Source organism: Schistocerca piceifrons, chromosome 8 (assembly GCF_021461385.2).
Source record: "Schistocerca piceifrons isolate TAMUIC-IGC-003096 chromosome 8, iqSchPice1.1, whole genome shotgun sequence".
Taxonomy (NCBI): Eukaryota; Metazoa; Arthropoda; class Insecta; order Orthoptera; family Acrididae; genus Schistocerca; species Schistocerca piceifrons.
Window position 1 is genome coordinate 11958053 of NC_060145.1, and position 72089 is coordinate 12030141.

Consider the following 72089-nt stretch of genomic DNA (forward strand, 5'->3'; position numbering starts at 1 on the left):
ACTTTTCGATGGTGATTGTGCACCTACACAGTCGCAACAAGTGGCTGCTGGCCATCTCTACAAGCACTGCAGTGGGTCTGCACGTTTGATGGCCCACCAGTACCATACTCTCTACCAGGACTACAGTGGGACTGCTCTGTGATGACCTGCCTACCAATATTCTTTAACTTCGACTGACTCTGCTGTGGGTTTGCTTTGTTGTGGACCATTACCTGTCTGCATGTCAAGAGTCAGCATTATCTTTCTGTTGGAAGGACAACACTACCTCTTCAAGACTGCATGGAAATCCACTACTTCCGTATGCATTTTCTTTTACTGCTCAGATTTTGTGCATAAAATTGTCATTAATACTGTGATGAATGATCAGCACTGTCTTTATGGACTGTGAGAAAATTATAGCTTTTGACCAACATTGTATCGATAAGTGTGTGCATTTGATACATTTGTTAGCGTTAACATAAAATATTTTTTAACAAATATGTATTGGCCAGCGCCCAAAATAATTTGTAAAATTTTTTGTGGGGAGCATGGGGGCTATATATGTAGGCTGTTTAGGTTTTTATATTGGTAACGCCACATAGCGCTCTGTACGAAAAGCACTGGCTGTGCTGTATGCAGTCTGTGGCTGGTTTGCATCGTTGTTCGCTATTGTAGTGTTGGGCAGTTGGCTGTTAACAGCGAGTAGCGTTGTGCAGTTGGAGGTGAGCTGCCAGCAGTGGTGGATGTGGGGAGAGAGATGGCGGAGTTCTGAGAGTGGATGATCTGGACGTGTGACCATCAGAAAGAGTAAATCTGTAATACTGCATATCATGAACTGATATATATATATATATATGATGACGTTTGAATATTATTAAGGTAAACACATTGTTTGTTCTCCATCAAAATCTTTCATTTGCTAACTATGCCTATCAGTAGTTAGTGACTTCAGTAGTTAGAATCTTTTATTTAGCTGGCAGTATTGGCGCTCACTGTATTGCAGTAGTTCGAGTAACGAAGATTTTTGTGAGGTAAGTGATTCATGAAAGGTATGGGTTATTGTTAGTCAGGGCCAGTCTTTTGTAGGGATTATTGAAAGTCATATTGCGTTGCACTAAAAATATTGTGTGTCAGTTTAGTGCTGAACAGAATAAGTAAAGAGAGAAATGTCTGAGTAGGCTCAGTTCTGTTCAGCTGTTTGAAAATCAAATAACGTAAGGGGTTTACCAGCACAGTCATTCATTAATTTTTCTAACAGGATATTTCAACTTTGTATGGGGACTATTGTGACTTCTAGTCAGCACGCCACATTCGTGGGAATACACAAAGCAGCCAACACGGCTGCCCTATGGTCAGTGTGAAGATGTGGTGGGAAGATTTTTAACAGTGTAATTATGTGCAGGCCTTTGTGCGTGGAACCACACAAGCACATTAACCCGCCCCTTCTCTAAGCGCACTTGGGTAATTCTCAGGACACGCGTCCACGTCGCGGGGGTGGGCCCATCTTCCGAGCTGGTGGCAAAGTCCTGCTGGGGACCCAGTATCACGGGGTATAACGCGTTACCCATTCCCAGGGTTACGGGTGAAGACCACATCGGAAAGGAAGACGGAGAAGATTGACTTCGGTACGGCGGCCTTCGTAATGGCACCTCATTCCCAGAGGAAACCAAGGGAGGGACAGACAGAGTCCCTGAGCCCAGAAACGCAATCGTTTAGTGGAAGAAAACCACGATTAAAAATCACCTGGTCCTCCAAGTCAGGGGTTTAGCCGTTCGATCTGCACTCCACCCTAGCAAAAGAAGTCACATGCAAAACCTCCCAATTTAGCCTCGGAGCAGAATGGATCAAAACGAAGACGACAACAGGCACGAAAAAGGACAATATAATTGAAACATGGAATATACAAGTAATTTCTACAAAGAAACGTGAAGTCTTTAAAGAAATAACGCGGAGTTGCCATTGCCATAAAGAAACAACTCAAGAAAAACCTAACCAGCTGGGAATTTGTCAGTGACAGAATTCTGCAAGTACGGATGAAAATAGAGGGCCGTTCTCTGGTGATTATTGTCGTCTATTCACCAAACGACGACGCTGATGTAGCGAAGAAAGACTTATTCTAAACTCAGTTGACAAGATCTCTTGAAAATATAGGGAATCGCAAAGAAGTCATTTTACTAGGAGATCTAAATGCCAGAATAGGGTGAAATGCTAATGACAACGTAGTGGGACAATATGGTGAAGAAACCATAAATAATAATGGTAAAAGATTGATAGAATTTTACATGCAAAATGATTTAAGAATTCTGAATGGATGGTTCAAGCGTAAGGACGTCCACAAAAACACATGGATGAAACCAAGCGTTTACCTCAAGTCCACTACAGACTATGTCATAATAAAGCAAAAAACAAAGGTAGTAGTACAAGACGTGAGAGCTATGAGAGGTGCGGAGTGCGGATCAGACAATTTTCTGCTAATGTCTAAGATAATATTCAAGTTTAATGAAGACACAGAAATTCAAGTGGAAACCGAGCCAGAGAAAGCCAGTAATATTCAGTATAATTTACAAAACCTTGACCATAGTTCTACCCCTTTCTTGTACCAGCAAAGGCTAGCAGAAAAACTAGATGCCGTTGAAGGAACCTCTGCAGATAAGATGAGTTCGATCGCGTCCGCATTGTTACTTTGAGCCAGGAAGGGATCTCAACAAGGGAAGTGTCCAGGCGTCTCGGAGTGAACTAAAGCGATGTCGTTTGGACATGGAGGAGATACAGAGAGACAGGAATTGTTGGTCACATGCCTCTCTCACGCCGGCCAAAGGTACTACTGCAGTGGATGACCGCTGCCTACGGATTATGGCTCGGAGGAAACCTAACAGCAATGCCACCATATTTAATAATGCTTTTCGTGCAGCCGCAGGACGTCGTGTTGGGACCCAAACTGCGCGCAGTTGGCTGCATGATGCGCAACTTCACTCCCGACGTAGATTGCAAGATGCATCTTTGCAATCACACCATGCAGCGCGGTACAGATGGGCCCAACAACATGCCGAATGGACCGCTCAGGATTGGCATCACGTTCTCTTCACCGATGAGTGTCGCATATGCCTTCATCCAGACAATCGTCGGAGACGTGTTTGGAGGCATCCATAAGGCAGCTTATAATGCACTGGGAAAGAAAGAAATCCAAAAGAGTGATAGAATACGTGATGAGTGGTGGAACCACTTTGTTAGAAGAGAAGGTAGAAAGTAAGGAGAAAGCTTATAATAAATGGTTGAACTGAAGATCAGACAATGATTGGCGGGAATACAGAGAGTGGAGAAAAGATGCACAGAAAACAATATTTAAGGCAAAAAACGAAGCCTGGCAGAAAACCGGTAAAGAGGTAGATACAAGCATGGGGAACACACGAGCAAATAAATCCTGGAAGGTATTAAAAACAATGAGAACAGAGAATAAAGATAAAGCATATATAAACCACATTAGCATGCAGGAATGGATACAACACTACCAAGGATTACTAACTGAGAACAGAGTGGCATTCACTGAGAACCCACCAGACATTGAAATCGGTATTGATAATATACCACCAATAACTCAGAAGTAAGTCAAATGGTTCAAATGGCTCTAAACACTATGGGACTTAACATCTGAAGTCATTAGTTCCCTACACTCAGAACTACTTAAACCTAACTAACCTAAGGCCATCACACACATCCATGCCCGAGGCAGGGTTCGAACCTGCGACCGCAGCAGCCGTGTGGTTCCGGACTCTAGCTCCTAGAACTGCTCGGAAGTAAGCTCAAAATGCAATTAATGCCATGAAAAACAGAAAGTCGCCAGCTCCAGGATTAATTTGTATAGAACTGGTTAAAGCAGCACCGTCAAAACTCTTTGAGATATTGGCAGTGATTTTTGACAAATGCCTTAGAGGTGACGAAACCCCAAAGGAGTGGAAAAAGGAAACAATTACATCAATATTTAAGAATGGTAACAGGAGAAATTGTGCAAACTATCGTGGTATTAGTGTGATGCCATCCATGGCGAGGGTCTTTGGCCGCATCCTAAAAAAGAGGACAGAAGAAGAAATAACTGAATCTGAAGAACAAAATGGATTCTGATCTGGTCCCTCCTGTACTGATGGAGTATTTACCCTCAAGAACCTAGTGGAGAAAAGGACAGCAAGGGGCCTTACAACCCACCTTGTGTTTCTAGACCTCCAGAAAGCTTGTTACACAGTTCCACAGAACAAGCTATGGACAAGTCTAATTGATAATGGTGTGTCACCGAGCTATGTGAAAGCTGTCAGACTCCTCTACCAAGGTTGTACGGCAATGGTTAAAGTGAGAAATCAACTATCTCAAGAGTTTGAGATGACAAAGGGACTACGCCAGGGATGCACACTCGCCCCTACACTCTTTAAGATCTACCTAGAGGAGGCACTAAAATCCTGGAAAAGGAAATGCAGAGGAATGGGCATCCCCATAGACGATGAGATCTTGTTCACTTTATTTTTTGCTGACGACGAAGTGTTAGTAGCTGGAGATGAGGAAGATGCAAACTACATGATCCGCAAATTAAAAGAAGAATATTAAAAATGAGGTCTTGCCATAAACGTATCTCAAACAGAATATCTGAAAATGGGAGAAAATGTTGTTAACGACTTACAACTCATTGCTGATACTGTTAAAGAGTGTCATAATTTTTAAGTACCTGGGAGTGACACTGTCGTTCAATGCTAGAAGTATGGATGATGTAAACAATAAAATTGGCCAGGACAATCGAGCCATAAAACAACCAAATAGTATTCTCTGGGACAAAAACATAATGCACAGAACAGACCATCTACCACAAAATTATTGAAAGTATCACAACATATGGTGCAGAGTTGTGGGAACTAACTCAGAGGCAGAAAGGTCGCCTGCTGGCTGTGGAGATGGATTTCTGGAGACGGAGTTGTGGATATTCCAGGCTTGATCGTATTAGAAATGACAGGATCAGAGAGGTTATGAATGTCGAAAGCACAGTCCTAGACCACATAGAAAGGAAGCGCCTACTCTGGAATGGTCACTTACAGCGTATGCCAGACGCAAGATGGCCAAGACGTGTGTGGCAGTGGAATCCACGTCAAAGAAGAAAGCGCGGTAGACCTGCGAGATGCTGGAAAGATGACGTCAACGAAGCAATGGCGGCGAGAAGTCTCAATGAAGGAGACTGGAACGACTGTGAATGATGGAGATTGGGACTCGAGAGGCGGCGGCAGCCGTAGAAACCTCGCTCATATGTGTTTATTGTTATGTGCAGTAAGTTATGTTAATGTCGATTTTGTGACGGTATTCCTTGCGCGATCAGAAAAAAAGCAATTTATTTAATTACTTCTGTTGATGTATTTTACTAGACCTGCATCTTCCAAAACAGCCGAAAATGTTGAGCTTTTCCCCGCAAAATAAAAGAGATTCAGCCCTTGCCAATTGAATTCCATAAATAAACAGTGTGTAATTGACATTGATTTGAATTTCCCACTGTGAGATCTTTCCCCTCCAGCACTGACTAAGTCTTTTTCCCACCAATTTCCAGGTGAGGAAGGGGAAGGTGTCTGCCGGATTAAAAAGGGAATGGGTTAATTAATTTTTGTAGATGTAATTAATTATCCAATTATTTGATAATGAGGTTGTGCTTGTGTTGGTTAGGGATTTCCCAGAGGGGTGAGGGTGGTGGAGAGGGAGGGGGAGGGGGAGGGATGGGGAGCGTTCTCAAAAGGACAGATTAACCGTAGCGCGTCAGAAATCAATTAGCAGAACAATAGGCTAAGGGGAGGGGGAGGGGGTCGGGTTACATGAAAAAACACTTAACAGAACAATAGGTTAAAGTCATAAATCAACCAACTGTCACAATTTAATTAATTTGCTCGTCAATTTGATATCAAAAGTGACACACTACCCACTTTGCCCTACCACGCACCATTTCTCAGTTTTGTAAGCGGTGATTTTCCAGTACAGTCGTATTCAGTTACACGCGTAATTTTGAAAACACATCCAGAGGGTAGGAGTGTGCAGAAAACCTCCCCCGTTCTTAGTGTGGAAGAAAACTGCGACGTCTCCTCCGGTCTCCACCACAACCGCCCCTCAACAGTCACAAGGGCAGTGGTGTTACTCACTCGTTCGTGTTTCCTGAGTGTATGGTGAATATGGCTGAAACTGCATCGCATTCTTTTGAGTTACGTAGGAGAACACCATTAAAAAGCGGTGAGGAACTGATAGTTCTCGATGTTTTTGCGAAGTTAGTGGAAAAGATTCCGTCGGTATGAAAAAAGGAACATGCAGCAATCTCATCCGCGTTTACCAGTGTTTCTGTGACATGTGTAACGTGTGCACATTAAAAAGATGCAATACGGGTAAGCTGTCAACTCCGAGGAAGAGAAGAAACCGCAAACGTGTGCTCAGGATGATGTTACGATTCGAATAAAAATGCTGTGCCATCAAAGTTGCAAGCAGTTTTTTCACTGCTTCAGCAAACAAGGTACTTCAAGTGGTAAGTAATGATGAACACTTGCCTGATTTTGAAAGAACGCTATTTTATAAACTGATAAAAGACATTGGTTTTCAATTCGAAAGTCGGAAACAAAATAGCGCAATTGAAGACAGGATTTTTCTATATGGAGGAGGCGTTATCACTGGCATATTCAGCAGTTCAGACGCGAGAAACGGAGGTTTTTTTACATTGACGAAACATTGGTTAACGCAGGACATGCAACACTTAAAGTGTGGACTTACAGAAGATAGTTACTGCAGGTCTGTCACAGGGGTTAAAAACACGACTGGAGAAGGAAAAAGGCTACTTACAGGGCATACAGGAAGCAACGGTGGTTTTGTGGAAGGTGCTGAATTGATTTCTGAATCAAAAAAGACTGGAGATTATCATGAAGACATGAATGATTAAGTGTCCCTAAAACAGTTCAAAAATATTCTACGCAAATTAGAGCCCTACAGTGTTGTAGTTGTGGACAGTGCTTCATATCTTAAATTTTGAGCGTAGGCCAAAAAAATCTTGCCATTTTAAACGGCCTGATGGGAAAGGGAGCACATGTCGATCCCGCTGCGATTAATCTCGAGTTACTGGCACAGTTTGGAACTTAGCAGCGTAGTGCAGTACATTACTGACGAAACGGCGCAGGCAGTCTGCGAGCCACTCTGTCGGTAGGTTACCGCCCTACCACTGCAGCCTGAATCCCGTAGAACTCATTTGGGGCCAAGTTAAAGGAAATGTCGCAAGAAATAGTACGACATTTAAGATACAAGAAGTGCTTAAATTAATGCACAAGGCTTTGTCGCTCGTTACTGCTGAACTCTGGTGGGATGCAGAACAAAACACAAGATGGTTAAGTGTGGCACCAGGGTGGTTCCATGGGTTGTGTGTATGGCCGGTCAGTCATCATTGTTGAAGACGGAAAATCCACTGACGAAACGTCTTATTCAGATTCAGAGATGGAAGGAGTTCAGATGTCACCGGTTGACAGAGGTGGACAACAGCTTAAGTGGCTCCAGTATTTGATTATGTAGCAAAACCTCTGAAATACGCTCTTAAAATCGCACATTGCTCTCACAGGTAAATTGTACTGCGTTTACACAAGTATTTTTTGATGCTCTTCCGCCTGGGCCCTTAAGAATTTAACAGTATATACAGGGTTATTACAAATGATTGAAGCGATTTCACAGCTCTACAATAACTTTATTATTTGAGATATTTTCACAATGCTTTGCACACACATACAAAAACTCAACAAGTTTTTTTAGGCATTCACAAATGTTTGATAAGTGCCCCTTTAGTGATTCGGCAGACATCAAGCCGATAATCAAGTTCCTCCCACACTCGGCGCAGCATGTCCCCATCAATGAGTTCGAAAGCATCGTTGATGCGAGCTCGCAGTTCTGCCACGTTTCTTGGTAGAGGAGGTTTAAACACTGAATCTTTCACATAACCCCACAGAAAGAAATCGCATGGGGTTAAGTCGGGAGAGCGTGGAGGCAATGACATGAATTGCTGATCATGGTCTCCACCACGACCGATCCATCGGTTTTCCAATCTCCTGTTTAAGAAAAGCCGAACATCATGATGGAAGTGCGGTGGAGCACCATCCTGTTGAAAGATGAAGTCGGCGCTGTCGGTCTCCAGTTGTGGCATGAGCCAATTTTCCAGCATGTCCCGATACACGTGTCCTGTAACGTTTTTTTCGCAGAAGAAAAAGGGGCCGTAAACTTTAAACCGTGAGATTGCACGAAACACGTTAACTTTTGGTGAATTGCGAATTTGCTGCACGAATGCGTGAGGATTCTCTACCGCCCAGATTCGCACATTGTGTCTGTTCACTTCACCATTAAGAAAAAATGTTGCTTCATCACTGAAAACAAGTTTCGCACTGAACGCATCCTCTTCCATGAGTTGTTGCAACCACGCCGAAAATTCAAAGCGTTTGACTTTGTCATCGGGTGTCAGGGCTTGTAGCAATTGTAAACGGTATGGCTTCTGCTTTTGCCTGTTCCGTAAGATTTTCCAAACCGTCGGCTGTGGTACGTTTAGCTCCCTGCTTGCTTTATTCGTCGACTTCCGCGGGCTACGCGTGAAACTTGCCCGCACGCGTTCAACCGTTTCTTCGCTCACTGCAGGCCGACCCGTTGATTTCCCCTTACAGAGGCATCCAGAAGCTTTAAACTGCGCATACCATCGCCGAATGGAGTTAGCAGTTGGTGGATCTTTGTTGAACTTCGTCCTGAAGTGTCGTTGCACTGTTATGACTGACTGATGTGAGTGCATTTCAAGCACGACATACGCTTTCTCGGCTCCTGTCGCCATTTTGTCTCACTGCGCTCTCGAACTCTCTGGCGGCAAAACCTGAAGTGCGGCTTCAGCCGAACAAAACTTTATGAGTTTTTCTACGTATCTGTAGTGTGTCGTGACCATATGTCAATGAATGGAGCTACAGTGAATTTATGAAATCGCTTCAATCATTTGTAATAGCCCTGTATTTCTCCTGGCCGGTCGGTGTGACCGAGCGGTTCTAGGCGCTTCAGTCTGGAACCGCGCGACCTCTACGGTCGCAGGTTCGAATCCTGCCTCGGGCATGGATATGTGTCTTGTCCTTAGGTTAGTTAGGTTTAAGTAGATCTAATTTCAAGGGGACTGATGACCTCAGATGTTAAGTTCCATAGTGCTCAGAGCCATTTGAACTATTTTTTATTTCTCCCTTTCAAATTTAAATTGCATTCTAAGTTTTATTATTTGCTTGGTGTTTGCCGATTTTTATTAATTTTCTGGAGTTGTAATGTTTGGTCTAATTTGCTGCCAAATGTTTTTTTTTTCATCCTTTTGATGCGAACGATTCGAGTGTTCCAGCATTTTCAAATACGCTATCTGATCAAAAGTATCCGGACACCCCCAAAAACATATTAGGTGCATTGTGCTGCCACCTATTGCCAGGTACTCCATATCAGCGACCTCAGCAGTCATTAGACATCGTGAGAGAGCAGAATGGGGCGCTCCGCGGAACTCACGGAACTTCGAACGTGGTCAGGTGATTGGGTGTCACTTGTGTAATACGTCTGTACGCGATATTTCCACGCTCCTAAACATTCCTAGGTCCACTGTTTCCGATGTGATAGTGAAGTGAAAACGTGAAGGGACACATACAGCACAAAAGCGTACAGGCCGACCTCGTCTGTTGACTGACAGAGACCGCCGACAGTTGAAGAGGGTAATGTGTAATAGGCAGACATCTATGCGCAACACCACACAGGAATTCCATACTGCAGCAGGATCCACTGCAAGTACTATGACAGTTATGCGGGAGGTGAGAAAACTTGGGTTTCATGGTCGAGCGGCTGCTCATAAGCCACACATCACGCCGGTAAATGCTAAACGACGCCTCGCTTGTTGTAAGGAGCGTAAACATTGGACGACTGAACAGTGGAGAAACGTTGTGTGGAGTGACGTATCAGGGTACACAATGTGGCGATCCGATGGCAGGGTGTGGGTATGGCGAATGCCCGGTGAACGTCACCTGCCAGCGTGTGTAGAGCCAACAGTAAAATTCGGAGGCGGTGGTGTTATGGTGTGGTCGTGTTTTTCATGGAGGAGGCTTACACCTCTTGGTTTGCGTGGCACTATCACAGACCAGGCCTACTTTGGTGTTTTAAGCACCTTCTTGCTTCCCACTGTTGAAGAGCAATTCGGGGATGGTAACTGCATCTTTCAGCACGATCAAGCACCTGTTCATAATGCACGGCCTGTGGGGCAGTGGTTACACGACAATAACATCCCTGTAATGGTCTGGCCTGCACAGAGTCCTGACCTGAATACTATGGAATACATTTGTGATATTTTGGAACGCCCACTTAGTGCCAGGCCTCACCGACCGACTTCGATACCTCTCCTCAGTGCAGCACTTCTTGAAGTATGGGCTGCCATTCCCCAAGAATCCTTTCAGCACCTGACTGAACGCATGCCTGCGAGAGTGGAAGCTGTCATCGAGGCTAAGGGTGGGCCAACACCATACTGAATTCCAGCATTATCGATGAAGGGCGCCAGGTACTTGTAAGTCTTCTTCAGCCAGGTGTCCGGATACTTTTGATCACATAGTGTACCTATGCGCGTGAGAAGTGTTAAATAAAGCAACTGGAAACAGGCTAAACGGAACATTATAACATTCGGTTGTGCAGTCTCGAACAGAAACAAACAAGAAACTTCCTGGCAGATTAAAACTGTGTGCCCGACCGAGACTCGAACTCGGGACCTTTGCCTTTCGCGGGCAAGCGCTCTACCATCTGAGCTACCGAAGCACGACTCACGCCCGGTACTCACAGCTTTACTTCTGCCAGTACCTCGTCTCCTACCTTCCAAACTTTACAGAAGCTCTCCTGCGAACCTTGCAGAACAGTTCTGCAAGGTTCGCAGGAGAGCTTCTGTAAAGTTTGGAAGGTAGGAGACGAGGTACTGGCAGAAGTAAAGCTGTGAGTACCGGGCGTGAGTCGTGCTTCGGTAGCTCAGATGGTAGAGCGCTTGCCCGCGAAAGGCAAAGGTCCCGAGTTCGAGTCTCGGTCGGGCACACAGTTTTAATCTGCCAGGAAGTTTCATATCAGCGCACACTCCGCTGCAGAGTGAAAATCTCATTCTAGAAACAAACAAGTTTCCACACGATTGTCTGCAGTTGTCCACACCGCCGCGGGCTTGATGGCCCGGCTTCCCTGTTTAAACGCGCCAGTAGAGAGTTCTGCGCTGGGTTATCTTCGCCGAGGAGTGGGGCGAGCTACGCTACCGCACAAAACCTAAGGTTACCATTGTACCTGACGGTACACAGCTGAAGCTAAATCCAATCCAATAGGGTAATAGCAAACGCGAAAGACTACGCAGCGGGATGTTTACAGCAAGATTGTTCTTACGATGGACAGATTATAACAAAGGATTTGAAAAAGGAAGTTTATTGAGAACTGTTATGGTTAGAGTTACTGTTTCTACCGTTTCGGAATGGGTGAAGTCTAAATATAAATTTCTAGAATGAGCTGTGAAAAATCCTCACAGAAAAACGATGGAAACATCCGACTTTGAAAAAGTAGGCGAACCTCTTTATCTCTGGGTACCCCAGAAACGAGAAAATGACATCCATTTGACTAGCCCGACACTGCAAAAGAACCTAAAATGTCAGCTGAGTTGTTAGACGAGGAAGAAAAAGATTTGTTTTCAAGCTCTAATTTGTTGGACGTCTTTAAAAGCAGATTCGACATTCTGCAACTCGTTGTATATTGAGAGTAGTTACCTGCAGACCCAGACCAAGTTGATGTTTCACAACGGAGTTTTACGATTACATCCAAGGCCACACTAAGGACCAAATATACAAAGCCAATGAAACGGGTACTAATTTAACGTGTTGCCTACAAAATCCTTAGCTTCTTCAAAAGAAACGTCTGCTCCAAAACACAAAATCAAATAAGAACGGATGATCTTTCCATAGCGTCAGACGATTCTGCCACACAAAGACTGCAGGAAACGTGTGTATTGGGAAGTAGAAAAAACCTCGACTCTTGAAGAATATTGCCCGAAATGCGCTATCAGAGTTTTACATCTACATCTACATCCATACTCCGCAAGCCACCTGACAGTGTGTGGCGGAGAGTACCTTGAGTACCTCTATCGATTCTCCCTTCTATTCCAGTCTCGTATTGTTCGTGGAAAGAAAGATTGTCGGTATGCCTCTGTGTGGGCTCTAATCTCTCTGATTTTATCCTCACGGTCTCTTCGCGAGATATACGTAGGAGGGAGCAATATACTGCTTGATTCCTCGGTGAAGGTATGTTCTCGAAGTTTCAACAAAAGCCCGTATCGAGCTATTGAGCGTCTCTCCTGCAAAGTCTTCCACTGGAGTTTATCTATCATCTCCGTAACGCTTTCGCGATTACTAAATGATCCTGTAACGAAGCGCGTTGCTCTCCGTTGGATCTTCTCTATCTCTTCTATCAATCCTATCTGGTACAGATCCCACACTGCTGAGCAGTATTCAAGCAGTGGGCGAACAAGCGTACTGTAACCTACTTCCTTTGTTTTCGGATTGCATTTCCTTAGGATTCTTCCAATGAATCTCAGTCTGGCATCTGCTTTACCGACGATCAACTTTATATCATCATTCCATTTTAAATCACTCCTAATGCGTACTCCCCAATAATTTATGGAATTAACTGCTTCCAGTTGCTGACCTGCTATATTGTAGCTAAATGATAAGGGATCTATCTTTCTATGTATTCGCAGCACATTACACTTGTCTACATTGAGATTCAATTGCCATTCCCTGCACCATGCGTCAATTCGCTGCAGATCCTACTGCATTTCAGTACAATATCCATTGTTACAACCTCTCGATACACCACACCATCATCCGCAAAAAGCCTCAGTGAACTTCCGATGTCATCCACAAGGTCATTTATGTATATTGTGAATAGCAACGGTCCTCCGACACTCCCCTGCGGCACACCTGAAATCACTCTTACTTCGAAAGACTTCTCTCCACTGAGAATGACATGCTGCGTTCTGTTATCTAGGAACTCTTCAATCCAATCAGACGATTGGTCTGATAGTCCATGTGCTCTTACTTTGTTCATTAAACGACTGTGGGGAACTGTATCGAACGCCTTGCGGAAGTCAAGAAACACGGTATCTACCTGGAAACCCGTGTCTATGGCCCTCTGAATCTCGTGGACGAATAGCGCGAGCTGGGTTTCACACGATCGTCTTTTTCGAAAGCCATGCTGATTCCTACAGAGTACATTTCTAGTCTCCAGAAAAGTCATTATACTCGAACATAATACGTGTTCCAAAATTCCATAACTGATAGACGTTAGAGATATAGGTCTTTAGTTCTGCACATCTGTTCGACTTCCCTTCTTGAAAACGGGGATGACCTGTGCCCTTTTCCAATCCTTTGGAACGCTACGCTCTTCTAGAGACCTACGGTACATCGCTGCAAGAAAGGGGGCTAGTTCCTTCGCGTACTCTGTGTAAAATCGAACTTGTATCCCATCAGGTCCAGCGGCCTTTCCTCTTTTGAGCGATTTTAATTGTTTCTCTATCCCTCTGTCGTCTATTTCGATATCTATCATTTTGTCATCTGTGCGACAATCTAGAGACGGAACTACAGTGCAGTCTTCCTCTGTGAAATAGCTTTGGAAAAAGACATTTAGTATTTCGGCCTTTAGTTCAAAATGGCTCTGAGCACTATGGGACTCAACATCTTAGGTCATAAGTCCCCTAGAACTTAGAACTACTTAAACCTAACTAACCTAAGGACATCACACACACCCATGCCCGAGGCAGGATTCGAACCTGCGACCGTAGCAGTCCCGCGGTTCCGGACTGCAGCGCCAGAACCGCTAGACCACCGCGGCCGGCACGGCCTTTAGTCTGTCATCCTCTGTTTACAGTACCATTTTGGTCATAGAGTGTCTGGACATTTTGTTTTGATCCACCTACCGCTTTGACATAAGACCAAAATTTCTTAGGATCTTCTGCCAAATCAGTACACAGAACTTTACTTTCGAATTCATTGAACGCCTCTCGCATAGCCCTCCTCACACTACATTTCGCTTCGCGTAATTTTTGTTTGTCTGCAAGGCTTTGGCTATGTTTATGTTTGCTGTGAAGTTTCCTTTGCTTCCGCAGCAGTTTTCTAACTCGGTTGTTGTACCACGGTGGCTCATTTCCATCTCTTACGATCTTGCTTGGTACATACACAGCACAAAAAAGTTCTTGAACGTCTACTGAACTCTGTGCCAAATGGCTGAGTGATCAGTTTGTACAGAATGTCGAAACCTTTTCAACTGAAAAAGGACTGCCTAAGCAGGCGACCTTAGTAACTGACAATATGCGAGTTTAAAAGCGGTGACACTGTGTTATGTTGTCTTCTCCCAAATGTTACCAGTCTATTCCAGCCAGACAGCGATATTTAAACGGCGCTGTTGATGATTTGTAAACCACCCTGAAAGACACACGAATGAAGCAGTTAACATATGAATCACGTAATCCATTTGTGTGCTGTATTTTGGGCTTGAACGACAGTATAGAAATTTTTAAAACTTTACAATAATGGTAAGAAGAATTCCCGGGTACGAGTACGTGGACACGTGCTACATAGATGAATGCATTGTCGCAGATGATTCGCAAGAAATCGCGGGCCAATGAATCGTAGAAACAGAGTTGCAGTCAAATGCTGCTGCGACCAAAGAGCTCGAAGCAGATGAAGTGGATGACAGTGAGAGCTGGCGACGGTATTCGAGCACTGCAGCAGAGTCTGCATTGAGAATTTGTTATCCTTAAAAAAACCTTACTGCATATAACAATACACAGAAGTCAGCGGGCAAGTGTTGTTATTTTAGTTTGTACCGAGATTTGTCGAACAGCGCAGTGAGCCAATATCAGCTGGCACCGGTCTAAGGTAAAGAGGACGGGACACCGGTGTTCTAAAACGTTTGGAGGGACACAGCAAGCAGACAAAAATTACTGCCTTTTGTAAATGAGTAATTCGTGTGCTACCAACTGTTGAGTACAGTACTCTATATACTGACGTACTGTAGCCATAAAAATTTTATTTTAACTTTAACGGAGAACATAAGGGAAGCATAGAAAAAGAGTTTTGGATTGGTTTGTCTTTCAGAACCTCTCAAAAATACATACTGTAGCACATATTACATGTTCAGGGCATAACAGAATTCTTTTTAATCCAAAACAGCTTCCCATTCGTACTTGTGTTAACCGGGCGTGTACTGTACGTGATCTTCTCGTCAATCAGTCCGTAGACGGTGCCCTGTTTTGGCGACGCCCCTCCAGGACATAACACGTCAGCTAGAGTTTCGTGTACCTGGAAACGAAATGTAAAATATTATGCACAAGCAGAAGGTCCTTTAAAACCTGCGAATGTTTGTAACCTCCCCACAAAAATTTAAAAGATATTATTTTAATAGAAATGGGAGCCAAGCGTAACCTCCCTAGCAATTGAATTTAATGACAATAAAAAATGAGAATCGCAATCTGACTCAAAGTATAAGCTGTCACGAAAATAATGAAAAACAATTCAGTGCTAATGAGACTTCAGTGACAATGTAAATTCAATTAAACCAAAATATCGGTCTTTGGCATTGTGCAAAAAATCACAATTAATTTCTTACCTCATTGAAACTGCATGTCAAACTTCTGCTCTTATTGTTGGCCACGGCTTGGAGGAAATGCATTGCAAGTAAATTTTTTTTTTTTTGAAATTTAACTGAAACTTTACTTTAAAGGAAATGGTTATTTTGTAAAAAAATTGCTTTGAAATCAAAATTATTATTGGGGCGATTATTGCACAAATTAATTACAATTAATTTACATTATTAGCTAACGGCATTGCTGATTCATTACCTTGTTCAAAAAATAATATACCTCGTCCTGAATCTTGACCAGAATGCCATGTCGACGCCCGCCGACTCCTCACACACAACTGCACTCGACTGCTACTACCGACATACTGTCCTGCTCACAGACTGCCCACTGACAGACTGCTCGCAACTGTACTGCACGACTACTACCGACCGACTACTGGACGCAACTGAACTGAGCTACTGCTACCGACAGAGTGCACTGCACGACGACTACTAGAGTACTGCTCGTAACACTCGCGCGGTCAAGCGCAGACTAACCACGATAAAAGGCTCTCTGGTCAAAGATTTTATCATGCCTCACCATCGCTGCTACGTTACATACGTGTTTCATAACCCTCCACTGGGGGGGGGGCAAAAATTTGGCAGCGATGGTGAGTCATTTGGACTTGCCATCGCAAGAAATTTTTACAATTTACAGAATACTCAAATGTAGTACATAAATTAAATGTGGTGCACACGCACCAAGTACAAAATATATCAGACAAAGACAAAATGTGAGTACAAAACATAGTAGCAAATCAGAAATATGTATGTACAAATTATTTGACAGATAACAGAGTGCATACGCACTGAAAAAATTCTGCAGCATTTTCAGAACAAATAAACAGAATGGCAGAAAATCATGTTGACAAGTGACATGAGTGTACTCGCACTGGAGTTGAGAACATATCAGCAAATGACGAAATGTATATACAATGAGTAACAAATGACATAAGTGCATACGCACTGAAGTAATGAACATATCAGGAAATCATAAAAGGTATACAGAATGAGTACAAATCATATTGAAAAATGAGAAAAGTGCACAGGCACTGAAGTTCAGTAGAAAACATATTAACACATAACATAAGTGCACATGCACTGTAGTTCAGAACATATCATCAAAATAAAAATGTATATACAATATAAAAGACAAGAGTGCACATATACTGTACTTCAGAACAAATCGAAAAAAAAAATGTTCTTGGCATTTTCACAACAAATAAACATAATGGCAAAAAAAAATCATGTCGACAAGTGACATAAGTGTACTCGCACTGGAGTTCAGCGAATCGAAAAAAAATGTATAACCCATGAACATAAATGATGTTAGAAAAAAATGATCTTCACTATGTGACAAGAATTAGGATAGGAAAGGGAAGGATTGCATCATGGTTGTAGCACTTTAGATTGCACACAGCTGTTCTGAAAGTCCATATCTTTCCACAGAAGTTCAACACCAAGTGACACAATTTGAAGTTCTTTTTCCATCAGAATTTATCAGCGTAGCCAAGACACTGAACTGTCGTAGTAATGTTCCATGTTTTCATTTTGGCAGTACACTAGGTACACCAAACAGTGCGACCATAATAACGTCTTCATCGCTCACGGTGGTGGACAGCATGTCGTGTCAACACCACGCTCTTACAAGGCACACCAACGTAGAATTAGTGCAAAAACCGAATATAGTGCTCCATGATCATGAGGATGGACAGGACAAATGGACATTCCAGTAATTCAGGGTAGTTAGCTCATAAGGTGAAGGACATTAAGTCACGTAATATTGAGAATTACAGTCGTAGTTCGCGGCATTCATAACCAGTTATTGAACATTTCTGTACCATGTCTTTAGTGTTACAGAATAATGTTCATAAAATTAAATTATTGGCATCATGGGTAACTGTATTACAATAAACAGTGGCAGTCCTTGGCCAGTTACCAAGCATATTTAGTATGACAGAATAATGTTCATCAGAACTCTTCATTGAAAAGGAGAGTCAATTATTGGCCTAGCATAATACATTGAGTTATACAAATTATTGGCACTCATTGGCCAGTGACCAAAACATGAAATGTCATAATTGAAAACAGGAGCTAATTGATGACATAATTAATATGTAATTCATTAAGTGACACTAATTATTGGCACTCAGTGGCCATCAAGTATCGAATAGTATAAAACATTGTTCCTCATTCAGTATTATTCAGATCATTAAGAAGTCATTATTAAAAATCAGCTAATTACAATCATAGCATTAATAATCACGGGCATTATAAGTAGTCTCATTACAATAAACAGTGGCAGTTATTAGCCAGTTACAAAGCATTATTTTATATATATATTTTTTTGTGCTAGCAATGCATTGCGTTGGGATCGATAATTAATTGCTGAGGCATAACACTATTTGCTTTTGACCTATTGCTGCAAATGAGGATAGGTAACGTCATTCGTCATGAGTCAGCTGTAGCAAGGTTATGTAACAAGGCAGTATATGTGATCACATTTATAAATGATAGACACAAATGGGTATAAAAAATAAAAATGCAAGTACTAGAACAGGTATAATAAGTAACAGGTTTAGTAAGTATCATGAAAAGCTTCTCCTGAAAAAAAAAATACAAAATGGATTATTGACCCGAAAGAAGAAACACATATTATGCTGAAAAGTAGGTGAAATTCCCATTTCTGTTGAATTTATTTCTTACACGCATCATTTCTTTCTGAAATTGATGAACAAAGGTTAATGTCTTGCATTTAAATCATATACCCACTAAATAATGACTGGTTTATGGTGACATAATTAACCATACAGCATAACATGGCAGAAAACGTAATATGTCAAAGACATTAACAGTGTTCAGAGGTAAAAATATACAGAGAATATCACAATGCAGCAGCAAAAAGAAAAATGTAAAACAGTCACAATGTTGAGATATCATAGGGCAACAAAAATGTCAAAGTCAACTGGTGTGTGTTATATCTTAACTATTTCACAGTGCATACAAACAAAACTGGAATACAATCATATACACAAAAAAAATTGAAAATGTGCACGGTCTGATGTGTAACGACAAGAAAAACGACCTGCTAACCTTACCTTGTCGGGCACTTGCCAAGAAAAAATACGATAATCATCAATAATTAGTCATGTGAATGTAATTGCATAAGTGGTCATAAAAAAAAATTAGTAAATGGCATCATAGTGTGTCGAATCATAAAGTGTCTTCATTCAATAAAGGGTTTAATATTTGACCAATGGTGGTTGCCTTTCGATTTTCTAGTTCTCAAAGTTTCGACGTGTACAACATTGGGATGAGGAATGCTGCGAATCCGATATGGACCTACGTATAGAAGTTCAAATTTACTGCACTTACCTTTTATTCTGCTGGATAAATAGTGTGTACGTACTAATATCTTCTGTCCAACGTGAAAGTCGCGGCGTCTACAAACCTGTTTTTGCTGTCTTCTCCGGCGCTCTGCGGCACGTTTGATGTTGTTCAGCGCAATGTCAATTATTTCGTGGTGTCTTAGTCGACGACATTTAGGGAAGTTTACTAATTCTTTAATTTTGTTTGGTGGTTCAACGTTTTTCAGTATAACAGACGGAGATAGCATAGTGGATTCATTTGGAATGGAATTAATTACATCTTGGAATGAGAGTATGTGTGTATCCCAATCAATATGTCTTTTGTGGCAGTATATTCGGCACAGCTTACCAATTTCTTTCATTAACCGTACACAAGGGTTCGAAGAAGCATGGTACTTGGATATATAAATCGGAGAAATGTTTCTAGCTCGTAACATGCGTGTCCATGTGCCAGAACGAAATTGTGATCCATTGTCAGAAATTACTTTCATCACATGCCCTACATGAAATAGAAAATGTTTTACAAATGCTTTCGAAACAGTTTTAGCAGTAGCTTTGCGTAACGGAGTGAAAGTAACAAATTTTGAAATGAGCTCAACAGCGACAAAGATGTAGCAAAAACCTCTGTTAGTTCTCGGAATAGTACCAAAAATGTCTACAGCGGCCATATGTTTTAATTTAACAGGTACAATGGGATATAAAGGAGGAATATGTGAAGTGGTGTCTGACTTAGCTTTCTGGCAAATTTTACAAGACGCTAAAACTCGTCGTATACGTTTTTCCATGTTGGTAAAATAACAGTTCTGTCTCAGTATAAGAAAACATTTTCGTGCTCCGTAATGTGCGTAACTTAAATGAGTGTACCAGATTAATTTGTTAACCAGTTCGTCAGGAATGCATAATAACCAATTGTTGCTGTCAGGATGAGAGCGGCGAAACAGAATGTCATTGCGTACAGTGTAATGGTTTCTAATCGTAACATTATTCTTATCTTGCCAAAGGTGTTTAATTTCTTTCCACACGTTGTCTTTATTTTGCTCCTTTGCTATGTCCTGTAATGACGATGAAATAAAGTTTTCAAATGCAACTTGCTGAATGTACATGACACTGAAATTTGCTTTGCAGAAGTTGGTTGCTACGTCTTGCTGATTGTTGCTGAGAGAACGCGATAGTGCGTCTGCTATAACATTTTGTGTGCCGGGAATGTGAACTATTGTAAAATTAAATTCTTGTAAATAAAGTTTCCATCTGCTTAATCTGTCGTGAGTGAATTTAGCCGAAAGTAAAAATTGTATTGCTCTGTGGTCTGTGTAAACGGTGGTATGTCTGCCATAAAGAAAGTGCCTAAATCTCGTGAAAGCCCATACAACACATAATGTTTCCAATTCTGTAACGGAGTAATTTCGTTCAGCAGGTGACAAAATGCGACTTGCAAATGCGATGTTTTTAATTACTGTAGAGCCTTCTTCTTCTATTTCGTGGAAAATGTGTACGCCTAAAGCGGTATTGGAACTGTCGGTGGCAAAGGAAAAATTTCTGGTAAGGTCTGGGTGCGATAAAAGTGGAGCATTCAACAAAGCATGTTTCAAATAACATTCTCGTCAACAAAATTCTGCGTGTCAAAAGTAATGTTTGCGTTACTGGAATATGAAACCTGTACTGTATATGGTCAAATTCTATCGTACGTGCTGTTATTTACGGGAGAATGTTGTGGCATATCCACTATATGAACTGCTCTGTTATTTCTTCCTGACGTATTACGCTATGGATGACACCTATTGTCTGGATCATTCATGATAATGTGTTGTTGCTGATGTTCTTGCTGCTAAAAAAATCGACTGTTACTCAATGTACGCTGAAAATTGTGCTCATTATTTTTACGTTGGTCATGATAGTCATTTCTATACGGTGTATTGCGATAGGAATTCAAATACTGTGTTTTCTATACGTAGTTATTTCCTTGCTGCCGTGCGTTACTATTTGTTGGATCTGGGACTATACATGCACGCGGCGAAACATTAAAGTTTGGTTGACCTTGTAGACTGCATTGTTGGTTAGGTATGCTAAGCGGCTGACTTTCATGCTGTTGTGGTGAAAAACGTCTATTGTTACAAAAATGTGGTTCCTGTTGCTCAAAATTTTACACATACTGATGATTACGATTTTATCTGTAATTAAAATTACGCTGGTTCTGGAGTGCCTAATGAAAATTGTCACTTTCAGTAAAGATTTGTCATATCCGGTTTTCATTACATACGTTTCTTAATTCTACAAAGAGCAATAGTTAAAGAGCAGTTTTGATAGATATAAAGGATAGTAGAAGAAAAAGCAGCAGTGCAGAAAACTAAAGATGAAACAACACTACTACAGCTCGGGGCCCTAAGCTCGCTACGGCACATATTCATTAAAGCGTAATGAATCCCCTGAGGTCTTTTACGCACTGCAAATAAATTTTAGCTTTTGCGTTGCACGCAATAGCGGTAAAAATCCAAAAGCAAATTGTTGTGTTCTTGTTAATTCCAATTTCTGCATTACAGGTAATGCTGTTGAACGTACAATAGCAAATTGTCTTATCGGGGTCAAAGCCAGTTTCTCCATTACAGGCAATAGTGGTGAAAGTACAAAAATAAATTGTCGTATACAGTGCAAATCGTGTATCTGTGTTCTGTCATTATTAAATTCTTTACATTTTCTTGCGGATAAAAATTGCTCATAATCTACGTTCTCGTCACTGAATTTGAGAACACGTTCGGGTTTGTGTGAGAATTTGTTTGTCTGTGTCATTTCGTACTTCAAGTTACGTAGCTTTTCAGATTTTAAGTCGCGTAGTCTTTGTAAATTGCACACATTATACGCGCTGCGTAAGTCTGACAAATGTTCGCAAAGTGGCGTCTGCTGTGATGTGTTATTAACTGAAATACTTTTCATCTCTGTTACTTCTTGCTGTAAACTTGACAACTTTCTACGCAACGTGTTATTAGACGAATCGATCTCATTAACTGTCTGCTGTAAATTTTGAAATTCAGGTGTTTGGTTAAATGAAACCAGTGTATTATCGTCTGACTTATTGTCATTACTACTTTCTATAACGTCAATACGACTGGCCAATTCATCATATTTTTTAGTCAGTATTTTTGCCTGATCATCGGTTTTAGAATCGGACGCATTAATCTGTTTTTGCAACTTACGTGTAGTTTCGCTCAGTTTTTTAACATCAGCTTTGATGACATCGCAATCCTGTGTTAGTTCTAATTGTTCGAATCTGTCTGTCACTGTTTGAATATTTACTGTGTGTGTATCTGTTTTTGATTTAAGATCAGAAATTTCATCCCGTAATTCCGCGTTCAACTGTTCTATGGTATTAATTTTGTCGGACACTGTAGTAATATTATTGTCTACATACGTCTTCGCTTTCGCGAACATTTTACGTTTGTCTTCTTGTCTTTGTGAAGTGATTGTTTCCATGACTTGTCGTTTTACTTTGTTTTGATCTTGAATAAATTTGCGGAAACGCGTATCACTGTTTTGTATGTGAAGATTAAAGCGTTCGTCAATCTGAGTATTCTGATGTTCGAATTTCGCGTCTATCTTTTCATCCATTGTGCGCGAAAGTTCTGCTGTCATTGTTTTAAACTCGTCGCGTAATTGTGTAGCTTTTTCAGAGCATTGTTTAGCGACTCCGTTAATTTCGTCTCTAAGTGTTTCTGTTGCGGCTGTTTGCATTTCCCTTAATTCCTGAGCAACAGACCTAATTTCTTCGCTCCTTTTTTTTGAACAAGCCTCAATTTCCGCGCGCAACTGTTCCTTAGTGTCGTGGCACTGCGCGGCAACGGCTCTAATTTGTTCACTAAGCTGTCTGGAATTGTTATCCAATTTTTCATTCTGTTGTCTGACCTGTTCACTAAGTTGTTTGAGATTTTCGTCATTATTGTCTAATTTTTCATTTAAGTATTGTTTGAGTTTTTCGTTATCTTGTTTGTTATCTACACTCTGTTGTTTGACCTGATCATTAAGTTGTTTGAGATCTTCACTACTGTTGTCTTGTTTTTCCATAATTTGGTTAACTCGTTACAGCAATAGTGTCATAATTTGATCCGAACCAAAATTAGCATTTCTATTCTCAGTGCTGTTTAATGGTGTACCTGCAATTGTCGCGCTTTGTGTGACCATTTGGTCATTCTGCAATTTACAAAAAGGATTATCAGTCGGATGTACACTGTCAGACACTATTTCGGAATTAAATAAATCCGTCGTACTTTGTGTATCCTGTTCATTTTCATTAGACAAATTTGTGTGTTCATCACGTAAATTTAGTAAACCGGTTGTGTTAGGCTGGGCAGCGCTCATTACAATAGAGCGTCCCGCGTCATCGGTTGTCGTCAAATCAACAGAGGACATAACCGAGTTCGTTTGTTCCTCATTAAGACAAAAGTCATCATTAGTGGTTGGAACGCATTGATTGTCAGTGAACGCAGGATTGTCATCATTACATTGCGTGTCACAAGTCCTATCGGTAAAGTTGTTTGAGTCAGTAATTTCATTCATAATACCTCGCGATACACTATTCACAGTCTTTCGCGGCATTTTTGCAATAGTCACAATTATTCACAAAAGAAATAAGCACAAATACAAAAAGGCAACAAACAAATACAACAGAGCAACGAATTGCCGTTGACCTGTAGAAATAAAGTCACAATATTAGTAAAAGCGTTGCGCCAAATCCTAATTATATCTAAGCAATAACAGCAGATATCTGACTGTTTTTCAAAAGACTCTCAACGAAATTCGATCCTGGACTGGGTGTCGCCAAGTGTAACCTCCCCACAAAAATTTAAAAGATATTATTTTAATAGAAATGGGAGCCAAGCGTAACCTCCCTAGCAATTGAATTTAATGACAATAAAAAATGAGAATCGCAATCTGACTCAAAGTATAAGCTGTCACGAAAATAATGAAAAACAATTCAGTGCTAATGAGACTTCAGTGACAATGTAAATTCAATTAAACCAAAATATCGGTCTTTGGCCCTGTGCAAAAAATCACAATTAATTTCTTACCTCATTGAAACTGCATGTCAAACTTCTGCTCTTATTGTTGGCCACGGCTTGTAGGAAATGCATTGGAAGTAAATTTTTTTTTTTTTTTAATTTAACTGAAACTTTACTTTAAAGGAAATGGAAGGAAATCGTTGGTTTAATTAAATGGTTATTTTGTAAAAAAATTGCTTTGAAATCAAAATTATTATTGGGGCGATTATTGCACAAATTAGTTACAATTAATTTACATTATTAGCTAACGGCATTGCTGATTCATTACCTTGTTCAAAAAATAATATACCTCGTCGTGAATCTTGACCAGAGTGCCATGTCGACGCCCGCCGACTCCTCACACACAACTGCACTCGACTGCTACTACCGACATACTGCACTGCTCACAGACTGCCCACTGACAGACTGCTCGCAACTGTACTGCACGACTACTACCGACCGACTACTGGACGCAACTGAACTGAGCTACTGCTACCGACAGAGTGCACTGCACGACGACTACTCGAGTACTGCTCGTAACACTCGCGCGGTCAAGCGCAGACTAACCACGATAAAAGGCTCTCTGGTCAAAGATTTTATCATGCCTCACCATCGCTGCTACCTTACATACGTGTTTCATGTTTCCATAAGATGGTGCTGAACTGGAACTAAAAGCGTTGCGACGTGGTTACGTATGTACAGTGCGCTACACGAACAATGTCGCAACTGGCAGCAATAACGTTCGTTCTTGACTGTCGACATCTCTTACAGACCTGGAAAGCTGCGTGACATAAAAGAGCAAATTTGTGGTTAATACAACATGGAATTGTGGGTCCACCTCGATGCAAACACTTTTTATTTAATTCTGTACACTGTTTTCGGCGATATACCTCCATCTTCAGAGGGTTTCTTCATTGCAAAACATGAAAAATTAGCGTCGTTACGTTACATAGCAAAAAAAGCGTTATTATAAGCGGACTGTTTGGTTCCAGACGTATATGTGTCAATAACTGAACAGCACCTTTCTATTTTTAAAGTCACAGTATGATTAGTACGTTTGTTGCCTTTTTTCAGCATGCAGCGTGGGTGGCTGTCATTAAGAAATACGAAAATGAGAACTTAAAGACGGCTGACGGTTGTATTGCGAAACACTGGTTGTGGGCGCTAGCTCATGACGTATTCCGCCGTATACTCACGTTGGGCGGTCTGTTTAACTCGCTCTGAAGAACGCAGACAAAGTACAATTTTTTACGCTGGCAGTAATTCAAATACCGCACCGTCTTACTGTTGGTGTGTGTCACGTGATGTATCGCGAAAAAAATTTGAAAAGTGTAGTGCGAATTTAGATGACTTCTGTTCCTTGCATAGGTCCAGGGGGGGGGGGGAGGTCACGTGATGTATCGCGAAAAAAATTTGAAAAGTGTAGTGCGAATTAAGATGACTTCTGTTCCTTGCATAGGTCCAGGGGGGGGGGGGGGGGGAGTGTGGATACGTTTGTGTGTTTTTTATTTCTGTTCTGTCAGTTGTCTTAAAGCAGTAAAGAGTGTGCCGTTGCAGAGTATTGTGTTCTGTTTACTACGGTTTTCTCCTTCACTATAGCCTTTTGTATGCAATAATTTTCTTCTTATGTTAATTCCCGGTGTGGGCTGTTACTGTGTTTCAGACTGTGTGGATCAGTTTCGATATTTGTGGGGTGATGGCTTTCATTTATTAAGTATTCTGCGAAACTGGAATATGTGATCCCACTCTTTAAAGCTCACACGTGTTCTGCGTACCTTCTTCGAAAATTCCTGCGTTTTTATCCTTTGTATTGGGACTGACAGAAATTGCACTGGAATTGGTATATTCCGGCACTGGTGAATTTGTCTGGAGTTGTGCTGTCTGGTGTGAGTATTCTGTGTTTTGTGTTGTTTGTTTGTTGTAAATGCTATTGGGATACCTCGTGTCTCCACTGTAACAACACAACGGAATTGCAGTCGCATGTTGTTTTACGCAGACACGGACCAGCAAAAGCAGCACTGAAGTTAACGGTGTTTTGTGGATAGTGTCTGCTTCATCCCGATTGGGAACTGTTGGTGGCGGCAGGTTGGCTCACCACGATTTTCCGATCTCGAGCTGTGTGGGAGCGCCGCGACGGCTCTGACCAGCGCGCGCTCGGTCCGCCACCTGTGGTCGCGGGTTCGCGCCCCGCCGGCGCCAGAACGGGCGCGCTTCCGGCGCTGCCTCGCCCGGAACGACTGGCAGGGATGTTCTGAGCTGCGACGGGGATGAACGCACTGAGAGGGGACAGACAGACACACTCCAGCAGCGAGAAGACGACTCCCGTCGAAGCGGCGCCACGCTGAACTCGCCGCCGGCCGTGGAAACTGCGGGGCGAAGCAGGACAGCGAGCGACTCGACACGCAGGTAAATTCGTGGGGGATTTGGGGGCGTACAGGGTGCGGAATTCAGCGTGCGGTGCTACCGCCTATGGCTGCAACCAGAGGCGGCCCGTACAAAATTTTTCCAATGTGCTGCATACAATATTATAAACAGACCGCATTTCGCCACCTCGTCACGACATGCACGATTTAATATTGCTGCGATATTAGCTTTACTTAATGTACTAAGCTCAAGCATATTGTTTATATGTTTACGATTTCTGCTATCGTGTTTTTGTTAGTGTATTAATATTCCTAGATCTTTCAGCCCCATCTGCCCCCGTACCCTGCGCATTCTTGTTCCCGAATAAAGAACAAGGAAAGCAATAACGAGCTTTGCGAACATCACATCTCACATACAGGTCTTGTACTACACTCTCATTCACAATTTCTTGGCATACTCGCTTTTTGTACCACCACCTCTTGCCTTTTGAGTTGCAGTGGTAATAGTCTAAATAAATAGAATACTTTTTCTCCTTTATTGTCATTTCCATTCCCCATCAGGGGCGGGCTGGCAGCAGCATAACCGCTACTCTTCAGCCAAGACACATAAGTCGACAGGAAGACATTTAGAAACAATATAAAGGAGATAACTTGGCGGAATATACACTCCTGGAAATGGAAAAAAGAACACATTGACACTGGTGTGTCAGACCCACCATACTTGCTCCGGACACTGCGAGAGGGCTGTACAAGCAATGATCACACGCACGGCACAGCGGACACACCAGGAACCGCGGTGTTGGCCGTCGAATGGCGCTAGCTGCGCAGCATTTGTGCACCGCCGCCGTCAGTGTCAGCCAGTTTGCCGTGGCATACGGAGCTCCATCGCAGTCTTTAACAATGGTAGCATGCCGCGACAGCGTGGACGTGAACCGTATGTGCAGCTGACGGACTTTGAGCGAGGGCGTATAGTGGGCATGCGGGAGGCCGGGTGGACGTACCGCCGAATTGCTCAACACGTGGGGCGTGAGGTCTCCACAGTACATCGATGTTGTCGCCAGTGGTCGGCGGAAAGTGCACGTGCCCGTCGACCAGGGACCGGACCGCAGCGACGCACGGATGCACGCCAAGACCGTAGGATCCTACGCAGTGCCGTAGGGGACCGCACCGCCACTTCCCAGCAAATTAGGGACACTGTTGCTCCTGGGGTATCGGCGAGGACCATTCGCAACCGTCTCCATGAAGCTGGGCTACGGTCCCGCACACCGTTAGGCCGTCTTCCGCTCACGCCCCAACATCGTGCAGCCCGCCTCCAGTGGTGTCGCGACAGGCGTGAATGGAGGGACGAATGGAGACGTGTCGTCTTCAGCGATGAGAGTCGCTTCTGCCTTGGTGCCAATGATGGTCGTATGCGTGTTTGGCGCCGTGCAGGTGAGCGCCACAATCAGGACTGCATACGACCGAGGCACACAGGGCCAACACCCGGCATCATGGTGTGGGGAGCGATCTCCTACACTGGCCGTACACCAGTGGTGATCGTCGAGGGGACACTGAATAGTGCACGGTACATCCAAACCGTCATCGAACCCATCGTTCTACCATTCCTAGACCGGCAAGGGAACTTGCTGTTCCAACAGGACAATGCACGTCCGCATGTATCCCGTGCCACCCAACGTGCTCTAGAAGGTGTAAGTCAACTACCCTGGCCAGCAAGATCTCCGGATCTGTCCCCCATTGAGCATGTTTGGGACTGGATGAAGCGTCGTCTCACGCGGTCTGCACGTCCAGCACGAACGCTGGTCCAACTGAGGCGCCAGGTGGAAATGGCATGGCAAGCCGTTCCACAGGACTACATCCATGGGAGAATAGCAGCCTGCATTGCTGCGAAAGGTGGATATACACTGTACTAGTGCCGACATTGTGCATGCTCTGTTGCCTGTGTCTATGTGCCTGTGGTTCTGTCAGTGTGATCATGTGATGTATCTGACCCCAGGAATGCGTCAATAAAGTTTCCCCTTCCTGGGACAATGAATTCACGGTGTCCTTATTTCAATTTCCAGGAGTGTAGAAACAAAAAAGGCGGAACAGAAGCAAATAAGACATACAAAGCGGTGACTGTAAATCGGAGATAAAAATCTAATAAAGTATGTTACACAAAGAAAAACACACACTACATTAAAAGGCACCAGGCAAAGTACGGCTGGAGCATAAAAGTCTGTAGAACGAGTAAAACAGCCACATGACAGGTGGCATGGCAGGGACAATAAACAGGTGGAGCACACAATTAAAACCCACATCACTACATGACACTGTAGGATGGCACCGAGACACAACACCAACGTAGCACACTGGTACTGAATAAAAACCTGGGACGATCTGCATGGGAGGGGGGGGGGGGACAAGGGAAATGGGAAGAAGGGGAAGAGGGCGAGGAGGAGGGGAGAGAAATGGGGATGAGGTGGGGGGCTCGCCGAAGGAGGGCTGGGAAGGGAAGGGACAGAGGGACAGGAGAAGAAAACAGCTGAGGATGGGGTGCAGGGACTCAGGGAGGCAAGGAGGAAAGTCTGCTCTGGGAGAAGGAGCGATGAGGAAAAAGTGGGCCCTGGGGAGGGGGGAACAAGGCTAGGTTATAGTTGGAAGGAAGGGTACATGTCGCGGTGAAGTTCATCATCTGGGAGAGGGAGGCGCTGGAAATTGCCCTGATGGAGGGTGTGGAGGTGCAGAGAGGGAGGTATACAATAACAGAGGTGCAGCAACAGGTGGGGGATGGAGAGGAGGGAGGAAACCAGGGGGCAGGGGGATCGAGCCTGCGGACAATGTAAAGGGTGCAGAGATGTTGGATGGAGGTGGGGGAAGGGGATGAGTTCATACAGGAGCCGTGTGGGGGAAAGAAGACGGATAAAGAAGGCAAGGCGGAGCGCGTGGCACTTGAGGATGTGGAGGGCCTTGTAAAAGTGGATGGGTGTGGAGATCCAGGCAATGCTGGCATAACGGAGGATAGGAGGGATGAGGGATTTGTAGGTGTGGAGGATGGTGGATGGATGCAATCCCCATGTCCAGCCAGACACGAGTTTCAGGAGGTGGAGTCGGGAATGGGCTTTCTGCTGGATGGTCAGGAGGTGAGGGGTCCAGATGAGGTGTCGGTCAAGGGTCAGGCCAAGGTATGTCAGGATGGGGTGAGCTGGATGGGACGACCATAAAGGGTGAGGTAGAAATCATGGAGACAGAAGGTGGTGCGGGCTATAATGATTGCCTGGATTTTGGAGGGGTTGAGACGAAGGAATGACTGGTTACACCAAGTGGTGAACTGGTCAAGGTGGGTTTTGAGTGTGCATTGGGACCGTTGAAGGGTAGGAAAGAGAGCCAGGAAGGTGGTGTCATCAGCGTACTGGAGAAGGTGGACAGGTGGGGGTGGCTTGAGCATAAATAGAATACATTAATTGCCGGCCGGAGTGGCCGAGCGGTTCTAGGCGCTACAGTCTCGAAGCGCGCGATTGCTACGGTCGCAGGTTGGAATTCTGCCTCGGGCATGGATGTGTGTGATGTCCTTAGGTTAGTTAGGTTTAAGTAGTGCTAAGTTCTAGGGGACTGATGACCTCAGATGTTAAGTCCCATAGTGCTCAGAGCCATTTTCGAATAAGTTAATCCTACATATATAAATTGAGCTGTTTAAATACAAGGTATGAGTGCACATATTTCTATTAGGGGTGAGGACGGTTTATGCAACAACATTAGATCAGTATTTACTACATTTGCAGACAAATAATTGTAGTTACCCGGAGTAGTATGTTTTTAAGTTGGTTAGTACCTCCAAATACATGTCAAGAGCTTAATAACTGATGCCCAACATCGGCTGGGCAGCAGGTCAGGTGTTGCAGCGTGATCCGTGGATGCAAGACGGTGGGTCTGTACTGCCAGGCGTCGTTCACTTCGCGGCCCAGGTATGGTCGTGCAGGAAAGAAACATTAGGTCTTTGTGGTGTGCTTCGGGGAAGACTGTTCGATGCAGAGAAAAAACCACCATCAGACTCATGTGTGCACATATTAAGGTATTACGTACAAAAGTAGCTGCACTTATGGCTGTGGATCCCTGTATACTTCAATTTTGTACTTAATAGTTGAACATGGCGACAAAAAAAAAAGAAAAATGGTAGCATCAGGAGTCGCGTCTGAGCCGACAAATTGCGAATCGGCGCACTCGACCACTGCACCGAGGCCGCAGTGCGTGTAGTAGTGCTAAAGACATTCCTCGTACTCTAGTTGTAAGTCCGTAGGCAACATTTTAGATTTTCCTGCTGCCTACTCAGCCGAAATATTCTGGCAACTCGAAAGAGGCATCTACGAGGTACTGGGCAACGGGGAACCCTAACATTGTGTGTCAGTAACCACTCCGTGATGACAAAATCTGCGTTTGGCGCGGCGTAACAGGAACGCGGATCATTGGACTGATAATTTTTTATACAACCCTCAACACAATTGCATATATGGATATTTTTGATACATTTACTTCCCAAATCACAGAGTATGAAGGACAATACTGCTCCTTCCAGCAAGATGGTACCCCTCGAACTTGTCCACGATATCTTCTCTCAGGAACGAACTGTCAGCAAACACTTCCGGCCACCACGTTCGACCGATGTAACAACGTGCGATTTTTTTCCTGTGAGGACACTTGAAGACCGAGGTCTGTGGAACAAATCCACACACAGTACACGAACTGAAAGGCAACATTAGCCGTGAAGCTGCCGCCATCAAAAAACGGTTCAAATGCCTCTGACCACTACGTGACTTAACTTCTGAGGTCATCAGTCGCCTAGAGCTTAGAACTACTTAAACCTAACTAACCTAAGGACACCACACACATCCATACCCGAGGCAGGATTCGAACCTGCGACTGTAGCGGTCGCGCGGTTGCAAACTGTAGCGCCTAGAAGCGTTCGGCCACCCCGGCCGGCACTGCCCCCATCGATGTCGGAATTTTACGCCGGGTGTATCTGAACACTGCTGGACAGCTGCGTATTGGTGTCGCAGGAGGTCACTTTCAGTATTTTCTACAAATGCATTTCTCTCCGTATTTTTCATTGTAAATAAATGGCAGTCCCGTTTCAGCTCTTTGTTTATGTGGTTTCATTGCATTTCCTTTACACTTGCACGAGCAAGTTTTATCTTGGCCACTCTGTAGTTACGGCGAAGACAGTGCTACAGAACATATATTCGTCTGTTTCATTTGGATACCAGCACTCGTTCGAAGCGAGATGGCGTAATTTTAATGCGGTATTTACGGCGTGCTGTGGCATGTTAGGACGTAGTCAACGGCCGCACCAGACGTGGTCGTGCGTGGCGGCTGGTCGTCGCGTCGAATTGTGAGCGTCAGTGACGGATGGGGACACGTCGTCCCGTACTGCCTCAGCTGTAGCTGTAAAGTCGAGCACCGACAGCGGCAGCGGCTGGCGGCTGGCGGCTGGTGGCGTGGCCCGGCAACCCGTGGCCTGGAGAGGTCGGGAGCCCGTGCTGGCGAGGCCAGTAGTGGAACACGGGGCAGCGCGGAAAAACACGCGGTCTTGCGCTATCGTGTTGAAATGTAACGTCCAAGCACAGGGGACCGCCCCTGGCGCTAACACGTTGGACGTGTAACGGCTGCTGTCCAAAGTACTGGCTGTGCGAACCAGAGGTGAGGCGTCGGTAGGTTGGCATCGTGTAATAGAGATAGTGGCGTCTCGTTTTCTTCTCGTGTTTACTGGCACCACTGCTTTTGCTAGCGTTGTCTGTCCGCGAGTAGCTGCAGCAGTGGTTATCGATATCTAGTACCCTATTACTATCTTTTGAAGGGTGTTAACTGTTTTCCGGGTCGGGTGTGTCGCGACTTCGGTTGGGACGGAGCAGCAAGGAGGTCCGGCAGCACGAGGACATGTCGGGACCGCTGGCGGCATGCAGGCAGTGCTGGATCGAGGGGCTGTAGTGGCAGGGGCCACAACCTCGTTCTCCACCACCGGACCCAGGACGTTTGACTTGAGTAAACATTAACCCAGTAGTGAAACCTCCACTGTTTTGAGATCACGCCGTTTCTTCACGTGTTGCTGCTCGCAGGTGAAAGGTGGCTACACTGAGCCACAGCGCCAGAGAGTTTTGTTTCGCCGCCTCCACTGGCAGTGATTATTGAGAAGTAGCGGAGGGCAGTGCTTGTTGAGAACTCGTAGTAGTCAGAGCTTGCTGAGATGTCGTAGTGAAGAGTTCTTATCGAGAGGTTGTAGTAGGGAGTTCTTGTTGAGATGTGGTAGCAGCGAGTCGGTGTGGAGATATTGTAATGATTAGAGTGCTTTTCATCAATATAAATGAAGGTAAAAAAAAAATTTTCTTTTCTCTCTCATTATTTCAGTGTCCTGAATAATGCGTCATTACGGGTTCAGTCAACAAAGCATCTAGCGTGTGTTCTTGTATTAGAGTGTAATTCTGGTTTTCTTGCGCAATTATAGTATTTCTAATTTTTTTATCACGTCAGTATAAATGGTATTTGAAATTTCTTTTCTTATTGAAGAAGAACCGTGCCAGATGTGTACGTTGAGTCATAATTCCACACACAGAACAGTTACACTTGTGCTTTGGTTTCGTAGGTTTTATAGTTGCTGGGGACTTAATTAATTAATTGTGTTAACGAAAATTTTCATTTCATTCTTTGTTGTTGTTCTATGCAGTCAGATTGCGTAATAATACTAGTCAGGGCCAACCGTTTACGAGACACAGCGTAATCGGACATACAGCTACGAAAAATAAAAAAATGATTTTCAAATATAATAATTAAGCCCCCATGCACAGGGTCGCTGAGATGAAGAGCAACGAGTGGAGTGTTTGGAGTTGGCGAAATTAGTTAGCCATCCTCCGCTTCTTATTATTAATCCTTGAATTCCTTGTGTTTATTGGTTCAACTGGGGGCATTTTTCTGCCTAGTGGCCGCTAATGCTCCAGTTACCTGCCCTGGAGATAAGCATATTTTCGCTGCAGTGTACATTTCCTCGCCTTGCCGATGCTGTCCGGGAAGGCGTGTAGCTCGGCAGCCTCCTTGATTGTGGTCCAGATATGTTGTTTCTTTTGGACTGCTTTGGTCGTAGTGGTTCCTTCCGCTTCTGGATGTTCTAAACACCGGATTCTCAAGATGCAGTGCTGTCCGCCGGTTCCGCCTCGCCTGGTTTATTCCATCGTTGCGTTGGTTATCAGACGCTAGGTAGATTTTGGAAAAGTGTTGGTCTGCATTTAAACTGTCACTAGTTTCAGTTGCCATCCAGTTAAGTGAATACAACTCTTGGCTGCCTGTCTCATCGGTTACGAAGTTGAGCTGACTTTCCCAGGCCAATCCTTGGAGCACTATCTGCAGCCCACTTCTCTCTTGGCTTCATGGGATGATTGTTTTGTTAAAAAACAGTATTTTATTTTTTTATTGCTATTGGGGCCTTCAGCTGGCAAGTAATTTGAATTTCTTGTCAATAAGGCCTTCGACTGTGAATGCAATTTGTCTAAAGAATTTTTAGACATTGTCTCTTAATAGTGAATTTTGATGACTGTGTTTTTTTTTTTTTTAAAAGAATTTTAGTATCTCTTGGAGAAGTTTAACTGTTTTAAGAATTTGGTAGCCAGACCTTCAGCCGTCAAATTTTTTTGACTTATTACTATTGGGGCCTTCAGCCAACAAATAATTTGAATTTCTGGTTAATAAGGCCTTCAGCCGTGAGTGCACCTTGCTTAAGAATTCTTTATTAGACATTGTGTCTTGACACTCAAATTTGATAATTGTTCCTTATTTTCAAACTTATTTGCAATTGGTTCCAAATAAAGTGTACGTGATTTAAAAAATACTGAGCAACCAAAGGTAACTCAGTAAGGCCCCGTCCACTCCGAATCCTGCCTTTTCCTAAGTACCACGTGTGTTGTACATACAGTGGCACTCCTCGCCACCAGACCGGAGACTCCATCGGCGTCAGCGACGCAGCAGCGTGGCGTCCGTCCTCCACTGAGCCTGCAGACACGGCGCGGAGGCGCCCTCCGGGCTGCACTCTGCAGGCGCAGTTCTGTGGCTGGTCGAGACACCGAACGGGACAGTTCGGATTGAGACGCGAAAGCGGACAGTCGGTCTTAAGGCAGCTAAAAAGTGAAACGACTCGGAAAATGTCGCGTTGTGTGGTACCGCGGGACTTAGTCTCTGGGCGGTGAGCAGCCGCGCACCTGGAGTGAACTCTTAACTTTTTCGCATAGATAACGACGTGCAGTATCGGACTTGTACTTCGCGATGAGCTTGTGAATGATCGAACTGTGTCAAATGGATTTGCGCTCGAGTGTAATAGTAACTCTAAATACGATCACTTTCGTTGTTAGTTTGCTTTCTGTATAAACATTATTCCAACCAAATCGCAGCTTTTTGGCCTACATCATTTATGGGTAGTTAATTTAGTTCCCGATATTATTATTACTGCTATTATGTGTTATGTTAACTTTCTTTTCGCAGACTTGCCATCAGCCAGACAATTTAACCAAAGTGTCTAATTTAGGGCGTGTAAGGCGACACGTGCGGTTCAACCCCTAGACGAGTTTGAGCCGAGTCATTTCGACGAAAAGGAACCGCATGTGAGACCGAACGCCTTTGGGATGTTAGCTCGCAATCTACAGCTAAATCTACGTTCACATTCCAGAAGCCACAGTGTGTCACGTAGCGGTCGGTACCCTGCAACACTGCGAGTCATTCCCCTTCCTGATCCACTAGCAAATACTGTGAACCGACGGGAAAACTACTATCCATGTGCCCCCGTATGAGCCTAATTTCTCGCATCTTCATAGTACACTCCTGGAAATTGAAATAAGAACACCGTGAATTCATTGTCCCACGAATGGGAAACTTTATTGACACATTCCTGGGGTCAGATACATCACATGATCACACTGACAGAACCACAGGCACATAGACACAGGCAACAGAGCATGCACAATGTCGGCACTAGTACAGTGTATATCCACCTTTTGCAGCAATGCAGGCTGCTATTCTCCCATGGAGACGATCGTAGAGATGCTGGATGTAGTCCTGTGGAACGGCTTGCCATGCCATTTCCACCTGGCGCCTCAGTTGGACCAGCGTTCGTGCTGGACGTGCAGACCGCGTGAGACGACGCTTAATCCAGTCCCAAACATGCTCAATGGGGGACAAATCCGGAGATCTTGCTGGCCAGGGTAGTTGACTTACACCTTCTAGAGCACGTTGGGTGGCACGGGATACATGCGGACGTGCATTGTCCTGTTGGAACAGCAAGTTCCCTTGCCGGTCTAGGAATGGTAGAACGATAGGTTCGATGACGGTTTGGATGTACCATGCACTATTCAGTGTCCCCTCGACGATCACCAGTGGTGTACGGCCAGTGTAGGAGATCGCTCCCCACACCATGATGCCGGGTGTTGGCCCTGTGTGCCTCGGTCGTATGCAGTCCTGATTGTGGCGCTCACCTGCACGGCGCCAAACACGCATACGACCATCATTGGCACCAAGGCAGAAGCGACTCTCATCGCTGAAGACGACACGTCTCCATTCGTCCCTCCATTCACGCCTGTCGCGACACCACTGGAGGCGGGCTGCACGATGTTGGGGCGTGAGCGGAAGACGGCCTAACGGTGTGCGGGACCGTAGCCCAGCTTCATGGAGACGGTTGCGAATGGTCCTCGCCGATACCCCAGGAGCAACAGTGTCCCTAATTTGCTGGGAAGTGGCGGTGCGGTCCCCTACGGCACTGCGTAGGATCCTACGGTCTTGGCGTGCATCCGTGCGTTGCTGCGGTCCGGCCCCAGGTCGACGGGCACGTGCACCTTCCGCCGACCACTGGCGACAACATCGATGTACTGTGGAGACCTCACGCCCCACGTGTTGAGCAATTCGGCGGTACGTCCACCCGGCCTGCCGCATGCCCACTATACGCCCTCGCTCAAAGTCCGTCAACTGCACATATGGTTCACGTCCACGCTGTCGCGGCATGCTACCAGTGTTAAAGACTGCGATGGAGCTCCGTATGCCACGGCAAACTGGCAGACACTGACGGCGGCGGTGCACAAATGCTGCGCAGCTAGCGCCATTCGACGGCCAACACCGCGGTTCCTGGTGTGTCCGCTGTGCCGTGCGTGTGATCATTGCTTGTACAGCCCTCTTGCAGTGTCCGGAGCAAGTATGGTGGGTCTGACACACCGGTGTCAATGTGTTCTTTTTTCCATTTCCAGGAGTGTATTTACGCGGCCGTAGAATCGTTCTGCAGTCAGCTTCAGATGGCGGTTCTCAAAATTTTTTCAACAGAGTTCCTCGGAAAGAACGTCATCCTTCCTCCAGAGATTACGATTCGATTTCTCGAAGACTCTCCGTAATAAGTTACGCATTATTCGGACCACATCTAGCCGCCCGTCTCTGAATTGCTTGAATGTCTTCCTGCAGTCCGACCTGGTGAGGATCCCAAATACTCGAACAGTACTCGAGGATGGGTCACGCCGGCGTCCTACACTCGGTCTCATTTACGGATGAACCACGCTTTCCTAAAAGTCTCTCATTAAACCCAAGTTGGCCATTCACCTTTTCTATCACAATGCTCACATCCTCGTTCCATTTCACATCGGTTTCCAACGTTACACCCAGATATTTGGAGGACGCAACTTTGTCAAGCAGGACACCAATAATGCTGTATCGGAACATTTCTGGTTTTTCTTTTCCTACTGATCCGCATTACCTTACATCTTTCTACATTTAGTGCTAACTGACAGTCATCACACCAACTGGAAATTTTGTCAAAGTCGTCTTATATCTTCCTACAGTCACTCAACATCGACACTTTCCCTTTCACCACAGCATCGTCAGCAAACACCGGCAGACTACAGCCCATCCTGTCCACCTCATCATTTATGTATATATGGAGAACAGCAGCGGTGCTGCCACACTTCTCTGTGGCACTCCCGACGATATCTTTGTCGAGGACAACATATTGCGTTCTATTACTTAAGAAGTCTTCTGGTCACTCAAACAACTCCGAACCTGTTCCGTATGCTTTTACCTTCGTTAAGAGTCTGCAGTGGGGCACTGTGTCAAATGCTTTTCGGAAATTTAGGAATATATGTCGAATCTACCTGTTGCCCTAGGTTCATTCTTCGCAGTATATCATGTGACAGAAGGGCAGACTCAGTTTCGCACGAGCGAGGTTCACGAAAACCATGCTGATTCGGGGCCAGAATCCATTCCGCCTCTAGGATTTTTATTATATTCGAACTGTGAATATATTCAGAAATTCTGCAGCAAACTGATGTTAACAATACTGGTCCCTAATTTTACGGTTGACTTTCCTTACCCTTCTTGTGCACAGGAGTCGCCTGCGCTTTTTTCCAGTCGCTTGGGACTTTGCGCGATAACTGGCAGCTAAGTGAGAGGCGAATGCCGCAGAGTAGTCTATGTCAAAACGAAGTGCGGTTGCATCCTGACGTGGCGACTTATTTGTTTTCAACTCTTTGAGTTGTTTCCCTACTCCATGGATGTTAATTACAGTGCCGTCCATACGGAAGTCTGTTCGATGGTAAACGGCGGTATATTTTGTAAGTGGGCTGCTTCTGTGTTGGTAGCGCTGTGCAGCGCTTTGCATTGGATCTCTGACTGCGCTTTCTTTGTAAGAGACTCTGTGGCTGGTCGGACTCGTTGTTGAAAGTTAATCGCCAGTAGTACTGCGCAGTTGGAAGTCGGTCGCCAGCAGCGATGGAAGGAAAGTACTGTTGGGCAGTCGGAGGTGAACAGCCAGCAGTGATGGACGTCAGATGTGAGAAGTTAGCATTGATGGAGGGTAGAGGTCTGAAGTGTTAGCGCAGGCTAACGATCTGTACATGTTCGACTTGGAAATTGAAAATTATTCATGATTGTACATCTTTGTACTGGATGTCAATGACGATTTAAATTCGTGTTTGACTGGATGTCACATTATTAAGGTAAAAAAAAATACTTTATTTGGTTCGCGACAAAATCTTTCCTTTGCTAACCACATGCCTATTAGTAGTTAGTGGATTTAGTAGTTAGAATCTTTTATTTAGCTGGCAGTATTGACGCTCCCTGTATTGCAGTAGTTCGCATAACGAAGATTTTTGTGACGTAAGTGCTTCATGAAATGTATACGTTATTGTCAGGTTTGTTGTTATTCAGGGCCATTCTTTTGCATTAATTATTTGAAGTCAGGTTGTAATTTTTTTTTGAGCAGTCAGATAGCGTTGCGCTAGAATATTGTGGGTCCGTGTTGACATGATAAGAAAAACTAAAGAGAAAGTAGACTTAGTACGTTCAGTTTTATTCAGCCCGTTTCAGAATCAAATAACGTAGAAATTTCATCTTCGCAGTCTTTCAGCAATTTAAGTACCGTTTCACACATTTAAATAAAGAAGCTTCAATTTGTGTGGTACTCTTGTGTGAACGATTTCTTGAACGTGAAAGATCTTCATCCTCCCTTTTGCTGTTTTGTATTGCCGCACCAGAGCGACCGGACAGAAGCGTTGCACCCGCTTTCCGATTTTACGTAGGGCCAGAATTTTCTAGGGTTTTCGGCTAGATCCTTCGCTAAGGTATGACGGCGGCAGGTTTTGTATTCTTCGCGCATCGATCTTTTCAACTCTCCTAGTTTCTGCCAGTCTTCACTTGATTTGCGCGCTCCCTTTTGAACTGAGGATGCAGCGGTCTTTCCCCCCTCCCCGGCGTTTTTCTAATTTTGTTACTAAACCACGGTGAGTCTTTTCCAGTTTGCTCGGCACACACTTCTCCAGCGCGTGATTTACAGCCCGTTTAAACTTGGCCATAATTCCTGTACGTCCGTCATACTGGGGGTAAACGATGTCCATTCATTGTCTTACGGGTACGTTAACATATGCTCGTCTGCTCTCCCTGGCAGAAACGCTCTCCCAGCTTTCTCGGCCGCTATGTGCGCGGGGCCGCTGACACCCCTCAGGCATCGATCGTGGCCCTCTCGGGTGCACAGACTGGATGCTCGGGCTGCCGGCCAACGCGCAGTCGGGACGCAGTGCGGCCCTGCCCCAGGAAATCCTGGGCCTAATCTCAATGAGGAATCGCCTCAGGAGACAATGGCAGCGCACCAGGCATCCGTACTTCAAACGGCACATTAACAGACTACAGGGCATTATACACGATAAAATACAAACACATAGAACACAACAGTGGAATCAAAAACTCGAAGGGCTGGACACCGCACGACCTGGCGTGTGGCAGCTAGCCCGCCACTTCACCAGGGAGAAAATATACACCCCAACGCTTCAAGGGCCTGACGGACCTGCATACTCAGCGGAAGAGAAGGCAGAACTAATGGCTCGAACACTCGCAGCGTCATTCACACCGAACCTGGTACCATCAGATCCAGTGTTCACACTTGCTACTGACCAAGAGGTTACACGCATTCTAGCCCAACCATCGCGCGACGACATTCGACATGCTAGCACAGCCGAAGTCTCCTGGGCTATAATGCATTCCGCTGCTAGGAAAGCCCCTGGTCATGATGGCATTCAAAACCGTGTCCTCCAGGAGTTCACGGATAAAGCAACTGAGTACCTAACACACATAACGAATGCCATACTAAAACACCAACACTTCCCCGCCTTTTGGAAGACGGCCAAGGTCCTGATGTTCAGGAAGCCGGGGAAAGACCACAGCCTCCCACAAAATTACCGACCCATCAGCCTTCTGAGTTCGCTCAGTAAGATTGTTGAGAAGGTGATTCTCAAACGCATCACTAGGCACTGCATAACAAATGACATCCTGAGACCGGAGCAATTCGGCTTCAGGAATCACCACTCCACAACACAACAACTCCTACGGGTCGTTGAACATATAACACATGGCTTCAACATAAACAAAGCTACAGGGGCAGTGTTCCTGGACATCGAAAAGGCTTTCGACCGTCTATGGCACAACGGCCTCATCCGCAAACTCAGCGACGCGGGATTCCCTGACGGGCTGCTGCGTCTAATACACTCATACCTCACAGACAGGAGTTTCAACACTGACGTGCAGGGAAAACAATCAACACAACACGGTATACACGCGGGAGTACCCCAGGGAAGCATCCTAGGGCCCCTGCTGTTTAACCTCTACATAAACGATCTCCCAACCACACACAACACAATGATGGCAATCTACGCGGATGACACAGCCATCCTTGCGCAAGATTGGAAACCATCAAACATTACGTCACGCCTACAGACTGCACTCAGAGTGGCCGAGCCTTGGTTGGAGAAATGGCGTGTTAGAGTAAACGTCGACAAGTGCGAAGCCGTTCTGTTCACTAGAAGACCGAAGCAACTGCGCAAACACCGCTACTGCAGACCAATAACTCTACATGCACGCCCAATACGTTTCCGCGAGAAAGTCAAATACCTCGGTGTCTGGCTGGACCGGAAATTACTCTGGGGGGACCACATACAACACATGACCAACCGAGCTAGCGCGAGGCTCAAACAGCTCTATCCTATGCTCAACAGGCGTAGCACACTGAACAGAAGGGTGTCGAGGTCCATGTACATGACACTTATCCGACCCCTGATGACGTACGCAGCTCCTGTCTGGGGATACGCTGCGCCTACACGCCTGCGCCGTCTGCAGCTCATACAAAACAAAGTACTCAAAATCATGAGCAATGCTCCACGATACACACGCATCGCGGACCTTCACCGGGAATACCGACTTGAGACTCTCACGGAGGTAATCCACAAACTCACCACAAGACTATACAGAAACTCCAGACATTCGCAGAACCCGTTTATTCTGAATCTGGGGAACTACGACCACAACCATAGATGGAAACATAAAAGACCAAAAGACATACTTGTAAGGACATAACATCTATGGCCAAGCATACGCAAACATAACGGCACAGGCGAGCCCCTGTTTATCAGACCCATTACTGGATATCCAGCTGGATTGGAGTACACTGCCGAATAACTGGCACCACACAGGGAAGCCGTACCGTACACTGCATGCAAACAAGCTCCACACATCCCCCACACAGTGAGAAGATCTATGGCCGATCTCCCACTACTGTATAACGATCTTGATTGTTCCAGGAATGCAGCAGCAGCAACAACTGGGACACATCGCCATCGCCTGTCATGGTAATGATGCATGATACCTATACTAACAAATCCAACCTTGCATGAACTATCGCAGCTAGTAAGCCACTACTGCTCTTACTACCCATCCCACTGTCGCAGAGGTTTTTTTCCCACGGCACGAGCCATGGCACTTTTTTCCCTCTGCTCTTCAAATCGCTACCCTCACTCGCGTTTCGTCCACTATCTATCACCTGATGGACCGTGTTAATGCGTAGACTTACCCAGACGCACGGACAACGTCACAGCCCAGCATCCTGTGATCCACCCATTAGATAACTAACATGTTTACGGAGGTGACAGTAGAACTTTTGGTTTGGTCACCACGTTGGTGCGGGCGTGGAGGGGCCCCATCTCTACGTCGTGCTGGTCGGCGTCTCCCCCTCTCACGAGAGGCGACGGGCTCGACACGATCTCCGCACACTCACCCAACATTCAAATGCGATTTCTGAAAGAGAAACGCACGGCGTACTCTGTCCTAGCACGCAGAGCTCAGATACTGTTACACCTGCCTATTATGTTCAGTCGCGCTGAGGTGGCAATGATTTGCACGTCCGAGTAGGTAGTACATTGGTTCAAAATTGGACGCTTGTTGCATGTGAGCTTCGCAGCGCTACATTTTTAAAGGAAAGCGGTGTAAGTCTTTCGTTATACCAGAAGTCTTGCTCGTTTCTGACGGGAAACTGAGAACTTTGCTTAGTCGCTCAGTGGTCATTCTGACACCGAAACAAAATATTGGATACACGTGGTCGAAGTACTGAATTGTGGTCTCCGACACTGCTTCACAGAGGAAGAATACGGTTCCGCCTTTAGATCATCGCAGCCGGCCGGAGTGGCCGAGCGGTTCTAGGCGCTTCAGTCTGGAACCGCGCGACCGCTACGGTCGCAGGTTCGAATCCTTCCTCGGGCATGGATGTGTCTGATGTCCTTAGGTTAGTTAGATTTAAGTAGTTCTAAGTTCTAGGGGACTGATGACCTCAGAAGTTAAGTCCCATAGTGCTCAGAGCCATTTTGAACCATTTTTTTAGATCATCGCACGAACACAGAAATGGCAGATATCGAGATAAGTGATCGCAAAACAGAAAATCAAATAAAGTCGCTCGTTAAAGCAAAGGCGACTCTTAGACTCTGGAGAGATTATGTGAAGCGGCACTCTGTAGCTGTAGTTTATCGAATGTTGCTGGAGCAACAAACGGTACATAGCTGCTAGAAAGAGCGCAGCCCATTCCTGTTCTCGAAACGAGACCTAGGACATATGCACATAATTATAGGCCTGTATTGCTCACACCAGTCTGTTGTACAGTTATGAAACATGTCGTATTATCACGTTTTTGGAGGATGCATACGTCGACATGGACTCCCCATACACAGATCTTGCGGAACTCAGGTGGATCTGTTAGTCCCACACATGCAGAGTTCCGCAGACACAGGCGTCCAGGCCGTGCCGTGTCCCTCGACTCCAGGAAGGCATTCGTTACTGCTCCGCACTGTCGTTTTGTGAACAAAAAAAGTGCTCTCAAGCTATCGGACCAGACCTGTCATTGGATTCCGGAGTTCCTTGCAGACAGAACTCTAAACGGAAGCACATCGACAGGTAAAGGTAGTTCCAAGAATACTCCAAGACGGTGTTGTACAGCAGTTGCCGTTTACGATATAAGTGATCCAGACGATAACGTTGGAAACTCGCGATGCGGTCGTTCATAAGAAGGTTGCCAAGTCATAGGACTAAAGTGACGAGCAGTAAAAAAAAGAGTGACACTTGATGCAGGGCCTGCCAGTTGACCCTGGACGCAAGCAAATGTGACGCGTCGTACGTAGGGAGAAGGACAGTTCCGCTGCTTCACAGTTACGCTGGTGGCTGACTTAAGAAAACACTTTACGACGAACTATACGGAGTGCAGCAGGTGCCAGACTGACAGTCATCGGCAGAACCTGAAGGAAACGCAAATAATCCGCGAAAGAAGAGCCTCACAAAAGACTTACTCGATCCATTACTGAGTATTGCTCATCACTCTGGGACGGAGAAGATCAAGCGAAGAGCGGCGTGTTTCGTCACGGGACGTACGGGACAGATGTAGACGTAGAAGGCGATACATAAAGCCCACTTACAGTTCGTTCTGCACTTGTCATGTAATACGAATGCCGCTTATTCAATGTATGCAAGCTAAATATTGCTGCACAGCAGAAACTGAAACAACTGTGAGACTAGCGGAAACATTAGTTTAGTACACAGGTTGACTATGCGATATTATAAGGCAAAGTGTTCTAAAATGACGTAGACTGGTAAAATGACATACCTCGTGTTTCTTGCTGCTGCCACAAGAGGCAGCACTTTATGGCGCAAGGTGATGTCCTTGTGTTGGCGGCGCTGTTACACCAGAAATGGCGAGGCCGTTAGCTTATGCACTTGCGTGCTAGGTCAACAGTCTGTACACATCGAGTTTCAGGCGACAGTTGTTCTTCTGCGGTCGCATACTACGCCTGCACCATTTGATTTATAACATTTTTTACACAGGTTAATAAACAACGTTTGGATTTGCAAATATTTTAACCATACGAGTATTTTTGGATACGTAATCCACATGTTTGTGAATAGTGTACTTGCACACGGAATGCTGTAACTGCAGGTAAAATGACATTCCATGAATGAGGGTAAAATGACATGCTTCCTATCTTCCCATTGGTTTCCGTTTATGATAAATAATAAGTAATTCATTATTATTGTTACTATTATTATTATATTTATTTCTAATTGCACCCAGCCACGGTTTGCTGTTGCTCAGGCTGCACTTAAATGGAAAAAAAAGAAATGAGAAAGCACACGTTTCTAAAACGTGTGGGAACTGGATCTACGTCCAGATCTCCTTCTCCCCGCCGGCTGAAGTGGCCGTGCGGTTAAAGGCGCTGCAGTCTGGAACCGCAAGACCGCTACGGTCGCAGGTTCGAATCCTGCCTCGGGCATGGATGTTTGTGATGTCCTTAGGTTGGTTAGGTTTAACTAGTTCTAAGTTCTAGGGGACTAATGACCGCAGCAGTTGAGTCCCATAGTGCTCAGAGCCATTTGAACCATTTTTTCTCCTTCTCCCCCTTTCTTCATCCGTCCCCACTCCCTTCGTCTCTCTCGGTCCATCACCTCTTCCCCCTCTCTCTCCATCTCCTCTTGCCCCCTCCCTCCCTCTGTCCATCTCCTCCTCCCCGTTGCCTATGTCCATTTCATTTCACCCCTCCATCTACCCCCTTTTCCTCCTCTCTCCGACTTCGACCCTTGTTGTTCATTGTCATTGCCAATTCAAATTCTATAGTATCATTCTAATCATAATCCAATAAGCCACAAAGGCAACTTTCTTGTTTGCTAACAACGTTTAACTATTGTACATTTTATATAAAGATTTATTTATTAAAATGTACATAGGCTATATGTATATAAATGTTTATTACTGTAACATGTAAGAATTTGAAGTAAATTGGAAAGTTACATTTTGAGATTTATGATAACAATATTTCTCCTTTATGTATATTACATATACACATTTACATATTGTGTGTAATAAAAATATACATGTATTAAACAATTAGGTACCTAAAAACATGCCCGTATTAGAATGCAAAATTTTATTAAAATTTCAAAATACTTAATTAAGAACTTCTACATCTACATCTACATGGTTACTCTGCAATTCACACTTAAGTGCCTGGCAGAGGGTTCATCGAAACATTTTCATACTGCTTCTCTACCATTCCACTCTCGAATGGCGCGTGGGAAAAAGGAACACCTAAATCTTTCCGTTCGAGCTCTGATTTCTCTTATTTTACTATGATGATCACTTCCTCCTACGTAGGAGGGTGTCAACAAAATATTTTCAGATTCGGAAGAGAAAGTTGGTGATTGAAATTTCGTAAACAGATCTCGCTACAAAGAAAACCGCCTTTGTTTCAGTGACTGCCACCCCAACTCCTGTATCATATCAATGTCACTCTCACCCCTACTGCGCGATAACACGAAACGAGCTGCCCTTCTTTGCACTTTTTCGATGACCTCCGTCAATCCTACATAGTAAGGATCCCACACCGCGCAGCAATATTCCAGCAGAGGACGGACAAGTGTTATGTAGGCTGTGTCTTTAGTGGGTTTGTCTCATCTTCTAAGTGTTCTGCAAACAAACCGCAGTCTTTGTTTCGCCTTCCCCACAATATTATCTATGTGGTCTTTCCAATTTAAGTTGCTCGTAATTGTAATTCCTAGGCATTTAGTCGAATTGACAGCCCTTAGATTTTTGCGATATATCGTATACCCAAAATTTATCGGATTTCTTTTAGTACCCATGTGGATGACCTCGCACTTTTCTTTGTTTAGTGGCAATTGCCACTTTTCGCACCATACAGAAATGCTCTCTAGATCATTTTGTACTTGGAATTGGTCGTCTGATGATTTTACTAGACAGTAAATTACAGCGTCATCTGCAAACAGTCTAAGGGGGCTGCTCAGATTATCACCTAGATCATTTATATAATTCAGGAACAGTAGAGGGCCTGTGACACTACCTTGCGGAACGGCAGATATAACTTCTGTTCTGCTCGATGATTTGTCGTCTATCACTATGAACCGTGACCTCTCTGAGAGGAAATCACGAATCCAGTCACACAACTGAGGCGATACTCCATATGCACGCAATTTGATTAATAGTCGCTTGTGAGGGACGGTATCGAAAGCGTTCTGGAAATCTAGAAATATGGAATCGATCTGAGATCCCTTGTCGACAGCACTCATTACTTCATGGGAATAAAGAGCTAGCTGTGTTGCACAAGAACGATATTTTCTGAGTCCGTGTTGGTTATGTATCAATAAGTCATTTTCTTCAAGGTGATTCATAATGTTCGAGTACAGTATATGCTCCAAAATCCTATTGCAAATTGAGGTCAGTGATATGGATCTGTAATTCAATGGGTTACCCTTATTTCCTGTGCTACTTTCCAATCTTTAGGAACAGACTTTTCGTCAAGTGAGCGGTTGTATGTGATTGCTAAGAAAGGCGCTATTGTGTCTACATATTCTGAAAGGAACCTGATTGGTATACCATCTGGACCGGAAGACATGCCTTTCTTAAGTGATTTGAGTTGTTTCGCAACACCTAAGATATCTACTTTTATGTTACTCATGCTAACTCCTGTTCTGGTTTCGAATTCTAGAGTATTTACTTCGTCTTCTTTCGTGAAGGAATTACAGAAAACTGTATTTAGTAACTCCTCTTTAGTGGCACCATCATCGGTAACATTTCCATCGCTATCGCGCAGTGACGGTATTGACTGTTTTTTGCCATTGGTGTATTTACATACAACCAGAATCTCTTTGGATTTTCTACCATATGTTTAATTTCGGAAACTTTTGAAAGCATCTCGCATTGACGTCCGCACTAAATCTCCAGTCTTGGGGATTTTGCGTTCTTCTGAATTTGGCATGCTTTTGGAGATCCAAGACTTTGAACAAACGAACATTTACATTATTATTTATATATACTTCAGTAATAATGTTTGGAAATTATTGGAGAATTAGTGATCTCCAATCAGGGGATTCAGAGAGGATGCAGAAGGCTACTGACGCTGTTTAATAACAAGCAAATGGTCCGGCAGCGTGCCTCATAAAAAACTTGGTTCAGGTTGCTTTAAGGAGGGGGGTACAACGCAAGAATGAGAGAGTTTCAGGCGCTGATAAAAGTGCAAGTCGGTTCCAGCAAACGCTTCCAACAGAGCTGGAAACTGAGCGAGTACAGCACATTAAACAGTTTGAATCCAGACCATTTGGACTTGCATTTGAGTCAGCCAAGAAGAATGATTTTGGCAATCGATTCAACAGGCAGACATTGATAGCAAGTAAATAGCCTGCTTAATTTACTCAGACAAACAAAATGTATTTAACAGCATATCTGTAATGCGATAAACCATACTTTGTGTTTACAGTCACGTTTAATACAGCAAATGAAAATTTATATCTCAAAGTTAATAATAAGTAAATTGATTTAAACATGTATGGGTTCTTTCGTGAATCTAGGTACAGCATGGTTGTATGGATTCAGAAACTGAAATGCAAGTCTTTCATTACGGCAGTCAGAACCCACTTCTGCTGCAAGAGCCCGAGGTTTTAACAAGCGACAGCTCAAAGCTTTTCTTCCAGATTGGACGCGGAAGAGCAAACTTATCACATTCAGCCAACAAAAATTTGGAATGAAGATTAGTCTGCATTGTGAGCTGTACAAAGACATCCTAAATGCTTGCACCAAGAGGAAAGAAGAAAGCAGGAGCAATAAACGGCGGAGAACCAGGCGAGCGTACAGCTGTGATGTGCTGAACGAGCTCTTCTGGAAATTTTACTTCACCTGCTCTCATCTTTGCAAGAAAAAGGAGAACAGCTGACCTTTCTGAGAGAGCACCACTTGGCACGCTAAAACAGGCCAATGAATCAGGGCGGACGACTAGGGACTTGTTTCTACGATGGCTGAAGCAGTTCAACAAGTACTTAAATACTAATAAGGAGAACAAGGTTCTCCTCTTAGTGTATAGCCACTCAATCCGTCAATATCTTGATGCACTGATTTATGCTAAAGAAAATAATATCATAATGTTGTCATTACAACCACAGTGCACGCACAATATTCACTTCCATGCGACTTCTTCTGGATCAGGACCTTCATTTATTATGCCAGTTGACAGGCGTCCATTTCCTTTCTGGACATCAGCTTAGGCCTGTTTCTAACAAACGGAAACTGGAGAGTTCACAAGTTCTGGTCAGCATTCCATACGTGTCAGAGATGAAACACGAAGGCATCAAGAAAAGACTTGGAACGGAGACATGCAGCTAAACAGGCTGAGAAGAAACTTTGTTTTGATAGGCCTGCTGGAGATGAGGAAGGTGCGGACCTTTCTAATGACGATAATGATGATGTTCCTTGTCTGTTCTGCAATGACATTCAATAACTCAAAACCAGAAGACGTGAAGACAAGGCTCACGCGTGTCGAGTGCTCATTGTGGGCTTACAGTGAGTGTGGTGGGCTTTCTCAGTGGGAAAAGATGTTAACTGCCTCCCGCGAGACACAGCCTTACCGAAGGCGCCTCCAGTGCTGGGCGGGAGGCTCTGCGTGCGCCAGCGAAGTCCGGGGCAGCCATACTGACGAGTCGGACAGGCCTCGACAGAGCGGCCAGGCGAAGGGAAGCCAACCTCCCTGGGCGAAAGAAGCTCCGAAAGAAAATCCTGGTCCTCCAGGCTGGGGGTTGGGCGTAGGGCTAACAACCCCATCTCGTAAGATGGAACTGTTGCAGAAACCACTCATTGGCCTCGGAAGGTTATGTTTTACAGGACGATGACATGGCAAGGACACAGCTTAACAAGAAGGAAAATGGATATCGTTATAGAAACCTCAAGTGTGAGGACAGTTAAAAGACCTGGCAAGCTGCAAGAAGTTAGAGAGGAAATGGAAAGGTACAGAGTGAAAATAGTTGCACTGTAAGAGAGGGAATGAATCGTAGTGGAGGAAATACAGGCCAACACGGTATTGGCTTTCTCATTGCTATCACCTTTTCACGCACGGTGAAAATACGGAAGTTCCTTACAGCTGGTAAGGTACTGCAGTGAAGATACTGGACTTTTAGAACAAAAATTTATAAACCAAAGAAGTTACAAACAATTTGTCACTGAGCAACGGTTATTTTAAAAACTTTCTCCAAAGTGATATCCACGGGGACTACCTCACTGAAGCAATTACTTTGTTAAAAATAACATGTACTGAATAATAAATAAACGTACGAACACTAGCCTACAAAGTATTATAATTTTTTATAAAACTACCTAAGAACTATGGGGACTACCCTACTACAGCAATTTCTCTTTGTTAAACAACATATGCTGAATATCAAACACTTTAAAATGTTAAGTCTTTTCCTCATGTTGCAGTTTATGGGCATTGGCCCACAGCAGCAATTACTGTTTCTTGAAAAGAATGTATTGAACTTCCAACGAACTTAAAGGTAGCAGTTCACTGGAACGGTTGCCTTTTAAGGATGAACCGATGTAAACGTACTATGACAAGACACAACATTCAACTCCATGTACGAACTCTACAGCCTGATGCAGTTACTACCAAAGCAGTAATAGTTCTGTGCAGTGCTTATCAAATGAGTTAACCACTGCTAAACGGTAGCAGCACGTATTCACTAAGTGGAGACACACATTGAGATGCATTTACGGGTGGTAGAACCCCGGTGACAACTACTTCCAAATATAAACGGTTTGTGCCAGCCGTTCCAACGAACTTTTCCACAATTAACACGCTGTGACATTTATACCTAAACTCGAGACAAATGTTCAAATGCAGTGACGTGCATTAACACACTCTGGCAGCTACTCTCAAAACTGACACAGCCTAGACCCTAACACACTGTGGAATCTATTCTTTAACTTGAAAGAAATGTTCAAATATATTTATGTGCGCTAGCACAATGTGCCAGTTACTCTTAAAACAGATACTGTTTTGTACTGGCTGTTCAAATAACAAAAAAAAAAAAAAAAAAAAAAAAAAAAAAAAAAAAAAAAAAAAAAAAAAAAAAAAGGTTCAAATGGCTCTGAGCACTATGGGACTTAACATCTATGGTCATCAGTCCCCTAGAACTTAGAACTACTTAAACCTAACTAACCTAAGGACAGCACACAATACCCAGCCATCACGAGGCAGAGAAAATCCCTGGCCCCGCCGGGAATCGAACCCGGGAATCCGTGCGCGGGAAGCGAGAACGCTACCGCACGACCACGAGCTGCGGGCTGTTCAAATAACATTTTAGACACTAAACACTGTGATGTCAACGACCTTGCCACAGTGGTAGCACCGATTCCCGTCAGATCACTGAACTTGAGCGCTGTCGGGCTTGGCTAGCACTTGGATGGGTGACCATGCGGTCTAAAGCCTTATATCGCTCCAGTCCAGAGCCTGTGTATCGGGCAGTGAGTCATGCGTGCGCAGTGGCAGATGGTCTGAAGCGGGTTCAGCCGAGTACGTAGTTCTAATTTTCATCTGCTTGAGGACAGTGGCGCACAGAGACACTCAAGAAACAGGTCAAGAGAATGTTTCTGTGAATTGTTCTGTTTCTTTCTTGAAGGCTTTTTTGTTTATTTATGTTTGTGCGGTTTAGTATATGCTTTTAGTAGTGTGAATGGTTCAAATGGCTCTGAGCACTGTGGGACTTCACATCTGAGGTCATCAGTCCCCTGGACTTAGAAATACTTAAACCTAACTAACCTAAGGACATCACACACATCCATGCCCGAGGCAGGATTCGAACCTGCGACTGTAGCAGCAGCGCGGTTCCGGACTGAAGCGCCTAGAACCGCTCGGCCACGGCGGCCGGCTACGAATAGTCGTCTCTCATCTATCAGTGTGACATTTGAAAGTGTTGCAGTTTGCCATAAGGAATATATTGGACATTCGTATTGCGAGAACAGTTAAAACGGATCTTTTGTTGGTAGATAGATGCAATAATGATCTTGTATAGGAAGGGATTTCTTGATTTCTTCTCGTCCAGGTCTTCTTTCCTCCTAATCTTCTCCGTTGAATCTTCTTTCCTTGTTGCACTTGCTATTTTTCACTTGTGTCTTCGTTCTTCTCTGTACCGGGAATTGGGATTTAAGACCTGCTTAACCTCGTTACTGTATTATTCATGCGTATAGTATTTTCTTTCAAATCGTTGTGTATTCTTTACTGTATCAGGTTATTCTTCGGGATAGATTGGACATCCTTCCCTCGTTCTCTTGCTTACTCCTACGAGTGCTCAGGCAATGTTTCGCAGTTGCTGGATTCTGTATGACATGACGATAGTTTCAGCCATTCCGTATCTTGGGTTACAGATACGCACCTGTTCTTCTTCCAGTGAATTCAAACATTCGTTCGTCATTGGTGTAAAACGTCCGCATCCACTCCGGTTTGGTGAACATCCATCGTATCTCCTTATGCTGCTCTAAACAGTTTGCGACAGAAGTTCTAACGGTGTGTGTGTTGGCGCTTATGGGCGCTCTACGTCGAGGTCATCAGCGCCCGGAAGTACTGAGGATCTATCACCTTAGCAAAACTGTTGTTATGAAGATCGCATGTGACTTCCACATGAATAAAGATCGCGTCATGACACATGTCGTCTGTATCCAGGTTTCGTCGTAGATCCCCATACTTTTCCACAGAGGTGTTATCCTCTTGGACTGTCGCTCCCACAAAGACATTTCCTCTCGTCATCTCGAAAGCAGACGTACCAGGCACCCGCACTCAATGTCCCTTCCTCTCACGGCCAACCACTCTAGTCAGTTCTGCCGTCGATCTGTCTACGATGACAATGCATTGTTCTTGATGCAGTCGTGTATAATACAACATTGTGCTCACCTTTGTCCATCTTACATCCCCAAATTTCTTTGATTTACGTGTTATTAGCACCTGTCTTAGTTTTTGGATTATTCTATCACTCTTTATCAAAGCAAAATGATTATCAAAATCCTTTCACCCTTAAGAAACATTAGAAGCTTTACAACACTAAACTACTAAGATACATAAGAATCTCCTTACTAAAATTCTTCATAACTTTACATCTATTTTAACAGATCAACATCTTTTATCCATATGCTATATGTATACTTCCTGTTTTATTATCGCTATTAGTCTAAAGGTAAGGGTTTCCTCATCTTCATCACGATGAATAGTAAGAGGAAAATTGATAGTGCTATGTGTTTGTCCCAGAGAATTCCATTCAATAAAGAGATTGTCGTCTTTCCAGAATTTATTCTTGATCTAATTTCTTTGTCCTGTTTCCCATCATTTGTAATTTTCACACCTAAATATTTATATTCCTCAGTAGCTGTTATTGATCCCATCCCTTCTTCTAATATTAAGTCTCCATTCACTCCACCAATTACCATGTACTTTGTTTTATTCATGTTTACATTTAGACCTGATTTTTTATATTCTTGAATCAATTTTCTGGTCATATACTCAATGTCCTCATAGTCTTGGGCTATAGTCAGTTGGTCATCTGCAAATTGTAACGAGTATATTGTTCTATCCTTTATTGGTATTCCCATAGCGTGACATTTTTTCTTCCAATTCTGTAAAGTTACTTCTGTATATATTTTATACAATGTAGGTGAGATGCTACATCCTTGACGTAATCCTTTTGTGACTTGGAATCCATGTGTTAGATATTTACCAATTTTTATTTTTGAAATAGAATAGGATTTTTGAAATTGAATTGAAATAGAATAGGATTTTTAAAACAATAGTTAGGAGCATTATTACATATGGTTCAGAAGTGTGGACAACAAAATGGCAACTGAAATCAAAATTATTAGCCACAGAAATGGATTTCTGGAGACGTTCAGCAAGAATATCAAGACGAGAAAGAATAAGAAATGAAGTAATCAGAGACAAGATGAAATGTAAAAATTCAATTATTGATTTCATCGAGCACAAACAACTTAAATGGTATGGACACATCAGACGAATGGAACAGGAAAGGCTACCAAAATGCATAATCGACTGGGTACCAATTGGAAGAAGGAAAAGGGGACGACCACCTGATACATGGATACAGGGAGTTCAGTCAGCAATGAGGAAGAACAGCATTCCTGAAGATTTATGGACAAATAGAGAAGAGTGGAGAACAATAATTAGTGACTTACTGTAATGTAGAATAGGTGCTGGAAAAATGTACTCACGTTGTAAACCCAGAATAATAATAATAAATTGATAGTGATAAAGGTTAGTGTGTTCCCCTTTTTTTCTAATTACTCCGACTCCGGCGTCTTTTTCTCTGCAATTTCTTGTTTTCGGCATAAGCTGTAACGTTGTGCGTGAATACCTAAGGGACCAAACTGCTGAGGTCATCGGTCCCTAGTCTTACACACTACTTAAACTAACTTATGCTAAGAACAACACACACACCCATACCCGAGGGAGGACTCGAACCTCCGGCGGGAGGGGCCGCGCAATCCGTGACATGGCGCTTCTAACCGCGCGGCAAGCTGTAACACAACTTCAAAATGCAATATATCCTTGCTTCTTGTCTGCCTTTTTAAAAACTTTCTCCACTGTCCAATTCCATTGTTCTAGAGATTGTACTTTTATTAGTTGTAGTTATTCCTATCTCCTTCTTGAATAAACTTTTATGTTACTTTCTCACTCTATCTTACTCTTCCTTATTGAAATCATCTCTGTGTTAAACTCACATCCCTCTGTCTACATCCTTCAAACAAATATCATGTTCCTCGCTTTCCTTAATAATTCAATTCTTTCTGTTAATTCTTACCTCCTAACGACCTTTTACATCCATTTCCCTAACATCTGCTTTTAATCTCAACTTGTGGTAACTTCCACTAATCATATATACTTCTCATATTCCCAAAAATAACTCCTTAACAAAATGTTCACCGTCCGCGACGGAACAAACCAAAAATAAATATGTCTTTCTTACATAATTCTTTACACACAATTTCTTGGCTTCCTTTCGTCCACAAAAAACAACTTCTTTCTACATTACCTTACATTTTAAGAGATAATCTATTACTATCTACAGGCTAATCTCTATCTCTCCCTTTCTTTCTACTCATTCCCCATAGCACACTTCCTCTGCAGAAGGATTACTTCAGTTCTTACTTTATTGTTCTTCTTTCACAACTATCTTTTTGATACACTGATAGAGATAACCAATTTATTTTAATGAGATAACTACGAATTAAAAATCTTTATTTGTATGCATTTTCTTAGCTTTCGTTGACTTCTGCATTCTACTCTCATTGGAATCTGGGTATGTGATAAAAATGGCTCTGAGCACTATGGGACGTAACATCAATGGTCATCAGTCCCCTAGAACTTAGAACTACTTAAACCTAACTAACCTAAGGACAGCACACAACACCCAGCCATCACGAGGCAGAGAAAATCCCTGACCCGTCGGGAATCGAAGCCGGGAACCCGGGCGTGGGAAGCGAGAACGCTACCGCACGACCACGAGATGCGGGCGGTATGTGATACATGTAATTTTTCTTGGGTAGTTAATATTTACTGTTTTGTACTTTATACATTTTCAGGTGACTGATATGGTGGAAGCCCCATGATTTTCCTGCTTTTAGGTTAATCAATTCGACTGCATTATCATGAACCACCTTACCTACTTCTATAGGGCCTTTATGTACCGAAAAGAATTTATGGGTTTGGCGTTTTTTCTTGCTAGAGATATGGTGAGTTTTCACAAGTACTTTTTGTCCTAATGGAAATACTTGTGAGGTTGTCGTTTTGTCCGCCCGGATCTTTCTATTTAACGCCGCAGCCTGTAAATTTCTCAGTGCCAGTTTTACTAGATGTTGATGTACCTTGGCTACTGGTAGAAATTTAATTATTTCCCGGTTAAGTCCCTGTCCTATATTCCTCATCTGACTTGTGTATCAATACTGGTGTTGCCAATGGTGCATTATCTTCTTGCCATACCATTTTTCTCACTCGGTTTCATATAAATGAACTAAATCCACAACAATCTGTTCATCATCAGTTTTTGTACACCTGCATACGTTAACAACTCTTGTTCCGCATCATTGGACGATTCCCAGTCAATTGTCTTCCAGCATTTGTATCTGATCACCCCCTAAACGTACTTCAGAATCTTGTTGATCAAAGCTTAGTTCATTTACACATTTCATTATAAATTAAACTTCATTTGGAGATTGAATCTCGTGTGACTGGTCTTCGTACCGTTCGTCTCGTCGATTCTGTTTTTTACCAGGGTTCGGTGGCTTCAACTCGACTTCCTGTACCAGTTCATCTAGGGTGTTTTGTCCTGCTGAAGTCTGATTCTCTCAACCTTTCTGCGTTCTAGGCATTCTAGTTCCACCCGAATAATTTGGGTTTTGTGGTGGAAAACCTCCAAACCTTTCTGCTTCGTTTGCATGGTGATCATATCGCGAAGTATAGTTACCATCATAATTTCTCGAACCAAAGCCATTATTGTAATTCCGCGGCTCACCAAAACTATAATTATTGCTTGACTTCTGTGAGTCGCTAAAACTATAGCTATTATTATCCCATGGGCGGTTATTATTCTCCCCAAAACGATTACCTTTCCCAGCATTACTATTGCCATTGTAAGCCTTATTAAAGGCCATCGCTTGCCCCTGCCATTAGTTTCTCTCACTGCACGTTGTTTCATCGCGTCATCTTCACTGAAGATGAATTCAAGTTCCCTTAACACCCCTTTAAATGTCTGTATATTATCTTCAGTTCTGCCAACCAACGCAAGGGTAACTTCATTGTGCACGTAAGTATCAGTTCCCCATCACTGTATGGGTCATCTAGACACACTGGTTCGTTTTTGTCATTTCTTCGAAAAATCTAACTGGCTTCTTTCCTCCCGAATTTTCAAATAACTTCTTCTGTAACAATTCATATTTTATTCTATTTTGGGTTTCCGCTGACCAGTATCGCTCCAAGAATGCAGACGTAAATTATTCACACGACTAACAGTTTGCAGTGACGTTTTGCATCGTTTCCGCTATTGCGCCTTCCATATGACCACAACTGAAATCAAGTTTCTGGCTAAGTGGCCAATGCTCCGGTAAACCGATTTGAAATTGATGTATAAACGAGCAGGGGTGTAAGCAGTTCCCGCTTTCTTTGAATGCTGGAATTTTCTGACCGACAAAAAATGATCATTGTCAAATTGTTATCTCGCACCATATGGTGTTTGTGTCTTCGAAACATTTTCCGTTCCCTTCATTCCATGTTTTCCTTTATTCGTCCTATCACATTTGGATCCCGAGATGACATATTTGAGTCCCATCTAGCATCACACCTACGCAGTGGTGTGCAAATATCTAAACCGCACCGTCCATCGTGTATTGTGCGAGGTGCCGGGGCTAGCAGTGTATTTAACGCTAAATTCTTCTCGAATCTTCATATGGAAATGATGCTCTAAGCCCCCCTTTTCTATCTCCGACTTTTGCTGTTGCACATGGATTAAGAAGAAACGCGAACTGACTGTAATCGACCCCGCAAGTGGAGTAGAAAAGAGTTGGGCACCTGCAATAATTTAATTTGATATAAATTAATTTGATAAAAGAAAGTTTCATTAACGTAGTGAGAAATGAAAGGATTGCTCTACCGATTAACAGAATGAAAGTTCTGTCCAAAATAACAATTTGATTTATTATGACTAAACTCAAAATAGTAAACAAAACACATGAAACATTTACAATACATCAAATTGGATACTCAAATAAATGCTGTGAAGGTGAGGTTGTCCATAAACTAGATTGTGACATTTATGACCAAGTGGTATGTGGAGCCAATTCCTTGCAACTCAAATCTTAAGAGAAACACCCAGACAACCCAACATTAATTGCTGCTACAGCAGTGAGAACTCAGGCAATGAACATCCAAGACAGAACCACGAAAGAAAAGACGGGAACAGGCGCGCTCTGCTGAGCTCTGATTATCACAGAGCAAATTCGCTAATCTGCCGGAGCTGCGGACATACATTACCAAGCTGTCTTCTTCACTGCAAGGACACAATCTGGCATACCGGAAGCGATGGCTGGTTGCTTCGACGTCCCGTCGTGGTGATGATATTGTCGCGAATATAGCCCGAAACAAATTATCCTGGTCTGGTTGTTCCAGACTAAAGACTTCCTATCAATACAAATGCGCCTCTGAGGGAGACGAAGAAGGCTCGCCACACAATCACTGAAGGTACAGTGATTTATTTTAACAAGTGAAGTCACACAGTAACTCCGATAAAGTCAACTTTAACCAAAACTGCTCAAGACAGACAACATAGGCTGCTTGTAAGCAGAACGCTCAATTGCCCACTGTACTCGGAAAGTTACGTTGAAGTCGAAACTTCAGCAACTTCGTCAAACAGTTACAATTAAATGAAAGTATATTAGACAGCCAACGGAAGGCAGGCTGTCCAGAGCAGCGAGAGCTCAGTCTTGTAACCTACTCCGACCGAAAGGCGAGAGCCGACTCTCTCGAGAGCACCCGTACAAGCCGAACACAGAACATTCCCGCCCCCACGACAGTGGCCGTGGTTAAACGTTCCAATCAGCAACTCGAAAACCGGCGGAAAATTCCACTCTATTGCAGGAGCACTGCTATTCCACCAATGGAGATTCTTGGCGCCAATTTTGCTACGTCATGGAGCAATGTCCAGAGCAAGCCAATCACAGTTACGATTTCGCAGAAGACGCGGGAATTTGACCGCCAAGACTGCCTGGGAACACAAGTCATTCCCACGCCTCGCTGGTAGCCCAACAGAAAGTGTTTTCACTAAGTTTCTGTGAAGTAATGGAATCTCTAGCCCAGCCGCTCCGTCAGGCCCCTGTGGGCGTGTCGCCGCCGCTATTATAACAATGTCGGCGTCTGGACAGCATCCACTCGACTCCCTCGCACCAGTCGGCTTAACCCTTTCAAGCTCAGCAGAACTCGCCTGTCACCGGACCACCCGGGTGGGAAGTCCGCGTGTGAAGGAATAGCAACTTTTCACCGCATGGAATTAGAGAGGAAAATCGAATTACTCAGAGTAAGATAGTAATATGAGAGGGGGCTCATGCCACCTCTCAATTGGACTGAAAGATACGTTTAAATTTCCGGTTACTGGGTCAGTGTTTTGTTTTTGTATTTGCTTCATATTGGCCTGCGTGCGGTATATGGCCTGTTGTACTGTAATTCGTTAATTGAGAATTTGGTACGTGTGTCGCAGTAAACTGCTCTGTTATCGCGTCATTCGCGTACGTTCTGAGGGTCGGCTGCCGCTCTGTTGGTATTCCCCGCAGTTACCGCTTCTCGCACCATTGTCTGCTGTGAACGCACATTACCTGCTTCGCTCTCCTGTCTCAACTGTTCTCTTACCATTTGCTTCTGTTTCGGCTCCGAAAATACTGACGCAACATCTTGTGGACATACAAGAGGAATCTCATGACTTTTTTGTGTTTCCGCAACTGACACGAAAGATTTCATAACGGACTTAGTTACCTCTGGATTTTTTTTCACCACTATGTCAGATGATATTGCCGATTCCGTCGCCTCACTTCTGCTTTCTGTACGGTTCTCGATACACTGCTTCAGTTCTGTACGAAGCTGTTCATACTGCTGCTTATTTTTCGTGACGATGTTTACAATGCGTGTATAGAATCATTTTTACGCGGCTCGCGTGTCACTTTTTCTGAGACTGAGTTCTTCCTCGATTTGTTGCGCCTTACCAGACGCCTTACGTGCTAAATTATCAACTCTTTGGTTGATATTAGACACTGCATCCTGCTCCTGGTCAGTGTCAGTACGTATCTTTTTCTGATCAGCCATAAGCGACTGAATTAGTTCACGCGATTCACTCGCCTCTTTCCGAATTTCAATAAACAGTTCATTAACTTCTGTTGGCAACTTTTGCTGATCTTTGCGGGCTTTTTCGAACCCAGCATTCGTTTCGGTTTTTTAATTCACCGTTTCGGTTTTTAAACTCGTCGTTTCGGTTTTTAAGTCTGCTAACCCTGCTCTCATCACTTCACTTGTTTGCTCGATAACAATAGTGAGTTGCTTCAACATTGCGAACACACTATCAGATTCTTCGCCATCTTCATATGTCACCCTTCCGTGTAAGTTTAGCCGTTCGCGTGTTTCACGTGACGTCTCACCGACTTCTGTGCATATTGCTGAGGGCACTTACACACATTCTTTCCGTAGGAAACTGTCCCGTTTGATTCAGAATTACATTTGGTTCAACGTACCGTAGTTGCACGTCCTCTGATTCTGCTTCTGACCCACTAGATCCGTCATCTGTTCGGTTTTGGGTGGTCTCAGACTGCGATACCAATCGCGAAACTGCCACCATTCCCTGTGCATTCACTTCCGTCGGTTTCGTGACTTGCATTCGATAGGTTTTGTTGTACGTCAATTTCTATCCTATCAAGATCTTGCCCTATAAGCATTGATCTACGTCCTTCCGCCATCTCAGACCGTCTAACAAACCCCTGACTTTCACGATTTGCTCGAGCCTGAGCTCTAGTCAACATGAAGTAATATGACCTGACACGTCTCCAAAATATCATAGTGAGTCTCTTATGCTATTAACACATCATTTAGTCGGCCGGAGTGGCCGAGCGTTAAAGGCGCTACAGTCTGGAACCGCACGACCGCTACGGTCGCAGGTTCGAATCCTGCCTCGGGCATGGATGTGTGTGATGTCCTTAGGTTGGTTAGGTTTAAGTAGTTCTAAGTTCTAGGGGACTTATGACCACAGCAGTTGAGTCCCATAGTGCTCAGAGCCATTTGAACCATTTTTGAGCACATCATTAGCAACGCCGTTCAGTGCTTGAGGATTTTCAAACCAACTCAATAACGCCGTGAATAACTTCGTGCTTGCCAGAAATGTCATCCACAAGCTACTCTCAAAAAAAGTAACAAAAAATTTTTGTTCACTCATTAATACAGCCTTTTCTACTCTGTGGATCACACATTTACAGTAATCTGACCTCTATGCAGACACATACTTCGAGTAACCTTGAAACGTCCCCTTAGAAAAATTATAAATGACTATGGTTAAACTGACACACAATATTTTTAGCGTAATGCAATCTGACTTTCAAAAATCCCTACAAAAGAATGGCCCTGACTAACAATAACCTATACCTTTCACGAATCACTTACCTCACAAAAATCTTCGTTACTCGAACTATTGCAATACAGCGAGTGCCGATACTGCCAGGTAAATAAAAGATTCAAACTACTGAAGGCACTAACTACTGGTAGGCGTAGTTAGCAAATGAAAGATTTTAATGGAGAACAAACAATGTGTTCACCTTAACAGTGTTCAAAAGTCATAATATACAGGGTGGACAAAAAGGTACGGCCAAACTTTCAGGAAACATTCCTCACACACAAAGAAAGAAAATATGTTATGTCGACATGTGTCCGGAAACGCTTACTTTCCATGTTAGAGCTCATTTTATTACTTCTCTTCAAAACACATTAATCATGGAATGGAAACACACAGCAACAGAACGTACCAGCGTGACTTCAAACACTTTGTTACAGGAAATGTTCAAAATGTCCTCCGTTAGCGAGGATACATGCATCCACCCTCCGTCGCATGGAATCCCTGATGCGCTGATGCAGCCCTGGAGAATGGCGTATTGAATCACAGCCGTCCACAATACGAGCACGAAGAGTCTCTACATTTGGTACCGGGGTTGCGTAGACAAGAGCTTTCAAATGCCCCCACAAATGAAAGTCAAGAGGGTTGAGGTCAGGAGTGCATGGACGTCATGGAATTGGTCCGCCTCTGCCAATCCATCGGTCACCGAATCTGTTGTTGAGAAGCGTACGAACACTTCGACTGAAATGTGCAGGAGCTCCATCGTGCATGAACCACATGTTGTGTCGTACTTGTAAAGGCACATGTTCTAGCAGCACAGGTAGAGTATCCCGTATCCGCACAATTTCGTGCGGATTCTCATCAACCCACACATGTTGATTGTGAAAATTTACTATTTGATCACGTTGGAATGAAGCCTCATCCATAAAGAGAGCATTTGCACTGAAATGAGAATTGACACATTGTTGGATGAACTATTCGCAGAAGTGTACCCGTGGAGGCCAATCAGCTACTGATAGTGCCTGCACACGCTGTACACGGTACGGAAACAAGTGGTTCTCCCGTAGCACTCTCCATACAGTGACGTGGTCAACGCTACCTTGTAGAGCAGCAACTTCTCTAACGTTGACATTAGGGTTATCGTCAACTGCACGGAGAATTGCCTCGTCCATTGCAGGTGTCCTCGTCGTTCTAGGTCTTCCCCAGTCGCGAGTCATAGGCTGGAATGTTCCGTGCTCCCTAAGACGCCGATCAATTGCTTCGAACGTCTTCCTGTCGGGACACCTTCGTTCTGGAAATCTGTCTACGTACTGATGTGCTTGGTGCTAGTACTGTAGAACAATGAGTCGCATGTCAACACAAGCACCGAAGTCAACATTACCTTCCTTCAATTGGGCCAACTGGCGGTGAATCGAGGAAATACAGTACATACCGACGAAACTAAAATGAGCTCTAACATGGAAATTAAGCGTTTCCGGACACATATCCACATAACATCTTTTCTTTATTTGTGTGTGAGGAATGTTTCCTGAAAGTTTGGGCGTACCTTTTTGTAACACCCTGTATATATCAGTTCATGATATCCAGTCTTGCAAATTTACTCTTTCTGGCGGACACACGTCCAGATCGTCCGCTCTTAAAATTCTGCCATCTCTCTCCCCACATCCACCACTGCTGGCGGCTCACTTCCAACTGTGCAGCGCTACGTGCTGTTAACAGCCAATACCCAACACTACAATAGCAAATTCCAACAATGCAAACCAGCTACAGACTGCACACAGCACAGTCAGTGATTTTCATATAGAGCGCTACATGGCGTTACCGACATAAAAACCTAAACAGCCTACTTAAACCTTGTCACTTCTTTTTTGAATTCGTAATCCTCATTTTAGTTACTCCTTCTGATTTGACTAATTGCCATCCTGGCAGACCAATTGCCATCCTGGCAGACTAATTGCCATCCTGGCAGACTAATTGCCATCCTGGCAGACTAATTGCCATCCTGGCAGACTAATTGCCATCCTGGCAGACCAATTGCCATCCTGGCAGACCAATTGCCATTCTGGCAGACCAATTGCCACCCTGGCAGACCAATTGCCACCCTGGCAGACCAATTGCCATCCTGGCAGACCAATTGCCATCCTGGCAGACCAATTCCCATCCTGGCAAGGTCGGCATTATCCGACACTTCACTCCTTTTCACATTCGTCAGACATAAGCAAAAACACCCTGTGTGTGCGTTACCGTCACTAGAATAAGCCGGCCGATATGGCCGAGCGGTTCTAGGCGCTTCAGTCTGGAACCGCGCGACCGCTATGGTCGCAGGTTCGAATCCTGCCTCGGGCATGAACGTGTGTGATGTCCTTAAGTTAGTTAGGTTTAAGTAGTTCTAAGTTCTAGAGGACTGATGACATCAGGTGTTGAGTCCCATAGTGCTCAGAGCCATTCATTCTTGCTTTTGGAATTACCCTCGTAGTAGGGGGTCAGGGAAGTGAAACGGAAAGAAGACAAGGATTTTGGCGACTACTGAACGTACAAACGGCACCACGTGGTACGCTGGGGATCGGAAAAACGGTGGGAAACGGAAGCCATCATGGCTGCTAGGAAGACTGCTACCCTCGCCCATAAACAAAGAAAATTCCTAGCGTCAAGCTCCTCTCACAGATCAGTGTGACATACATTGTAAACATCGGCAAATAAATTAGGCAACCCATAGATATTATTAATAGGGCCTGAAGTATTATATTACCGAATACGACAATGCTGGGATTAGAAATATGAAATACGAGCACTGAATAGCGCATGAAGTGCACTTCTTTCAATAGATATAAGAAAACAGCTGATGCAAGAATCTACTTTGTTCCCAGAAATTCGTACGTGAGTCTGGCGACAGTCGATTTGCAAACGCGACGGCATCGCGTCCCTGGGCCGTGTCAGAGGGGCGGCAGGGGGGCAGAGGGGGGCCGCAGCAGCAGCTCGGTTTCCACACCGCGGCGCGACCGGCTTTCCTTCGGCCGGCGATCGGATTTCGACAGCAAAAACCCGGCCCGCGCCGCCGCCACCGCCGCTGAACCCGCTGCTGCCCTGCCGTTCGCCACCGGTTGGCCACACCACACCACGGCACTGACAGCCAGCCAGCCCCCAGTGGCGGCCGCTGCTGCCCAGCCCAGCCGAGCAGTGCGCAGCTTCCTCCCCTCGCGACGGCACAGCCAGCTGCGACAAACACCAAACAGCGGCTGTACACTGCCCGCTTTGGCGGCCGGTGTCTTACCTACTTCATGTCGGATTTCCGTTGTAAGCCGTCAATCGCTGAAGTTTCGTCTCGTAATACTGATAACGTCATCAGAAGGCTACAAACTCACAGTCACTTCATGGTCAACGTTAAACAAGCTCAGCCTCTCTACAACTACCGGAGAGTCTACGAAATACCGTTGTTGCCCCAGACTCAATGAAAGGAAACTCCCGACATCGACTTCCCCGTGTCAGCGTATGAACATACGGTTATATTCAGTCTGGTGAAGCTGGCGCAAGACATCTTGGTAGATATACGATAGTTCTACAGTTAATGAAATGATAATTAAATCGACATCCTAGCTGCAAACAGGTGTTGACATACACCACTTGGCCATTAAAATTGCTACACCTAGAATAAATGCAGATGATAAACGGGCATTCATTGGACACATATATTATACTAGAACTGACATCTGATTACATTTTCACGCAATTTGGGTACATAGATCCTGAGAAATCAGTACCCGGAACAACCACCTCTGGCCATAATAACGGCCTTCATACGCCTGGGCATTGAGTCAAACAGAGCTTGGATGGCATGTACAGGTACAGCTGCCCATGCAGCTTCAACACGATACCACAGTTCATCAAGAGTAGTGACTGGCGTATTGTGACGAGCCAGTTGCTCGTCCACCATTGACCAGACGTTTTCATTTGGTGAGATATCTCGAGAATGTGCTGGCCAGGCCAGCAGTCGAACATTTTCTCTATCCAGAAAGGTCCGTACAGGACCTGCAACATCCGGTCGTGCATTATCATGGTATGTAGGGTTACGCAGGTATCGAATGAAGGGTAGAGCCACGGGTCGTAACACATCTGAAATGTAACGTCCACTGTTCAAAGTGCCGTCAATGCGAACAAGAGGTGACCGAGACGTGTAACCAATGGCACTCCATACCATCACGCCGGGTGATACGCCAGTACGGCGATGACGAATACATGCTTCCAATGTGCGTTCACCGCGATGTCGCCAAACACGAATGCGTCAGTCATGATGCTGTAAACAGAACGTCGATTCATCCGAAAAAATAACGTTTTGCCATTCGTGCACCCAGGTTCGTCGTCGAGTACACCATCGCAGGCGCTCCTGTCTGTGATACAGCGTCAAGGGTAACCGCAGCCATGGTCTCCGATCTGATAGTCCATGCTGATGCAAACGTCGTCGAACTGTTCGTGCAGATGGTTGTTGTCTTGCAAACGTCCCCATCTGTTGACTCAGGGATCGAGACGTGGCTGCACGATCCGTTACAGCCATGCGGATAAGATGCCTGTCATCTCGACTGCTAGTGATACGAGGCCGTTGGGATCCAGCACGGAGTTCCGTATTACTCTCCTGAACCCACCGATTCCATATTCTGCTAACAGTCATTGGATCTCGACCAACGCGAGCAGCAATGTCTCGATACGATAAACCGCAATCGTGACAGGCTACAATCCGACCTTTATCAAAGTCGGAAACGTGACGGTACGCATTTCTCCTCCTTACACGAGGCATCACAACAACGTTTCACCAGGCAACGCCGGTCAACTGCTGTTTGTGTACGAGAAATCGGTTGGAAACTTTCCTCATGTCGACACGTTGTGTGAATGCTTCGAAAATCTAATCATTTGCATATCACAGCATCTTCTTCCTGTCGGTTAAATTTCACGTCTGTAGCACGTCATCTACGTGGTGTAGCAATTTTAATGGCCAGTTGTCTACATCATTAGGGACACGTTGGAAATGTGTGCCCCGCCCCGGACTCAAACCCGGGATCTCCTGCTTACATGGCAGACGCTATGTCCATCTGAGCCACCGAGGGCACAGAAGCTATTGCGCCTGCAGGGACTTATCCACTGCACGCTCCCCGTGAGACCGACATTCCGAACATGTCCACTCCACTACGTTCGTAGTGCGCCTAGTACATGTTTGCCCATCAGGTGCACTATCCTCTGTGCCCTCGATGGCTCAGATAGATAGAGTCTGCCATGTAAGCAGGAGATCCCGAGTTCGAGTCCTTGTCGATGCACACATTTCCAACATGTCCCCAATGACGTATATAAACGCCTGTTTGCAGCTAGGGTGCCGATTTAATTATCATTTCATTCTAGAGAAGCTGCACGGTCATCAATGGTATCTGTTCTTTCGGGAACAGATACTACCTTCATATATAGTCCTGGAGTTCTCTGTACTAAATCTGAAGAGTTTTGGACCCTTTCACAAACAAAATTTTAGTGTTGTAACAGAATATTTGCCAGTTTGTGAAAATAAAATCGTGATCACAATTCTGAATAGCTCGCCAGGAGCTCTACTTTTGTGCAGGTAACAATGTAAGAGATGACTGCAATAATGAGGGGACCTATTTTCACTACAGAAAATATCCGGAATCCCACTAGAGTTCTGATGACAGTTCCGATCACAGTTCTAAATAATACCCCAATAGTTTTGTCGTAAAACATAGTGTAGTTTCTTCTGAATGTAAGAATTGGGATAATGTGGGACCCGCTTCAGTAACAAACAGCCTTACCGTCGGAGGCTGAGCTCCGCTGGTCCAGTTGTGATGGGTGGACGTGGGTACAAGTCGGCACACATCGTGTTGTCGACTCGCCGTGTATCCGACAACTGACAATCCCAGCAGTCTACCGAGCGAGGTGGCGCAGTGGTTAAACACTGGACTCGCATTCGGGAGGACGACGGTTCAATCCCGCGTCCGGCCATCCTGATTTAGGTTTTCCGTGATTTCCCTAAATCGCTCCAGGCAAATGCCGGGATGGTTCCTTTCAAAGGGCACGGCCGACTTCCTTCCCTAATCCGATGAGACCGATGACCTCGCTGTCTGGTCTCATTCCCCAAAAACAACCCAGCAGTCTAACGGCAGTTGCCGTCTTTTCATCTGGTTATTGCGTTGTATAACAACTTTAACCTAATTTGATATTATTTCCTACAATTAAGTACCGGGTTTGAAGACAGCTCTCGCTATAACGTGATCTCACGAACTCTTGTTACTTCAGCACTCGATGCACACTCGTATTTTCGCTACATTTAGCGAGACATTTGCTATTTCTTTCAGAGAGGAAGTCAGAAGCGTCACACAATTCAGGCACCTTTTGTATCTTCATCGACGGGGTCAGAAAACAACGATGGAAGTAGGATCTTGTTCGCTCATAGGAGGTGAAAGAACAACTGACCGACGCAGTTAAATCAGTTACTTTACACCGGCTCGAAAGACACATACAGTTATTGGAGCGCCAACCATAGGTAGACGGAAACCGTGTCGTCAGTGACAGAGTGGCTCCTGACGCAGACCTGCTTATGGTACTGCAGCTGCCCCAGGGAGTGTCGTTTGGTGAAGACAACTCTGCGCCAGACTCCTGGATACGAAGAGAGAGAGAGAGAGAGAGAGAGAGAGAGAGAGAGAGACAGAGGGAAAAAGAGAGGGTGAGGGTGGGGAAGGGGGGGGGGGGAGAGCTCGGAGCGAAATGGATCACTGACAGTTTGGACCTTGGAGTTGTCTTTTGTCGCTGCTCACTACAAGAGATGCCACCGATGCATCTGTTGCACTCAGGAAACCTGCGTACTGTAAGTTTTATTCTTTTGTCTGTACGTTGTTTTGCCTTCAGTAAATGTCATGGATGAGAAGCCTTGTATTCACCTTTATGTTGTCTCAAAGAGACACAGGCCTACATAACTATCTATAAATGTTCTTAGCTGAAGGACATGTTCACTGCATAATGTATACATTTACCAGTCGTTGTACACAACAAAAATAACATTGATAATTCCTGCACAAACAGCTCTGTACATGAACATGGAACAGGAGCTAAACTCAACTTACATTTACCAAGAAAATATAAACATAAAACTCAAAACAGTATTTTCTATCAAGGAATAAAACTGTACAATAAATTACCAAAACAGATTAAAGAAATTGCAAAAATACACTTATTTAAAATACACTTATTTAAAAACTACCTGTTATGCAATACATTTTATACATTGAAGGATTACTTAGATAAAACAGAGTTGGGGGTTGGTAAAAAAAGTTATACAAATAAATGACAATAATGATCATAAAACATCCAACATTCAACATAACACCTTCACACTATGTTTTTTCCTTCTTTTTTTCCTTTTCTAGAAATACTTAGCCCCGTGTTATGCATAGCACAGTACTAACTAACACCTCTTCCTCTATCTGAGCTCAGTATCTCACTGATTATAGAGGGTTGCTGACTCAGTTTTTCAGGATTGCAAATGGAAAGTTGGGGTACAGAAAATGGCCCAGAGATCACCAGTGTGCGTGTGTGTGTGTGTGTGTGTGTGTGTGTGCATGTGTGTGTGTGTGTAGTGTCTGCAGTGACTGATAGTGAGATACGAGTGAACACTGTGGCACTACATTATTTAATAAGATTTTTTTTGGAGTATTGTATACCAGAAGTAAATCTAATGACTGTCTCTAATTGTAAGTCTGTAAATGTATGTGTATACGAATTAGCTTATTTTGAATTACTCTTAACTTGTAAATACTTTGATATGACAAATGCTTATCAAATTCCATTTTTAATAATGAAATTGTTTTTAAACTAATCAGCTCTATTTCTGTGTCACTAGGAATATGCACTTTATTTTGTTCAATAACTAAAAATGGGATCAAAAATCACGAAAACGCCTTTCAAATGACCATTGCAACATTTACGTATCTCAATATATTTAGTCAAATCGCTAATATCTGCAGCACATATATTCTTTTCTTTCAGATATGGAAATTGACTAAAATCCTCGTTTTACAAGTGAGAGATGATCAGTTTTATATATTTTTTTTAAATGGACTGATGCTTTTGCCTTCAAGTTTTAAATTTAGGCACTGATATGGGGAGTAACTTCCACTAAAAATGCCAAATCCAAATGCTTGCAGACATCTCATAAGATTTATTTTTCAGGTAGTGTATTTCCTTATTCTAAAAAATCAGAAACAGAATTTTCAAAATCAGAAATGTAGTCTGAAGCTTTCCTTTAGAAACACTGCGACTCACAATGTAGGACATTCACAGTACCCTTAGGATTCTCGTCTAGTTAATGCCGTAGCTCCGGGTTTACTCACACATTTCACAAACGGTGGCACAACGTGCTGCGTATTTAAGGTATTAAGGTTGTTCCACGTAGTGACTCTTTGTGTATAATGCAGTAATATTTTATTAGAGGTTGAATTAAGAAGTTTTCGAAGAAAGTTGCAGTGCCGTTGATTCTATCTATCATTGACGACTTTGTCAGTACACACGTTGGTCACTTTACTGTAATATACTTTCAGATTTTTGCAGCCATAATTTTAGTTTTTCAGATATTTCAGATCCTGTTGTGTTAGCATGCAATGTCTCCAGAATGGCAAGATCTTCGAAGACGTTAAAGTTGACATTAATTCCAGTTATCAAAATGATATACTGGGCAACGTCGCGTATGTGCGTTGACCCATCCGAAGCTAAAGGGAAGAAAGTACGAGAAGGGAGAAGGTCTCCCAGGTGCTGAGATACGTCCTGAGAGAGTTCCTCGTTTCGCCTCGTTACTCGCTGCCTGCCTTGGCATAGCAGTTTCTTCGCTTTCATTTTAGTGACTTTGTTACAAGACTGGCGAGCAGACGTCTGAAGACCAAATTTAATCTTCCCCAACGGAAAGAAGTTTATCTCATTTTTACCAATGCTAAAGAAGTTTGAAATGATGCTAATGTCATCGCCAACTCTTCGCAACTTACTTTAGCAAACACAATTTGTCTTTTTCTGGCTTCTTCCTTTTTCTAAGTCACATTTTCTTTCCGTACGTGAGAGCTAACTACGAGCTCATTTCTTTTGTAAATCTGATTTCGTGTTTTGTAATGTCTATCAGGGCAATGTCTCCTATTATTTGTAGAGTACTTCAACAGATAACGCAGTGAACATTTCCTAGATCTAACAAAGTTTGTACATAGTGATGTAGTCCTATATCTCTTTGAGACGACATAGAGATGAATAAAAGGCTTTTCATCCAAGACATTTCTGACACTCTACTCCTTTTCTCTATCGTCAGACATCACCAAGAACACTGTGAGTGCGTTATCGTCTATAGAATAAAAGACTGGTGTTATGGAAATGGAAATGGGCGTTTGGCGTCATTGGCCGGGAGGCCCCTCGCGGGGCAGGTCCGGCCGCCATATCGCAGGTCTTATTACATTCGGCGCCACATTGGGCGACCTGCACGCCGGATGGGGATGAAATGATGATGAACACAACACAACACCCAGTCCCTGAGCGGAGAAAATCTCCGACCCAGCCGGGAATCGAACCCGGGCCCAGAGGACGGCAATCCGTCACGCTGACCACTCAGCTACTTTTTTTTTTTTTTTATAAAACCTTTATTAAAAAACAATGTTACACATTGCAAATACATACTAAGTTATACATACATGAAGTTATTTAAACAAAGCGGTTTGATCATTTCAATTGCGCTGACATTAAGAAAAGACAACAGAAGATTGTGCTACTGACTAAATCACCAGAAAGAATTAAATTAAACATAAATACTTGAGAATGGCGGAAAGGAGATATATAATAAAGTTGACTAGCCTTCCAACTACACTTTCTGGACATTAATTGAATCTAAGTATTTGAAGTGATCAGATCTATATAATCAGTCTTTCACTGCAAAAATGAACAGGGCAATGTGCCAGCCATTGAATATTACATTTATCGGATAGTATCTTATGGTTTTAACCAATCGATAAGGAGATTTCTATAAAAACTGTCTATTTCCAAATTTCTAGTATAAGCCAATAATGCACCTTTCATGATTTGTGTTTGGCACTATTAGACACTCAATCTCAGTGTCACATAAGTTCTGTACATTAGATTATAAATTTCAAAAAACTACTCTCTGAAGTAGAGAAAGCACACATCATAAATATACTGTGAAATCTTAAATAGTATCCTTAAGGTAACTACAATACATCACTGTCAACACAGTCTTCTTTTTTATATTAACCAATGCCCATTCTTTCAAATACAATTTTTAGCATATTACCGAACTTTTTCTTGTGATTCGAATAGCTTCTAATTTTGTGGAACTCACACAGTATGTGTACCTTGAACTCTATGATGCTATCGGATCCTAATTTGTTAAGGACGTAGTTAACAAAATTTCCCAGCAACCAGTACACAGCGTTATTTTTTGCTTCTGGGAAATAGCGTGCTTCAGGCCTGTGTATCAATGACAGCGATATATACTCAGGGGATGTTCTTGTAATCAGAGCTATTTGCTCCCGGATCCACTTCCAACTATTCATGTGACCACTGCAAGTATATCGATGAATTACTGTGTCAACTAGATGACATTGTTGACATAAATTTGTTTCACAGAGTCCGATTGCGTGCAGTCTTTCATTGGTGCTAACTATGTTGTTAACTGTCTTGTACCATGACGTTTTTATATTAGACGTGAGCACATTAGAACTAATGTTTTTCCAAATCTCAGTCCACTCAATGTTTGGAAACTGTCGTTCTATTTTGTTTCTTCCTTCGCTTTTCTTTCGTTCCCGCATTATGGCTCTCGATGTTAAGTGTCGGGACTGCCTGAGTTCGACACTGACATAACTAAACTCAACATAGAAAATCCTCACGTGCTGTAAGCGACTGTTGATATTCTGCACGTCAATCGGGGGAAGCAGGCTTGGAGGTTTAATGATGTCGAAAAGTTGGCTGGTTATGCTTTCTCGCGAGTCTCTTATTAAATTAACTTGCCTTTTGATAAAAAGAGCAGAGGCTTTATCCGTTATATCAGTTAATCCTAGTCCACCATTTTTGGGATCTAAAGTGGCTACTTTAGCAGGTACTCTGAACACTTCACCTCTCCACAAAAATTTTGTGATTTTGGACATTATTCTCCTCGCTATCATTCTCGGTATTGGAAACAGCTGGGCAGTATAAAAAGCCTTAGCAAGGATGCATGAGTTGATATACTGTGTTCTTTGAACTTGGTTCATATATCGAGTTAAATTCTCTACAATGGCTCCTTGCACTTTATCTGCTGCAACTTTCCAATTTAAAGCCGTCATTTTCATAGGGCATGCTGTCAGGGTGATCCCAAGTGTTTTATGTTGTCGGACTAAGTTTGCCCACTCGACGTTGATATTATCAAAACCTCTGAGATTTAACATCTTACTTTTTTTTTCCGTTTGCATTGGCTCCAGATGCTCTACAGTACGAATCAATCACTGTTGCTAGCGTGGTTACCTCGTCATTATTCCTTATAATGACCCCTATATCGTCAGCATAGGCTCTTATAACTGTTTTGTTTCCTGATAATGTTAAGCCTTTTAATGTAGCATGGACATGTCGGAGGAAAGGTTCCAGCGAAATTGCGAAGAGCGACATGGACAGAGGACTTCCTTGAGGAACACCTCGTTGTATTTGCATCGGCCTGGATTGTTGACAATTCACCGCTATTTTAGCATTTATTCCAGTTGCTATGTTCTTAATCAACTGTATAACCCTATCGTTGAAACCTATTTTCTTCAATGTCTGTAGAAGATATTCATGGT